At 36.4% G+C, this 72,089-nt stretch overlaps 1 protein-coding gene, 1 long non-coding RNA gene and 1 other non-coding gene across 3 annotated transcripts; 2 read left to right on the forward strand and 1 right to left on the reverse strand.

Moving 5' to 3' along the window:
- Positions 1–6,074: 6,074 nt before the first annotated feature.
- Positions 6,075–6,181, reverse strand: LOC135148566 (small nucleolar RNA R71). The gene has a single exon (XR_010286646.1). It is a non-coding gene; the product is annotated as a small nucleolar RNA R71 (small nucleolar RNA).
- A 21,447-nt stretch (positions 6,182–27,628) lies between these two features.
- On the forward strand, positions 27,629–28,273 carry LOC135148408 (uncharacterized). The gene is made up of 3 exons (XR_010286582.1): positions 27,629–27,767; positions 27,864–28,026; positions 28,122–28,273. It is a non-coding gene; the product is annotated as an uncharacterized LOC135148408 (long non-coding RNA).
- A 686-nt stretch (positions 28,274–28,959) lies between these two features.
- LOC135148407 (uncharacterized) lies at positions 28,960–32,167 on the forward strand. Its single transcript, XM_064083573.1, has 11 exons — positions 28,960–29,162; positions 29,244–29,623; positions 29,705–29,907; positions 29,975–30,127; positions 30,198–30,695; positions 30,771–31,050; positions 31,124–31,223; positions 31,299–31,420; positions 31,491–31,572; positions 31,657–31,765; positions 31,863–32,167. Exons 5-11 carry the CDS (start codon positions 30,546–30,548, stop codon positions 32,040–32,042), a joined length of 1,023 nt encoding a protein of 340 aa, XP_063939643.1. The 5' UTR covers positions 28,960–29,162; positions 29,244–29,623; positions 29,705–29,907; positions 29,975–30,127; positions 30,198–30,545; the 3' UTR covers positions 32,043–32,167.
- Positions 32,168–72,089: the final 39,922 nt, after the last annotated feature.

The raw sequence follows: 72,089 nt of genomic DNA on the forward strand, positions 1-72,089 counted from the left end.
TGGTTTCCTGGTACAGCAAGAAGCAACACTCAGTGTCCACTTCTACTGCTGAAGCTGAGTACATAGCTGCTGGAAGTTGTTGTGCTCAGATTCTCTGGATCAGAAACCAATTAAATGATTATGGTATGTCTGTCGACAAAATTCCAATATTTTGTGACAACACCAGTGCCATAGCCATTTCAAACAATCCAGTGCAACACTCCAGGACCAAGCACATAGATATCAGGTATCATTTCATTCGAGAACATGTCATGAATGGTACTGTGGTGTTATATTTCGTACCCACAGCTGATCAGATTGCAGACATCTTCACTAAACCACTTGATGAATCCACTTTCTCTAAGTTGGTTTGTGAGCTAGGGATGTTAAATATGCCATGATTCTCTGTGTATATATTTTATATGTATTTTATATATTTTCTGTGTAATTATATCTATTTTATTAGATTTTATATAATTGTGTGTAAATTATCTGATAATTTTATGTGTAATTATGCATGTTCATATCTGTTTCTATGATTTTCTAAGTGCTGCATACTCCCCTGTAATATTCTCCATGCATTTAGATAATTATATGTATTTATTTTGTATTTTTCAAAATTAATTAAGTATAAATATTTGTTTTTAAGTTAATTCATTTTAATGAATTAAAGTTAAATTCATAAGTATTTATATTTAATTAAAGTTGAATTTTACAAAATATATGTGCAATATATTATATATTATGTGTATTAGATTTTTGATTATATGTGCAAAAGGTTTTAATTTTTTTTTAATAATCAAAAATCCTAATATTCTATTTTATTAACTGTTTTTAGCTCGGTATGACATTTTTAGAAAATGTCATACCGACTGTTGTGTGTTCTGTAAGCCTTACAGACGCGGCATGACTTTCCCTGAGAAAGTCATACCGGTTTCTCACCTACCCCTTTTTCAAATCTCGGTATGACATTATTCTGAAATGTCATACCGCATGCCTCCTTTTGTCATTCTCAACAGTTCGGTATGGCTTTTCTTGTAAAAGTCATACCGACTAATTTAAATCGTATGACTTATACTTAGAATGCCATACCTCTTTGCTTCATCTCCTACATCACACACGCACACTGCCATTGTTCTTGAGCTCGACTTTTTCAAGTTTTCATTGTAAAACTTGCTGGTTACGATTTATTCAAGCCTAAAAAGCTTGCTGGTTACTCCTAATCGTGTTTTTAAGTCGAAGTGCTGCCCGATTTCACCAAGTGTTCAAACCCTTTCTCGACCGAGTCATTGAGTTGGACCGAGTTGCCCCGTTTCTGACCGAGTTTGATCGATTTTGAACCGATTTCGTGGGCCTGTGACCGTGTTTTATCAGTATAGATCCATTTGCACTTGTTTTATTTCGGCTGATTTTGAAACCCTTGATCTTGAGTTCGAATTATTAGGGTTTGTGAAGCAATTGGGGATTTTTTTTTAGTGTGATTAAGGCATTGTTTGGGGACTTTGATTAGCCATTTTAAGTTTAATTAAATTTTAATTCGAATTTATTCATATAAATCGAATTATCAATTAATTAACTAATTGATATTTAATTATTAATTGAAATTTGTGAGAAATTTGAAAATTATTATTTTATTTGAAAAATTCTCACTTAATTCAATTTTTAATTCTAAAAATGGCCGGTCGCTTTGTAATTGAGGAGACTAATTTGAATGGATTTTTCGACCCCGAGGCCAGTTTGGCTCGTTTTAGACCGTGGGTCCGGTTTCTGAATAGCCAGTCGCTCGTCAGCACTGCTATTACAGCTCATGCAGACCTCCAGATACAGCCAATTCAGGACTTCTACTCGACAGCCCTGAATACTACTTTGTTGGATAATCATCGGGTTTCTGGAGATATACACGGAGGACGTACGATTACTATCAGCACTGATGATGTGAATAGGATTTTGGGGTTTCCAAGGGAGAATTTTGCTGAACTCCCTACTGAAGATGAACTCACCAATTTCTTCGAGACTATCTTATATCAGGGAGAGATCAATTTGCCTAGAATGTTGAAAGGCAATCTGAAGCCTGAGTGGGATCTTTTCTTCGACACTTTGGCTAAAGTGTTTGCTCCGACCACTCGCAAGAACTTTAATGTAATAACCTCGCTGCTTCAGAAGATTGGGTTCAGCATTGTTTATAATCGTCGGATTAACTTTGGAAAGCTTATTCTTCAAGCCATTCTTTCCAAGTTGGGACCTCTTAGGAACAGATCTGTTGAACAGAACGCGAAGGTAGCATGCTTTTATCCTCGCTTTATCATGTTATTTCTAAATGATAAAATGACTGACGCTGAGAAGGAACACTACTCCAACTCTCCGGTGGCACCAGCTCCTCGTGCTTGTACCAAGTTAATGACTCAGTTGGATAACAAGAATAAATTTGCCAATGTTCCACTAATCACCACTCCTCACATGCTCCAAATGTTCAATGCTCCTCTTCAACCGTATCAACTTCAAGTGGCTCCTGCACCTCACCCTCAGCAACAGCAACCTCAAGAACCTCAACCCTTGCAGATTCAACAGCCTACACAACACCATCAACAACAACTTCAACAACAACAACAACAGCATTCACCTCAACAATCCCAAGAAGCACAATCTTCACACCATTCATCCAATCAATCATCATATCACTCCCCTACCCATCAACAAGAACAATTTAACCCTTCATTTGAAGATCAAACTTTGGATTATGATCTCTTCGAGCATCAGCCATCTTCATCTGAACCTCTCCCACACCAAACACAATCCCAAATCATACCACAAACACAATCTACCTCACAACCCCTTCCCTCTGACTCTCCTATCAACCCGGAGCTGCAGTCCTTCCGTCAGGACCTACAGGTAGCTCAGGTACTTTCTAACTTATCATCTAATTTTAATGTTGATACGTCAGATTATGGTTGTGATCTTGTTTGTGACCTTGATTTTGTTTTCCAGCCTACCAGCAATGAACCTGACAACACACAGGTTCATAACCTAGCTGACGATTCAATTCAACAAACTCTCGTTTCTCCAAACACATCAATCAACACTTCAATGCAACCTGTTCGTAAAGTTGCGAGGAAACGGAGTTCGAGTAGTTTAATGAGTCAACCCACAGCTCTGTCTCCCTCAAAGAAGCAAAGGGTGGAAGCCTTGGAGACAACTGTAGCCTCATATGTGCCTTCCCAACAAGGCTCAGATTTTGAAATGGCAGATAAACAGTCTCTGGACCCATTCTCTCTACAGGATGTGGCCATTGAAATTGACCGTCCGGCCGCAGTAACTTGTACAGAGTCAAGCACTACGCTAGCACTCACGCTAGTGCCAGCCCAAACAGATACACAGGTTACTATGTTTACTGAGTGCACAGATTTTCAAAATCAATGTATTATATATGAAAACTTTGCTGATCACCCTTTCTTTTCTGATCAGGCGGAACTTGGCAGCGTGCAAGTTAATCTGCCCTCACAGGCGTCCGGAGGACAATTTGTTCCTCCACTACCTTTGAACCCATCTCAGGGGACATTGGTAGTATATACAGGTACAGCGGGAAGTGTGACTGAACAGAGTGATGTAAGGCAAACACCGAGCGATACACATGCACGTGAGGCTAGTGAAACAGCTTTGAGTGTACGTGAGGTGAGTGCACACACTAACCCTGCTCTGTTTGAGGAACAAATGGCAAAGCTAAGAGCTGAGCTTGCCAGAATGATTGCTGAGAATGAGAAGCTGAAGGGTGCACAGTTAGTGACCCTGGAACAGAAAGCTGAGGAGAGGCCATCCAGTTCTTACAGGGATGAGCTTAAAGAGGAAATCCATGAGTTAGCTGTTGAGATGAGATCTAATCATGAGCTTTACATGTCCAAATTTGAGACCATCGACAGCAAACTAGATCAACTCCTCAGGAACTGATAAGTGGTATTTATACACACTTATAAGCCTTCATTTCCACTTAAATTGGTTGGTTGTACTTAAGTGTTTAGTGTCTTTTGATGTGTTTTTAGTGTTTTTCTGTGCAGGTCACGAGTTGAGGTGATGAAGTGATTTTCTATCATTTTAGGTTGTTTTTGGTGCATTATTTGCAAGAATAGAGAATTGTAGATTCATCGCGACTTGGGATTTTGTGGGTATATCTTCTACAAACCCTCACGAGAGCACACTCGTCCACTAGAGCTATCTAGGGGTTTAAAGGGCTTGTTGCATGTGCTAAATACAACCGTGATCACCTACGGAAGTGGTACTAGAGCGAGGAAGGGCATGCACGCGAGAACGAGCTGAAAACGAAGAATCAGGGCTGCCATGGCAGACAGTAGCGCGCCCGCGCTACTTGTTAGCGCGCCCGCGCTACCTACTGTTGCCACTAGCGCGCCTGCGCTAGTTTAGCGCGGCCGCGCCCAGCAGAAGTGCCCCGGGCCGATTTTTGAAGCTATTCTGATGGATTTTCGCAGCGGTCGAGGCCCGGTTGACTTGGTCAATTTATTTTAAATTCTCATGTGTAAAACCCTAGCCTCCAAGTAGTTAGAATATCGAAACAATATCATAGTTTAGTTTAATCATTCAAGCACATTATCAGTTTTGTAGTAGATCGTTCTTCGCGAGGAAGTGACAGTTTCGAGCGAGATCGTGAACATCAAATCTGTAACGTTGTGTTCTTTATTATTAATTCAAGTACTTTTATTCCGTTTAATTCTTGTATTTTATTTATCATGCTTTCATTAGAACCCATGATGTCGATTAGTTCGATTATGAACTAACCGCCTTCATGGGATTCTAATGGATTTATCGATGTAGTCTAGTAACGAATATTAATTACTTGATTTTGGTGACGTACGTTGATTTCTTTGCCTGAGCCGTGCTTATTCTTCTTAGAAGCGTAGCTAACTTCTAAGTTGTTTGTTAATTCTTTCTGAAGCGAGAGTGGATGATTGAATTTAGAACCTTGCCATGTAAACATAGGATTATGTGAATGAAACATAATTTGTGGTAGACTTGAACTATTTTTATCACCCTGTGTAATCACGATAGACGACCTGCTATTAAACCTCTCTGCTTACACTACCGCTATAGAGATATAGGGTCTGAGCTTTGTTGGTGTCCATGAGATTTCTGTCTTAATTGTGGATTTTGATTGGTATGATATGTGTGCAACGAGAGTTGGCATGTATTACTTTCGTGTTGTCTGATTAGGATCAACAGTCGCATGTTAATCAGTAATTTCAATTCTAGATGAATTCGATAATGAAGTTAGAATCCCATGTGTTTTCCTATTCTGAATTTGATTAGTAAATTTAGTTATTAGTATAAAAGAACCCATCCTTGTTAATTGTCTTGGCAGTGAAAATTACTCATACATTGTTGCATAGGTGCGTATTCTTAATTCACCAGTCTCTGTGGGAACGAACAAATATATTACTTATGATCACGTGCGCTTGCGTGTTGATTTTTGCGAACAAGTTTTTGGCGCCGCTGCCGGGGACTCGGTGTTAATTAATTAGTTTATGTACTTGTCATCAGTGTGCATTAAAATTCACTGACTAGGATTCTATTCTCTTCTCACTTTTCTTCTTTTCTTTATTTCAGGTACTTGGGCCGCGTTTATGCTAACACGTTCTCAAGCTCGTAAAAAAGCAATTGATTCATCTTCATCTTCTTCTTCTGATTCTGAAACAATGACAGAACCTGAAGCACAACCAGACAGTAAGGCATTGAAGGATTTCTCTATGCCAAAGATCGATGATATCCAGTCAAGCATTGTCAGGCCTGCAATCGCAGCCAAAGCCTTTGAAATCAAACCAGGAACTATTCAAATGGTCCAGAACTCAGTACAGTATGGGGGTTCTCCTACTGAAGACCCTAATATGCATATACGTAATTTTATAGAGATCTGTGACACTTTCAAATTTAATGACGTCTCTGATGATGCTGTGAAGCTAAGGCTTTTCCCATTTTCACTGAGAGATAAGGCGAAGGGATGGTTACATTCTTTACCTTCTGGTTCTATTACTACATGGGAAGATCTAGCTCAGAAATTTCTCACTAAATTCTTCCCCATGGCAAAGACTGCTGCACTACGAAATGCTCTATCTCAATTCTCTCAACAATCAGGAGAAACATTCTGTGAAGCATGGGAGCGATATAAGGAGATGCTAAGAAAGTGTCCCCACCATGGCATGCCGGATTGGATGCAAATAAACAGTTTCTATAATGGTCTTGGACCTTAATCCAGACCTATGCTTGATGCTGCTTCTGGAGGTGCGCTATGGGCTAAAAGTTATGAAGAAGCTTATGATCTTATTGAAATGATGGCGGCTAACGAATATCAGAACCCTACTCAAAGACTTACTCAAGGGAAGGTAGCCGGAATTCTTGATCTTGACACGTCTACAGCTATTGCTGCTCAACTTAAGGCTCTCACGATGAAAGTCGATTCTCTGGCTCACCAAGGAATTCAACAGCCAATCTCAATTTGCGAATTATGTGCTGGTACTCACTCTACTGATCAGTGTGCCATTTCTAGTGAATCAGCACAATTTGTGAGCAACTTTCAGAGAGGTCAACAGCCTGCTCCAGCTACTTACCATCCTAACAACCGAAATCATCCGAATTTCAGCTGAAATAGATAGGGCTATCCCTACAGCTGCTCCGGTGTCAAAGCCATCATATCCACCACCTCCGTTTCCTAGGAGGTTAAAGAAACAGCAGCTGGATAAGCAATTTGGTAAATTTCTTGAAGTTTTCAAAAAGCTTCACATCTACATTCCGTTCGCAGAAGTACTCGAGCAAATGCCTAGCTATGCTAAATTCATGAAGGGCATTCTTTCAAAAAAGCTAAAGCTCGAGGAGTTAGAGACAGTAGCTTTAACGGAGGAATGTAGTGCTGTGCTTCAACAAAAATTACCACCGAAGCTTAAAGACCCGGGAAGCTTTACTATCCCTTGCACTATTGGGAAGTTCTCTTTCGATAAGTGTCTGTGCGACTTGGGAGCTAGCATCAATCTGATGCCTCTATCTATCTTCACACAACTTGGCCTGCCAGAGCTCAAGCCGACAAACATGTCTTTACAACTAGCTGATCGTTCGATCACATATCCGAGGGGTATAATTGAAGATGTGCTAGTCAAGGTTGATAAATTAATATTTCCAGCCGACTTCGTGATTCTTGATTTTGAAGAAGACAAGAGAATTCCTATCATCTTGGGTAGACCCTTTTTAGCCACCGGGCAAACTTTGATCGATGTACAAAAAGGGGAACTTACAATGAGAATACAAGACCAGACGGTCACGTTCAACGTATTCAATGCAATGAAATTACCAACTGATGAGGAATCTTGTTTCAGTATGGATGTACTTGATTCTACGGCAGAAACCAATAGCCAGCGGATTTTACAGGATGATGTATTGGAAGCAATCCTTACCAATGATGAGGAATTGGATAGTGAAGAAGAATTGGAAGAAATCCATCATCTTAACTCATCACCTTGGCGAAGGAATTTTGAACCACCTGTCGAATCTCTTGGCTTGGAGGAACAAAAGGAAGATCATAAACCATTACAACCATCAGTGATCGAAGCACCTAAACTTGAACTTAAACCGCTACCGGATCACTTGAGGTATGCTTTTCTTGGTGAAAGTTCTACTCTTCCTGTTATTATTGCAGCTAACCTGTCAGGTGAAGAAGAGGAAAAACTTTTGAGGGTGCTAAGGGAATTCAAAACAGCCATTGGGTGGACTATAGCTGATATCAAGGGAATCAGTCCATCCTTTTGTCAACACAAAATCCTCATTGAAGAAGGAAGCAAACCTTCAGTGGAACAACAGAGAAGGTTAAATCCTATCATGAAGGAGGTTGTAAAGAAAGAGATTCTTAAATGGCTCGATGCAGGTATCATATATCCAATTTCAGATAGCTCATGGGTGAGTCCAGTACAATGTGTGCCTAAGAAAGGAGGCATGACAGTAGTAGCCAACGAAAAAGGGGAACTCATCTCAACGAAAAAGGAGAATTTGCATGGACTACAGAAAGCTGCATGGACTACAGAAAGCTGAATAAAGCTACAAGGAAGGATCACTTCCCTCTGCCTTTTATTGATCAGATGCTTGACAGGTTGGCTGGTCATGAATTCTATTGCATGTTGGATGGGTATTCTGGCTATAATCAGATTGCTATTTCTCCGGAGGATCAAGAAAAGACAAGCTTTACATGTCCTTATGGTACATTTGCATTCCGAAGAGTACCTTTTGGCTTATGCGGTGCACCAGCCACTTTTCAAAGGTGTATGATGGCAATATTCTCAGAGATGATCGGCATCAATGTGGAGGTATTCATGGATGATTTTTCTGTATTCGGAACATCTTATGACGAATGCCTCACGAATCTGAGAATGGTTCTTAAGCGATGTGTGGAAACTAATCTGATTCTCAATTGGGAAAAATGCCATTTCATGGTGCAAGAAGGAATCATATTGGGACATAAAGTATCTGCCAAGGGACTGGAAGTTGATAAAGCGAAGGTGGAAACAATTAAAAATCTCCCTCCACCACTCTCAGTTAAAGGCATCCGAAGCTTCCTTGGTCATGCAGGTTTCTATCGGAGGTTCATCAAGGACTTCTCAAAAATTTCCAAACCTCTTTGCAATCTGTTAGAGAAAGACATTCCATTCAAATTTGATGAGGAGTGCTTGGAAGCATTTGAAATTTTGAAAAAGAAGTTGACATCAGCACCTATCATCACTGCACCTGATTGGAGTAAACCATTCGAATTAATGTGTGATGCCAGTGATTATGCTGTAGGAGCTGTACTAGGCCAGCGTACAAGTAATGCGTTTCATGTTATCTATTATGCCAGCAAAACATTAAATTATGCACAATTGAACTACACTACTACTGAAAAAGAACTTCTAGCTATTGTCTTTAGCTTTGATAAGTTCAGGTCTTATCTTCTTGGAACAAAGGTAGTGGTATACACTGATCATGCAGCCATTCGGTATCTCTTTTCAAAGAAGGATTCCAAACCAAGGCTAATTCGTTGGGTTCTATTACTCCAAGAGTTTGATGTAGAAATAAAAGATCGGAAGGGCACAGAAAATCAGGTAGCAGATCATTTATCCCGACTAGAAGATCATAGCAAACAAACTACCGACAACACTCTCATTAATGAATTCTTCCCAGATGAACAGTTGTTTGGAGTTGAGGCAGAAGAGCCATGGTTTGATGACATTGTAAATTATCTGGTAAGTAAGGTCGTTCCTCCAGAATTCTCTTATGCTCAACGCAAGAAATTCCTTCACGATGTGAAATGGTATATTTGGGATGAACCTGTTAGTATTGGTGTCCTAGAGACAATACTATTGTGTTCTATCGTAGACATTTATGGATTATGTTATATTGATTATGGAATAAATATTTATTGTGTCTTTATTTACTGCGTAATAAATTGAAAGCATAATAAATGTCCTTGGAATATTATATGTAATTCTATATCTCTAAGTACGTGACTTAGAAATGAGATTATGAGAATAATATCAATATTCCTAAATGTCCCTAGTCGAGTATCATTGTTAAGGGACAATAATGATGCATTAAGACTAGTATGTTTGTTGACTGATGATCACGTCTCATTGATCATAGGTATAGTGATGCTAAAGTCAAGAACATAAGTGCATGTATCGACACATGGCACTGGAATGACCCACCGTGAGATTTTACATGTTAATAAGTGTCATTAGAAATTCTCACTGTGATAATGATGTAATGATCCTCTGACTTGATATCATTATATTTCTATATGAGAATTAATATACTTTGGTTGCACTAAAAGTTACCTTTGACCGGGTAATGATGAAATGTACATTGGGTATATTATGAATCGTATGAGAAATATGAATGATCTAGAAAGGATTTAACCCTCCTATTTTAGGAGTGATATTATTGGCCTCTTGATTGAGTGAGACTATAAAATGCATGGCCGTGCTCAAATATTGATTTGTTTAATAGTCTACTCATTGATCAAGGAAATTCGGATTAGACGATGAAGAGGATGACACAATACATGCCTTGAGTCTGATCTATAATATAAGGTTAAAGGGATTATATTACATTGTACATTATTCACAAAAGGTTTAATTGAATCACCAATTATTATTATTACTTGGGTAGCAATGATGTATTACTAGATGCCGCTCATTGTTTATAATTTTATTATTGGATATTAAAATTATTGCCAGCGTAATAATAACCTAAAGGGTCACACACTTTGAACGTTTAAAGGAGTTTTAATTTAAATTCTGAATTTAAATTAAATGATTAAGTTCGAAATAAATTATTTAATTGAGCCAGTCTTAATTAAGTAATTAGAATTTCGAATTTAATATTAAAACCAAAATCGGATTAGGTTTGGAGAAGCCCAAATCCGATTAGGGTTTGGCCCATCTATCTCTCTTCCCTATAAATACATAATGATGTATTGTTTTAGGGGGAAGTAACATAAAATTCGTTTTATTATAAAACCCTAGCAGCTCTACATCAAGAGAGGCTAGAGAGAGAGAGAGAGAGGCTGCATTCGGCTAGTACCGGCTCCGGTGATCTTTGGCGATCAGACGTTCGTGTGGACTGCTTAGAGACGCGATCCTTAGACGAGGGCTGCGTGGTGATTGCTTGTTCCGGACCTCCATCTTTCGCTAACGTAAAGTTTCAACAAGGTATTATCTCGTATCTCCATGATCAGCCGTTCTTTATAGATGGATCCTCGGGTTAGGGTTTCGGATTTTTTTTATTTTACGTCGATTATCCGCACTGTTTGTTTCCCCGAAACCCAACAGAACCCTTTCTGTTTAAACAAGGAGTCGATCAGATTCTCAGACGGTGTATTCCTAATAATGAAGTTGAGGGAGTTTTGCGCGAGTGCCATTCCACTGGTTATGGGGGCCATTATAGCGGAGAGAAGACAGCAAAGAGGGTACTTCAAGCAGGTTTTTACCCGCCCGGGGGCTGCCGCCCCCGGGCCCCCGCCCGGTGGCTGCCGCCCCCGGACCCCCGCCCAGGGGCTGCCGCCCCCGGACCCCCGCTTTGTATGGTTATGTGTTCTTGTTTGTTTACTTGAGCATGGTGCTGGTTATGGCCTTAAGGACCCCTAGTTTAATGTTTTTTGGTTTTGGTTGTATAAATACGACTTGCATGTCGTGATATTCATTCTTGTAATTTTAATCTCGAATGTAACTCGAGTTTTCTCATGTAAGTACATTAGAATAGGTTGTATTCAATTATTCATTGTAATGTACTTGAAGATTGAAGGATGATCCACAAGGAGGGGCAATCAAGGAGCATGAAGACTTGTAATAGTTATACATCTTCACCATAGATTGACCTAGATTCTTTCATTAGCTTGAAAGAATCATATAGGATAAAGGCCATAACCATGCACGTTTACATACTGCACTTTACATATATGATGCATGAGATGATGATATGTATGCGTAGTTATAGAGATGCATGCTTAATTAGATTAAGATGTATGTATTCGATACGACACCCATGCCATGCTTGTTTAAACAAGATAAAATCTGTAACGACTCAAGATTTTTAAAAAGGAATACAACGATCATGAGATTCTCGTGTTTATGAAACACAGAATTAATTATGGATTTTCGATATTCAATGAGAGGAAGATTCCGTCGGATTTGGGGTTTTTAAGTATAGCCGTTGTGCCAACACCTCAGGTCGGGTTTTCAACCAATCAAAGAGTATTGATTTGAAATATTTGATTCAAGGAAAAATTGAGGATCTCTTTATGACAGGATCATGGTCGTTTTAATAAAATCCCTAATTAAAAATATTAAGTTAATCAGATGCCTTCCAATGATTAATACTCGTCAAGATCTAGATTGAAAGAAGTAGGTTTGCCAAAGCAAAGTGCTTTAATCAATCATGGGAAGACGTGATAAGTAAATGTACTTAGTTATTGAATTATTGGGTCTAACTTAACTAAACCATCACAATAGGATTGTGGGTTTAGAGGCATGGAGTTTGGTGAGATTTATTACATAAATATGTGCAAAGGGTTGCTCCACCAAACTATCCAAGAGTTATATTTGATATAATTGACAAATGTTGTCTACCTAAATAGTCATGTTTTGAGAGTATTAGCCCACGCTAACTTAAAACATGGATGAAATATGGATCTTGGCTCACTAGAAAGATTTGCAGAAATGCTTTCCGAATTAATAGTTAGGGCTATTGATTTGAACAAAATAGTGGGAGATATATATATTTTGAATATATATTTATAATCACTTGAACATAATTTAATAAACATCTGTAGACTAATTTATCTTATGCATTTGAAAATATTGTAGATATCCAATGGCAAATAATTCAAACAACTTCTCTGTACGATCAGTCCTTGAGAAGGACAAGCTGACAGGAACCAACTTCCTTGACTGGCAAAGGAATTTGAGGATTGTCCTCAAACAAGAGCGCAAGCTCTATGTCATAGATATTCCTCGCCCTACACCTCTCGCTGAAGGATCAACCCGTGCTCAGCATACTGCTTATCAGAAGCATATCGATGATGACACGGATGTTCAATGTCTCATGTTAGCGACCATGAGTGCTGAACTTCAGAAACAACATGAGAATATGGATTCTTATGATATGATTGAGCACCTTAAGCGTATGTTTGAGGGACAGGCTCGTCAGGAGAGGTTTGATACTTTCAAATCTTTGAATGCTTGTAAGCAGGGTGAACGTGATCCGGTAGGACCGCATGTTCTGAAGATGATAGGGTATATTGATTATCTTGAAAAATTGGGTGCCCCGATTGGTCCTGAGCACCAAATTGATCTGATCTTGCAATCTCTAAACAATAACTATTCTCAGTTTGTAATGAATTACAATATGAATGAGATAAACAAGAACCCCGCCGAATTGTTGGCAATGTTGAAAACTGCTGAAACCAACATTCAGAAGGCGTCCCCTACTCCCATATTGATGGTGAATAAGGGGAAGGCCAAAGGAAAGGGTAAATGGAAAGGCAAGAAGAAGATGGGATCTAATTCTAATGCCAATCCGAAACCTGGTCCAACTAAGGCCTTGAAGCCAAAAGGTGGTGTTCAGAAGGAGGGTGATTGTCACTATTGCAAGAAACCAGGTCATTGGAAGAGGAACTGTCATGCTTATTTGGAGGATCTGAAGAAGAAGAAGGCTGCTGCCGTTTCTGATTCAGGTATTTATGTTATAGAAGTCAATTTGTCTACTTCAACATCTTGGGTATTAGATACTGGATGTGGTTCTCACATTTGTATGAATGTGCAGGAGCTACAGGGAAGTAGGACGTTGGCAAAGGGAGAAGTCGACCTACGAGTTGGCAATGGAGCAAAAGTTGCTGCTATAGCTGTAGGGACTTATCATTTATCGTTGCCCACTGGGCTTATTTTAGAACTTGAGAATTGTTTTTACGTGCCTGCAATTTGCAGAAGCATTATTTCAGTTTCTTGTTTGGACAAGAAAGGTTTTGCTTTTTCAATTCAGAACAATAGTTGTTCCTTTTCTTTGAATAATGTTACCTATGGGGTTGCACGTTTATTTAACGGTTTATATGTTCTTGACTTGGATACTCCCATCTATAATGTGAATAATAAACGACTTAAAACTGATGACTCAAATAAAACATACCTCTGGCACTGTCGTTTAGGCCATATAAATGAGAAGCGCATTTCCAAGTTACATAAGGATGGATACTTGGATAAGTTTGATTTTGAATCATACGAAGCATGCGAACCATGTCTCATTGGAAAAATGACTAAAGCACCTTTCACAGGACAAGGTGAGAGGGCCACTGAGAGATTGGAACTAATACATAGTGATGTATGTGGTCCAATGCGAACTATGGCAAGAGGTGGCTTTTACTACTTCATAACATTTACTGATGATTTCAGTAGATATGGATATGTGTATCTTATGAAGAATAAATCTGATTCTTTTGAAAAGTTCAAAGAGTACAAAGCTGAAGTAGAAAAGCAAACTACCAAAAGTATTAAGACTCTACGATCAGATCGTGGAGGTGAATACTTAAGCCAAGAATTTAAGAATTTCTTAAAAGAGTGTGGTATTGTATCACAACTTACTCCTCCTGGAACACCACAATGGAATGGAGTTTCCGAGAGGAGAAATCGTACCTTGTTGGACATGGTGCGATCAATGATGAGTCATGCAGATCTTCCAATTAGTTTTTGGGGCTATGCCCTAGAGACGGCTGCCTATACACTTAACCGAGTTCCTACTAAAACGGTCCAGAACACTCCATATGAGATATGGACTGAGAAACGTCATAGCATGTCATTTATGAAAATTTGGGGATGTGAGGCGTTTGTGAAACGTCAAAATTCTGACAAGCTAGGACCTAAGTCTGATAAATGTAATTTTGTGGGATACCCAATTGAAACAAGAGGTTATTCATTCTATAATCCTTCTGAGAACAAAGTGTTTGTTGCTCGAACCGCTGTGTTCCTTGAAAGAGAGATGCTTTCTAAGAAAAACAGTGGGAGGATAATAGATCTCGATGAAGTTCGAGAACCACATGATAACATTGAACCAGAGCAGGAACCTGAGCAGGATGTACATCAAAATATTGAGAGTAATCCTGTTCCGGAAACACAGGTTGTTCGTAGATCTAGTAGGGTTCGCCATGAGCCAGAGAGATATTATGGTTTTCTCTTGACTCAAACTGGTGATGTGATGCTTATGGATAATGATGAGCCTCTAACCTACAAAGATGCTAAGAACACTCCAGATTCCAAGAGATGGCTTGATGCCATGAAATCTGAGATGGATTCCATGTATGAAAACCAAGTATGGACTTTGGTTGATTTACCCGAGGGAGTTAAACCTATTGAGTGTAAATGGGTTTTCAAAAAGAAAACCGACATGGATGGAAATGTTCAGACCTATAAGGCACGACTAGTTGCAAAAGGTTTCAGACAGATTCATGGTATTGACTATGATGAAACCTTCTCACCAGTTGCTATGGTCAAATCCATCAGGATTTTGCTTGCAATAGCTGCTTACTATGACTACGAAATCTGGCAGATGGATGTCAAAACCGCCTTCTTGAATGGAAGCCTAGAAGAGGATGTGTATATGACACAACCTGAAGGTTTTGTCGATCCGAGATTTCCCAAAATGGTTTGTAAGTTGCGACGATCTATATACGGATTGAAGCAAGCCTCAAGGAGATGGAATATTCGTTTTGATGAAACAGTCAAAGAGTTTGGCTTCATTCAAAATGAAGATGAGCCTTGTGTTTACAAGAAAGTGAGTGGGAGCCATGTGGCATTCCTAGTGCTATATGTGGATGACATATTACTAATGGGGAATGACATACCTTCTTTACAGGCTGTTAAGACTTGGTTGAGCAAAAATTTCTCGATGAAAGACTTGGGCGATGCGACCTATATATTAGGGATCAGGATCTATAGAGATAGATCAAGAAGACTAATCGGCCTAAGTCAGAGTACATACATTGATAAGGTATTGCATCGATTTGGGATGCAATAGGCAAAAAGGGGATATGTCCCAATGTCTCACGGGATATTGATCTCGAAAGAAAACAGTCCGAAATCATTGGATGATAAGGACCGTATGAGCAAAGTTCCATATGCTTCGGCAATTGGTTCCATAATGTATGCAATGATATGTACTCGTCCTGATGTCTCGTATGCCTTGAGCATGACGAGTAGATACCAGTCTAATCCAGGTGAAGGTCACTGGACGGCAGTCAAGAATATTCTTAAGTACCTAAAGAGGACTAAAGATCAATTCTTGGTATATGGAGGAGAAGAGAAACTAGTTGTAAAAGGTTACACAGATGCTAGTTTCCAAACAGACAAAGATGATTCGATCTCTCAGTCTGGCTTTGTATTTTGTCTAAATGGAGGTGCTGTTAGTTGGAAAAGTTCAAAGCAAGAGACGGTTGCCGATTCTACAATGGAGGCTGAGTATATAGCTGCTTGTGAAGCAGCCAAGGAAGCTGTTTGGATCAGGAAATTTCTTACAGGACTTGATGTGGTTCCTTCAGTATCAGATCCGATAGATTTGTACTGTGACAATAATGGAGCCATTTCACAGGCTAAGGAACCCCGATCTCATTCCCGCACTAAGCATATACTCAGACGATACCACCTACTCCGAGAGATTAACACTCGAGGGGATATACATATATGTAAAGTGCATACAGATGATAACATTGCAGATCCACTGACCAAGGCTTTGTCGCAGCAGAAGCACGAAGGTCATGCTAGTTCCATGGGTATTAGATACATCAGAGATTGGCTCTAGTACAAGTGGGAGATTGTTAGTATTAGTGTCCTAGAGACAATACTATTGTGTTCTATCGTAGACATTTATGGATTATGTTATATTGATTATGGAATAAATATTTATTGTGTCTTTATTTACTGCGTAATAAATTGAAAGCATAATAAATGTCCTTGGAATATTATATGTAATTCTATATCTCTAAGTACGTGACTTAGAAATGAGATTATGAGAATAATATCAATATTCCTAAATGTCCCTAGTCGAGTATCATTGTTAAGGGACAATAATGATGCATTAAGACTAGTATGTTTGTTGACTGATGATCACGTCTCATTGATCATAGGTATAGTGATGCTAAAGTCAAGAACATAAGTGCATGTATCGACACATGGCACTGGAATGACCCACCGTGAGATTTTACATGTTAATAAGTGTCATTAGAAATTCTCACTGTGATAATGATGTAATGATCCTCTGACTTGATATCATTATATTTCTATATGAGAATTAATATACTTTGGTTGCACTAAAAGTTACCTTTGACCGGGTAATGATGAAATGTACATTGGGTATATTATGAATCGTATGAGAAATATGAATGATCTAGAAAGGATTTAACCCTCCTATTTTAGGAGTGATATTATTGGCCTCTTGATTGAGTGAGACTATAAAATGCATGGCCGTGCTCAAATATTGATTTGTTTAATAGTCTACTCATTGATCAAGGAAATTCGGATTAGACGATGAAGAGGATGACACAATACATGCCTTGAGTCTGATCTATAATATAAGGTTAAAGGGATTATATTACATTGTACATTATTCACAAAAGGTTTAATTGAATCACCAATTATTATTATTACTTGGGTAGCAATGATGTATTACTAGATGCCGCTCATTGTTTATAATTTTATTATTGGATATTAAAATTATTGCCAGCGTAATAATAACCTAAAGGGTCACACACTTTGAACGTTTAAAGGAGTTTTAATTTAAATTCTGAATTTAAATTAAATGATTAAGTTCGAAATAAATTATTTAATTGAGCCAGTCTTAATTAAGTAATTAGAATTTCGAATTTAATATTAAAACCAAAATCGGATTAGGTTTGGAGAAGCCCAAATCCGATTAGGGTTTGGCCCATCTATCTCTCTTCCCTATAAATACATAATGATGTATTGTTTTAGGGGGAAGTAACATAAAATTCGTTTTATTATAAAACCCTAGCAGCTCTACATCAAGAGAGGCTAGAGAGAGAGAGAGAGAGGCTGCATTCGGCTAGTACCGGCTCCGGTGATCTTTGGCGATCAGACGTTCGTGTGGACTGCTTAGAGACGCGATCCTTAGACGAGGGCTGCGTGGTGATTGCTTGTTCCGGACCTCCATCTTTCGCTAACGTAAAGTTTCAACAAGGTATTATCTCGTATCTCCATGATCAGCCGTTCTTTATAGATGGATCCTCGGGTTAGGGTTTCGGATTTTTTTTTATTTTACGTCGATTATCCGCACTGTTTGTTTCCCCGAAACCCAACAGAATCCTTTCTGTTTAAACAAGGAGTCGATCAGATTCTCAGACGGTGTATTCCTAATAATGAAGTTGAGGGAGTTTTGCGCGAGTGCCATTCCACTGGTTATGGGGGCCATTATAGCGGAGAGAAGACAGCAAAGAGGGTACTTCAAGCAGGTTTTTACTGGCCAACTCTGTTTAAGGATGCTCATCAGTTTGTTTTGGGGTGCGATCGATGTCAACGTACAGGTAATATTTCTAGGAGGAATGAAATGCCTCTTAAAATGCTTTTGGAAGTCGAAATATTTGATGTTTGGGGTATTGACTTTATGGGACCGTTCGTTTCGTCTTGCAACAACCAGTATATTCTATTAGCAGTTGATTATGTATCTAAATGGGTGGAGGTGAAAGCCTTACCTACAAATGATGCCAAGGTGGTCTTGCAATTTCTTCAAAAACAAATCTTTACCCGTTTCGGAGTCCTTAGAGTCATTATCAGTGATGAAGGCTCTCATTTCTGCAATCGGAAATTCACAACCTTGATGACGAGGTATAATATCAATCACCGGGTTGCTACTGCTTATCATCCTCAAACAAATGGCCAAGCTGAAGTGTCTAACAGAGAGATCAAACGCATATTAGAGAAGGTGGTTAACCCTTCTAGGAAAGACTGGTCCTTGCGATTAGACGAGGCTGCTTGGGCTTATCGAACAGCGTACAAAACACCGTTGGGTACTTCTCCATTCCAGCTAGTGTTTGGGAAAGCTTGTCACTTACCAGTAGAATTGGAACATAAAGCTTATTGGGCACTAAAGAAGTTGAATTTCGATTTACAGTTAGCTGGAGAGAAACGCATGATTCAGCTCAATGAGTTGGAGGAGTTCCGCCTCCCTGCTTATGAAAATAACAAACTCTACAAAGAGAAGGTGAAAAGATTGCATGATCAGCGGTTGATACAAAAATCTTTTGTAGTAGGACAATTGGTTCTATTGTATAACTCTCGGTTGAAGCTGTTTCCAGGGAAACTCAAGTCACGCTGGTCGGGGCCGTTTACGGTCAAGACGGTATTCCCCCACGGTGCAGTAGAAATCTATGCCAAATCAACGGATGAATCATTTAAAGTTAATGGTCAACGGTTGAAGCCTTACTTTGGCGGAAATGTGAATCGTGAGGTACAAACCACGATTCTTCAATCGGAATCGGATTAATTCTGGACTTCACGTCGAGCTAACGACGTTAAACAAGCGCTTCGTGGGAGGCAACCCACGCATTGGAACCATTTTGTACCGTTGTAAACCTCAAAAACACAAAAATCGAGAAATTTCAGCCCCGGGTGTCAGACACTAGCGCGCCCGCGCTAGTGTCCAGCGCGCCCGCGCTAAAGTTTTTGCGCGCCCGCGCTACACTTAGCGCGGCCGCGCTACTGACTGCCCAGGAGTCCGAATTTTCTCCCAAAAATATTTTATTTTCCGTTTTTAAAAGCCCACAATCCTAATTTTGCATGCCTAGCCCGAAATATATTCTCTATAACCCTAACTCAGCTCTCAAATCCTTATATAAACACAAAACCCATCTCCAATTCCTATTCTAATTCTATAAACCCTACATATATATATACACATCCATACACACAACTACCTCCAAATCTCTCAAACCCACTACACACAAACCTCTTGCAGCTCTAAATCTCTATCAATGGCACCCAAAAGAGCCCGAAGATCACAAGGACCAAGCACCCAAGCCCCTACATCTAGCGATTCTTCCTCGATGGGTGAGGTTGAGTTCACCTCCGATGGTGCACGAACCGAGTTTCAACGGCTTATGAATAAGTCGATAGTCAAGGAGAGGGGATTCTTACCCACGGCGGAAGATGGTGAGCTCTTAAACATGATCCAAGAAAGGGGATGGGAGTCTTTTTGCGAGGCTCCGGAGGCGGTTCCCTTGGCCATTATTCGAGAGTTTTATGCTAATGCCAAGGAGAATCGCGATGGGTTCACGGTGGTGCGAGGAATCCGTGTGGATTATAGTGCGGAGGCGATCCGTAGAGTGATTGGGGGGCGTGCCAAGCGCCGTAATGAAGAAGATTGGGTTGTGGAGAGGATTGGGCGTGCCAAACGCCGGTTTGATGATGATCCGGTTGATCTTGAGCGGTTGGTGTATGATATCTGTGTGCCGGATACGAATTGGAAGATGACTGCACCTCCTTTGCCGGCACATGTTTCTTTTCCTGCAGCCGCTTTGAACCGGTATGCGAAGGCGTGGAATGCCTTCATCTGTGCTAACATCATGCCATCTTCACATGGGCATGAGGTGACAGTGGATAGAGCTATTTTGCTCTTTGGGATTGTCTCGGGCAAGTATATTGATCTGGGACATGTTATTCATCAGGGGATTCTGAGGTTCTTACAGGGAGGAACCACTGGTGCCATTCTATACGGCACAATTGTTACGAAGCTCTGTCGATCAAGCGGTGTTCGTTGGCCAGCCAACGAGCAATTACAGTTGCCAGCAGCACCTATTGATCATTCGGCGATCAGTCGGATGACGAAGTGGGATGGAGGAGTTCCCCACCCTCGAGGTCTCGGGTATATATATGATGAGATGCCAGGGGGACGTCCAGAGTTCATTAGGAGGGAGCGTACTAGAGCTTCTGGAGTTGGTACTTCTCAGATGGAGAGGAGCTCCGAACCGATGGGAGATGTTCATTATCGCCGATTAGCGAGACGGATGGACACCATGCATGACATCCACCAGAGGTTTGCTTTTGACTTGACACAGGCTCTTGGTAGTGCTTTCCAGGCACAGGGGGTCACAGTTCAGTGGCCAGTATTCGGAGCAGGGATGCAGTATCCTCCACCTGATTCACCTCCAGCGGAGGAGGGGGAGGACTCGGACTCCGAGTAGGTATGTGGGTGCTCTAGCCTTTTTATCACTTTCAATGGGGACATTGAAAATTTTAAGTTTGGGGGTGGTAATCTAAGGAAGAGCATATATTATGTTATTTTTGCATGTGTTAGTTAGTTCATGTAGTTCACGTTTTTTTTTTTTGCTTTGATTATTTCTCACGTTTTTCTATTTTTCTCATATTTTATTTTATTTTACATGTTTAGTGGTAATTGTCGTAGTTAGTATCACGAGCATTTGCATGAATTATGAAGTTAAGCCAAGTTAATTGCCTATGATGAGTTATGTGCGTAGTTCTTGATTAGTAGTTTCAATTGCAATGCTAGGTTAGTACTTGGAAATTGCTTGTGTTGGAAATTGTAATTCACATATGTTCTTGAGATAGGATTTAGACGAAATTCCATGAATTCTAGGATTGAATTGAGCATCCTTCAGCTTAGGTCTGTAAATCTTAAGTTTGGGAGAACTGAGGAGTAGATATACCTTTCTAAAAAAAAAGAAAAAAAAAAGAAAAAAAAAAGAGTAGTCAATAAATTCACTAAAAAAATAAGTGGTAGAATTAACTAGGTTGAGCTCATTAGTACTCGAGTAATTAAGTCTGAGGGGACTTTGTGCCTAACAACCTAAAGCCCTTCGTGGTTTGGGATTGTTGACCCAACGCTCGCTACATGGGTACTAGTGCATAAATCTTTAGGGATCTCAACCATTGCACGGTTAAATAAACCACTAGAATAGAGTGAATAATTGGTGTGTGAAGTCTTGTGGTGTTCGTAACGCATTTACACTGCGAAGCGCTCTGACCTTAGACCAAGCAATTAATCACCAATAAAAAGAAAAAAAAAATAGTGAATAAAATAGAAGGGTGTGGACATTCTTTGGGACCTTGGATTTTAGTTGGACTTGAGTGATGGGGTGTTAGTTTTAAACTTTTACGATTCTTGATTGGGATTCTGTGGGAGTAGTAGTTTTTGTCTTGTCTCAATAAAAGAGCATGCTTGCACACACTGGCACTCCACACTTGTAAACAGAAAAGTAATTGACTTAGTAGCGAGAGAGATGAAATTCGAGAACATTAGCACAATCTGAGGTATTATAATTGGCAAGGCAATTACTTCATAGTTCACTCATTCATCACGTAGTTGCATTCATGCATTGCATTGTATTATTGTATAGTGTCGTTGACGCTTGAGGACAAGCATCAGTTTAAGTTTGGGGGTGTGATAAGTGGTATTTATACACACTTATAAGCCTTCATTTCCACTTAAATTGGTTGGTTGTACTTAAGTGTTTAGTGTCTTTTGATGTGTTTTTAGTGTTTTTCTGTGCAGGTCACGAGTTGAGGTGATGAAGTGATTTTCTATCATTTTAGTTTGTTTTTGGTGCATTATTTGCAAGAATAGAGAATTGTAGATTCATCGCGACTTGGGATTTTGTGGGTATATCTTCTACAAACCCTCACGAGAGCACACTCGTCCACTAGAGCTATCTAGGGGTTTAAAGGGCTTGTTGCATGTGCTAAATGCAACCGTGATCACCTACGGAAGTGGTACTAGAGCGAGGAAGGGCATGCACGCGAGAACCAGCTGAAAACGAAGAATCAGGGCTGCCATGGCAGACAGTAGCGCGCCCGCGCTACTTGTTAGCGCGCCCGCGCTACCTACTGTTGCCACTAGCGCGCCTGCGCTAGTTTAGCGCGGCCGCGCCCAGCAGAAGTGCCCCGGGCCGATTTTTGAAGCTTTTCTGATGGATTTTCGCAGCGGTCGAGGCCCGGTTGACTTGGTCAATTTATTTTAAATTCTCATGTGTAAAACCCTAGCCTCCAAGTAGTTAGAATATCGAAACAATATCATAGTTTAGTTTAATCATTCAAGCACATTATCAGTTTTGTAGTAGATCGTTCTTCGCGAGGAAGTGACAGTTTCGAGCGAGATCGTGAACATCAAATCTGTAACGTTGTGTTCTTTATTATTAATTCAAGTACTTTTATTCCGTTTAATTCTTGTATGTTATTTATCATGCTTTCATTAGAACCCATGATGTCGATTAGTTCGATTATGAACTAACCGCCTTCATGGGATTCTAATGGATTTATCGATGTAGTCTAGTAACGAATATTAATTACTTGATTTTGGTGACGTACGTTGATTTCTTTGCATGAGCCGTGCTTATTCTTCTTAGAAGCGTAGCTAACTTCTAAGTTGTTTGTTAATTCTTTCTGAAGCGAGAGTGGATGATTGAATTTAGAACCTTGCCATGTAAACATAGGATTATGTGAATGAAACATAATTTGTGGTAGACTTGAACTATTTTTATCACCCTGTGTAATCACGATAGACGACCTGCTATTAAACCTCTCTGCTTACACTACCGCTATAGAGATATAGGGTCTGAGCTTTGTTGGTGTCCATGAGATTTCTGTCTTAATTGTGGATTTTGATTGGTATGATATGTGTGCAACGAGAGTTGGCATGTATTACTTTCGTGTTGTCTGATTAGGATCAACAGTCGCATGTTAATCAGTAATTTCAATTCTAGATGAATTCGATAATGAAGTTAGAATCCCATGTGTTTTCCTATTCTGAATTTGATTAGTAAATTTAGTTATTAGTATAAAAGAACCCATCCTTGTTAATTGTCTTGGCAGTGAAAATTACTCATACATTGTTGCATAGGTGCGTATTCTTAATTCACCAGTCTCTGTGGGAACGAACAAATATATTACTTATGATCACGTGCGCTTGCGTGTTGATTTTTGCGAACAGGAACTCCAACAAGTCTGATGATCAACCCTTCGGAGAGGATCCCTCAACTAAGGGGGAGAATAGAGACAAAGGTGACAGGGATGATAGAGGCAATAGCTCAAATCAAAGCAACAAAGATAATACCACTTCTGGATCTGCCCCTGACAAAGAAACTCATAAGTCTAAAGGCAAAGAACCGTTACATCAGTCCGACAATGTTTTCAATTCTGATAGTTATGATGACTATCCACAGGATATGGATGATGATGACATCTTCGATGCTACCTATCATCAAGCAGAAGAAGAAGAAGGTAAATTTGATGAGGGTTATTTGTTTCAGGATGAAGAACCTGTTGACCTAGAACATGAGGAGAATGTCCGGAAGTTCAAAGCTGAAAATGAAGCTAGGAAGCGTAAGCTTCGTGATTTCCAAAAACTTCTAGAGGACAAATTGATCACAGAAGAACAAATCAAGATGGAGAAACAGAAAATCTATGATGCTGCAATCAAGCAGAAGAATCTTGATATAAGGAGGAAAAAGGAAAAAGCTGGGACATTGCAAGAAGAATCTTTAATGGACCTCAAAGGGAGCCTTTCGACGACAAAAAGTTCTTATCTCTGATCTATGATCTTAGAGAGGTAAACCCTGACGAGGATGTCTTTATGCATGCCTTTGCTTTGGAATTAAATTATGTGACTGTGGGGGTCAACAATTTGCTAGAGCAATGGGAGCTAATTGTCTATACACAGAGGAATGGTTCTTTCAGACTATCTGTCGAATCTCTGAAATCATTCTCTGTATCTGAGCTCTGGGTGCTTCGAAACAAGGTTAGGCGAAGCTCCAACCTGAATGAACTCCTTCGTGACAAACTGCTGGAACAAGCTGTATTCAACAGTCCTCAGGTTGTCAGGAATCCTTACTGTGTTAAGTTCGTTCACAAGGAGATCTTCAGCACTGTCTATCTCAACGAAGAAGCCTTGCCAAAGTATCCAGCTAAACAACTTGCTCATGCCTCCACTCTTTTAAGAACCAAGGGCTTTGCTTCTAAAGCTAAGTCTGATGCTGATGATGTGATTCTTGCTCACTGCACTCGAAAGAATGTTGCTCAGTACTTTCGAAGGATGAAAAATGTTACAAAATCTCAGCCATCAGACTTCCGCGAAGACCCTGTGGATTTGGAAGTACTTCATCAACTGGCTCTGGCAAAGGAACGAAAGAAGCGTGGTGAATCCACTACATCTGAAGTGCCAACCAGGGAAGAACCGTCAACTCCTATCCTTCACACTTCTGATATCGAAGAAGGAGAAGTTGATCTTTAGATTCATTAGGGATTTGTAATATATGTTCAGTAAGAACATCCTTTTATAATCTAATGTAATCTTTTGAATTTTGGTGAATGTTTAATGAAATACCAGAAACTTTTTGCTATTTACAATTCATGTTTAATCCTTTGTCTTATCAGTTAGTTGAGTTATCCTCTCGATAATTTGCATGTTATGTTAACAAACAAATAGGGGGAGATTGAAAGGCATATGTTTAGCCTTTTTGTAATTAAAGAGGTACCAACTCAACTCTGATAAGAAAGCAAGGTAAATAGCAAGTACTGTTGAAGGAATCCGTACGAAGAACGTCAAGTGATTTATTGAAATTATATGTCTGAAGAATTTCAGGATGCTGCTGCACACCACTGGAAGAAGTTCATTAATATGTTCAAGCCTCAGTGTACAAATAATCTTTTGTAGCACGTCCAGAAGTCCAGAAGGTATAAAGTTTTAATACTTTATTTATTCAGAAGATTCCATACTATTGTTACTAATGAAGAAGAACTACGAAGACAAAGAATCGCCGAACAAGCCACATCTCAAATGTTTATTTGATAAAGAATATTTAATTCAGCTAGATACAGATGAACCAGACAGTACATTTGTGTGTCAGCTACCCTAATTAAGTATTCTGCATCAACTACAAGTGGCCCTTTGGTCAAGACAAAGATCTACAAGTTTAATCCTGCCGGAAGTCTCTGCTGATGAAGATATATATTTATATAAGTATTTATTTAATTATCTCACTTATCAAATAATTATATTGGTTGTATAATTTATTAATTAAATTGATTCACCTTCGAATTGATTTAATTTATGAATTTATATAATTAATATAATTAAGTGGGTGATTATCTAATATTTATATACATTATTTAAACTGATTATTGCATCAATTAGCTCGGTATGACTTTATTTAGTAAAGTCATACCGTGCCCTGCCAAATGACTTACCCTGAGATGTGTTAAAATGTCATACCGTGGCTGTTTGTGTGAGTAAATCATTCGGTATGACTTTCTCTTGATAAGTCATACCGTTTGCTCTCAACAGACTTCATCTGGTATGACATTAGAATGTCATACCGTGTCCCTCCTGCAGGCTTTATCAGTTGTGTGTATGACTTGCATTTAAATGACTTGAAAAAGTCATACCGAAGTAATCAGAATGACTTTTGTGTTAAAAGTCATACCGAATGACTTAGTGGCCAAGTCTGATTAAGTCATACCGAGTTTTTCAGTATGGCTTTCTCTTAAAATGTCATTCCTTCCCCTTGTTTGGCATGGCTTTGTTGTTTTAAGTCATTCCTAAGCTAGAAAGTCATTCCTTTCTATGTCATACCTAGATCTAAGTGGTTTGCCTATAAATATGGCTTCACTTCTTCATTTCTCAAGTGTTCATCACTTTGTAAATCAAAGCATTTGTAAAGCTTTCAAGTTGTTCGTAACTTTCTTGATCGTTATATCCACAGTTTTCTGTGTTTTGATAACCCGGTTGTTTTAATCACTAAAATCTAGAATATACCCTGTCGAATTTATTCTACGAACTTTAGTGGACATTAAAACTGAACCATTTTAATTATATAATGACTTCAAACATTGTTATATTAATTAATCATAAATCTGATTAGCAAGTTATATTCAATCAGATTCACTTCCGCGATTATTTTGTATAGATTGTATTCAACCCCCCCTTCTACAATCGTATCTGGACCTAACATGAGGATATATAATCTACCACTGAGCACTTTAAATCCTTGTTTTACCCGAAAAGCCTTGGACACCATTTTTACGTTTTATTATATATAATTTTATATCCTTATACTGTAATTTCATCATTCAACTATTAAAATATCCTTAAATATCATTGTCATTGTAAAATTAATCTACAAATTCACCCAACTTTATATAAGTCCTTAATTTCCTTCTTCCAACTATTACCAGAGTGTATTTGAAAAACAAACCTTACCTAACAGTCGATGAATTCTGACCAAATCTACAGTGCACAAAAATATGTATATATACGTTGTTAAACTAAGAACGACCCATTTGATTCGAAATATATTAAATTGCAAAATATTATTTATAATTTGATTCGAAATTTTCGCCGAATTAAATTTTCGAATCATAATGTTTTTTAACAACCGATTGTGGTAAGGGAGTTTTATAATTTTGAAAAAGGCTATCAAATTATTCAATCATCCCTAATAAATCCCACTCTATACTACAAAGAATTGACACCAATTATAATATTTAACCTATTAGCTTATTTTGTAATAGATGTCTTTGGTAGATCTGTAAATTTGATTGTCATAAAATATGATTAATTACATATTTATAAAATTATCGAAACAATTATATGAAAGATACATATTATGTAAAATTAATCTACAAATTTCCCCGACTTTATATTAGTCCTTAATTTCCTCCTTCCGACTGTTACCAGAGTGTATTTGAAAAACAAACCTTATCTAACATTCGATGAATACTGACCAAATCTACTTTGCACAAAAATATGTATATATACGTTGTTAAACTAACAACGACCCATTTGATTCTAAATATATAAAATAACAAAATATTATTTATAATTTGATTCGAAATTTACGCCGAATTTAAATTTCGAATCATAGTGTTATTTAACAACCGATTGTGGCAAGGGAGTTTTGTGACAGTAAATAGTAACTAACGGCCATTAAAGAACAACTGTGTAGTTGAAAAAAATATACTTTTTTTAATATGTATTACCACAGCTGTAAAGCTTTACATAAAAAGGACTAAAGGTATTATAGGCTCTACTTCAATCTTAGCCGTTGCCAAAAACTGCGTGTCTCCTTCTTACCATACCACACAAATCTCTACATTTCCGAAGCTGTCCAAATCTAACACATAATACAGGGAGCAAGAGTAAATCCTAAACTGGGGAAGCCAACTACTCTCTAATTGAAGGCGATCTGAAAGCCAACTGCACCGACTGTAAGTATAAAAGTTAATTCTTTCATTCACCTGTTTCTATTGAATGCTTCTGCCGGCCTCAATATTGTGTGTACTGATGCTTATTTACTCATCCAGCGACGTTATTATGAAGGAGCTGAACCCCTACCAGCCTATAAACTCTGTGGACACAACTAATTTTGACTGGAAGTGCAGAGTAAGGGTACAATCATTCAGGAAAGGCCTTAACAGAGAGAGTCAGGAATTTTGGGGATTTAATATGGTACTAATAGATGATTCGGTATGCCTTTCTGAGCCTTTGTTTATTTAATTGAATAATGTGTGCAAAGATGAATTATTTAAAGATTAAGTGTGTGACATATTATGTTAATATAGAATGATAGGATACATGCTTTTGCGAATTCCAAATATTGTCATGACCTGGTGAAGGATATAAAAGAAGGAGAGGTTTATGTCATCTCGAATTTAAAAGTAAAAGATTACTTGGGAGATGAAAAATACCGCGCTGTCCGAAATAAGAAGCATATATATATATATATATGTCACTGCTCACACACAGTTCAAGAAATGCACAAATGGTGGACTGCAAATTGAGAATTATGCTTTTGACTTATTTCATCTTGAAGATGTTGGGAAACTTGCAGACGACAATCGATTCCTCATTGGTATGCTCTGATTAGTTTAACTTAACTAAATAAAATCAATATCATGGTTAGTAATGAAATTAATTCGGCAAACAGATATGGTTGGCAAAGTGAAAAATGTGCAAGAACTAATCAAAATCAAGAAGAATGATGTTGAAAAAAGTCTGTTCAAGTTTGAAATTTCAAATGGGAGGTATCTTTTTTTAACACAATGTACAGTAGTAACTTGTTCCTTTGTCAATTGTGACTTAACTATTATTTATAAAAATTGACAGCTCGACCGTGCCTGTTACATTTTTCGATGAGTTTGGAAAATTAGTGGAGAAGCAGTTTGGCGGCTTAGACGCCAAAAATCTTTATGTTATAATATCCTGTGCTAAAGTTGGACGTTATGAAGGTCATGTTTGCTATTCTATCATTTTTACAACCTTTTGGCAAAAAACAACTCCTTATTAAATTAAGCAGTCTTTGCAGGTACATCGCATTTGTCAAATTACCCTGCAACTAGAGTGTTTGTTAATCCTAAACACTATAGTGTGGCTGAGCTGAAAAGGAGGTGCAGTAAATGATTTAGAGGATATTTTTTGGAGTGTTTAGTAAATTACTAGTTCTTTTAACAAATTCTTATGATATATCAAAATTGTACAGTTGGACAGAGAAGAAAAAAGAACCGGTTAAGCCGTATGTTGAACAAGAAAAGGTGGTTGTTCATATTCCTAGGAAAATTTCAACTGTTAAGGAGATAAAGAATTTGCCAGCTAATCACGGAGAGGTATTTTAACACAGTATTCTTACCAGCCCTCCAAAAATAAAGAATAATTAGTTGCTTACTGCATAATTTTAAATTACACAGGGTAACGTCTTCTGTGAAGTCACCGTGAAGAGGATTAGTGACCCAAAGAATTGGTTCTTCAGGAAGTGTTCAGGTTGCAATTTAGAGTTGGAGCATGAGGGTGGGAAATTTAAATGTTCGCGTGCCAATGGATGTGGTAGAATTATCCCTTATCCAGAAAAGAGGTGTCGGATTTTTAATTTTTTCACTCTACATCATTATCAATTTTTCATTTTTAAATTCCTGTCATTGATAAGTGTACAAATATTTGTTGGAACAGGTTCCGATTATGCACTTTATGCTCAGATGAAAGAGGTTCAATTGCAATTATCTTCCCAGACCATGAGATCACAAAAATCATTGACAAAACTGTAATTGATTTGCATGCTGACTGCGCTGATGTATGTAATATTTTGTTTGCTTTACTCATTGTTGTACATTAATCATGTGCTGCATTCGTAATTCAAATGGTTTCTGCACAGGAAGCCGAGGAGGACAAATTCCCAGAAATTCTGGACACTTTCCTAAAGAAAAAACGATCAACCTCTGCATCAACCAGGATAATCTACAGAAGGGCTCGACTGTTTATGATGCACAGGAAATTTTTCTTGGATAGGAAGAAGGGGATAACTTTGATCCAGCTGGTGCAACAGTGTTGGAAGTTGCAGACTGCTCCATAGTCAATGTATGCCACATACGTTACTATTAACATATTTACATAAACTTATCATAATATTTTTTTTCTTCAATAGGACAATTCGACTGATGGCAATGGAAATCAGACTCCACAGACCGGCAACTCAACAAACATGAAAACCAAAGCGCGAAAAGGAATTGAACCAGTTGCTTTCAGTACAGCAGACAATTCAATGCCTCCACCGTTGAAGAATATCAAAGTTGAGAAGGTAAAAAAATATGAAATACCACTATTTTTTCGCTTCTGTATTTATTAACATAGTGCTCTGTTTTTTTTAGATTGGAAAATGATCAATTTCGTGAAAATTGAAGTTCACGAAAGCACTGTTTCGTGGCTAACATCTTTTGTTAAGAATTTATTCAGTTCCTGTATGAGGACGAACTTAATTCGACAATATTTGTGGTGTACACGTATTAAGATGTCTAACATTATGCTACTTTTCTCTATTTTGTGAACAACTGCATGGTTATTGTTTGGACAATTTACTTCATTTGTTTTTATTATTTCTATTCTATCAAATAAATGCATGTTCTGTTAGGTAGACATCTTTACTGCAGGGAGATAAAAAAAACAGAACTATATAACCACCCATGAGGTCATTATCTTAGTAAACCAGAGAACACAATATGGCAAGCAGTCAATACACTACCATTGATAACTTGAAAACTGGCGTTGATACCTACAGAATCAAGGCCAGAGTGATAAGTTTATGGAGAGGTTCAACCAAAGAAGGAGAGGAGTTCAAAAGTTTCAACATTGTTCTCATCGACCAAAAGGTGATCACTGTATGCTCTCTAAATTCCACAATTAGCCACCATATTGACTAACAGTTAAATCTTTTGTTCATGCAGGGCCAAAGGATTCATGCTTTTGTTCCAACAAAATGTGCTGAGGAATTTCAATATCAGCTTTATTTGGGAAAACTGTTTAGTATTAAGAACTTTGATGTTCAGCATTACAAGCAGACTGATAAGTTCAGGTTCTTGAGGAAAGATACACAGTTGGTGTTCAGTAAGGAGATGGAAATACAAGAACTACCAGACGATGGTGTTACAATACCAGCGGATGGTTTTGATTTCTATGATCTGAGCCAGATGGAGGAACTCACTAAACAAACAACCTACCTTTCAGGTTATTTTACAACTGTTTAAACTATTAAAATAAAAAACAATGTAAGTTCTACACATTTTTTCTTTTCATACAGATGTGGTGGGGATCATTAAGGACTATGACAATATAAGAGATTTAGGGAACAAGCATGGAAAAGATCAGAGACAGGCCAAATTCATCATCACAGATGGCAGGTAAGTACAGCTTTCTGAGACAAGTATGTTGTAATATGACTGGGCATAATGTGTTATTTTTGCTTTCAATTGTAGTTCACAAGTTAACGTAACCTTCTGGGATAAGTTTGGTGAAAACTTTGATAAGCAGATGAAAACTCCTTTGGATCAGCCGGTTATCATAATAATATCCGGATGCAAAGTTGGAAAGTGGAATGGTAAGTGATCTACAAAATATACTGCTGATTGATGACCATTTTTTATTACTCCTTTCTATTTCATATGCAGGTCAGATTGATATATCAAACAACAACGCAACGAGAATCTATCTGAACTACAAACATCACAGTGTGACACAGCTTAGGAAACTGTGAGTCTGTTTTCTTTACTTCTTCGTCAAAATATAGTCCTAGCATATTTAAATGAAGCTGACTTTTAAAAGCAATTTCTTTAGTTTAAAGAACCCTGACTTTGCGAAAAGATTGTTGGGAAAGGCAAAAGCGAAGCCGATGCTCATGGCAACTGTTGAAGCACTTGGCAATATGGGAAAAGAAGCTGTTGAGGTTAATAATATGATTATATAAGGAAATACAATACTAAGTACACTTGACCAAATTAAGATGTTGTATTTAAAATAAAATATTTGCACCTTCCATGCAGGATTTATTCATGGCTCATGTCAGAATTGTTAAAATAGATGAAAATCTTAAATGGTTTTACAATGCTTGCACCAGTTGTGACAAAGAGATGAAAATTGAACAATTAGGTCCAATCTGTGAAAGTTGTAACAGAATTGTTCCATATCCACAGAAAAAGTTAGTACAATTATTTCATGTCTAAATTATTTTTCATACCAAGAGTTATGTAATAGTGTTATATGTATTGACTATAGGTTCAAATTTTGGGTTGTTGCTGAGGATAATTCTGGCCAGATGCAAGTTATCTTGGGAGACAGAGAAGTCCGAACGATCACTGGGAGAAAAGCTTCTGATTTAGTTCATGAGGTGATTGTTATCTCATGAGCTCCTAAACTCACAGTTAAATTATAATCTAACAATTTGTTATAAACAGATTTTCAGCAATCAAGGAACTCCAAAATGTCTGTTAGACATTGTTGGACACGAGTACAGTATGGTGATTCGGTTGGAAGAGACTAACATTGGCAAGAGTTTCAAATTGTACTGGTGTAATAACATTTGCAGAGGTTTGGTAAGTCTGCCGGCAAACATAAGTGATGGTGCATCCAACAGTCAGGCACAAACATCACAGGTCATGTTAATTACATGTTAACTTAATAGGAATTTATAATTTGAGATTAATAAAATATTGATAATTCTACACTAACAGGCAGATACATCAAAGGACGATGCGCAGGAAATATCAGATGTCAACCTGGCTTCAAGTTTAAATATCTGAAGCGTTATTTGGAAGGCAGAACTTTTAGTTTATGTTATCTTTGCTAATGTACTATTTTGCTCTGTATTAAAGCATCAAACCTTCGCACTTTAGAACAATGTATTTGTTTTTGGTATGATTGCCTATTTCCTACTTAACTAAAAGTGTGGTAACTCAATGTATTATGAATTTGTATTGTACATAAGTTTGTGATGGAAACTAGAAACTATCTAAATTACAAGAATTTTTTGTTCCTGCATTTGCTTCCGATTTGTTGAAAAATATGCAGGCTTCACTAACTTTTAGAAGATCTGTTCGTGAGAAAGGAATCAACCGCTGAGAACTTGATTTCCTCATATTGCCGACGGTTTCAGCACCAGCATTTCACACACCTGCAAGAGTAGCTGGGAAGACGAAAACAACAAATCCAATTTTATCATATGATTGGAGAGATGAAGCAAAAGCAAAAGCATCCTCTTTGCAGAGCACTAAAGGTAACTTATGAAATCAAATAACTAAAATGTAATTTTGCCCTAATGCAAAACATTATTTAGTATTGAGATACTGTTATCATAAAAATAAAATTCACCGTGCTGTATAATGCTTTCTATCCTTCTGAAATTTTAGTATTCAGATTCTATCAAGTAACAATTATTTTGGGATTTATACTGTGCACATTATACTTATGGAAAGTAACAAATGTATATGCCAAAAAATATGCTAACCTTGCAGGTTGCAGAGAAAAAAGGAAAATTTGTAGCATAGGCTTTGCAGGGCACTGAGACCAGACTGCATATATGCACAGTAATGCTGAGTTAAAGTTACAAGATTCCTTTCAATGATAGCTACCAGCCAAGGAGAAAATAGTTAGGAGCACTAAAACATTCAAAGGAGTTCCAAGCAGCAGTGGCTTTAAATCAAGGTCTGCTTCAAAGAAAAATATCACACAAACATGGCTGAGATCCCGTACCAAATGATATCAAACCTACGCACTCAAACAACAACTGCATGGAGGCTTCAAGTCCGAGTAACAAGGATTTGGCAAGCTATTGATCGCCATGGAGATACAGTAGGTTTAAATTTAATTTTCGTCGATGCATTGGTGAGTAAAACCGTTTCTTTACCTACCAATTACTCAACCTCAAGGTTTATTACATTACTAATGGTAGTTGTACTATAACAGAGAGGGCGCATTCATGCATGGATTGCTGCAGCAAACATAAATCAATTTCAGACTTTGATTACGGAAGGAGAAACCTATAATGTCCACAACTTTGTTGTTAGGCAATATGGTTCTATGAAAACTTACAGATGCTTTCAAAATGATGTCTTCATCCAATTGTATCATATGACTGAGCTCTTTGTGGCTGAAGGTGTGGATTACATCCCGCGTCATATGTTTCACTTCACTGACTTATCAGCTATTATGGATCTTGCAAGGGAAAGCAACTTTCTAATCGGTGAGCCATTTCTTTTTTGTAAAAGAATTCCCTAAATTCAGTATATTTTTTTCTAACTGCCTATTTTGTTTTGTAGATGTTGTTGGCATTGTACAACAAGTGCAACCACTCAGTACCTACAGGAACAAATATAATCAGCTGAAATACAGCATTGAGATTACCATCAACGATATGCTGTTTGTGTTCATCTTTTACATGTAAGCTCTAATAAAAATATTGCATGTTCAACCATTGAAATTTTTTATCAATCTCTTAACAGCACTTCTGCACAAGTGATATTCTACGATGAAATGGAACAATCTATCAATCACGAAGTTCATAATGCTGGCCAACATCCAGTTATAGTTGTGCTCTCCAGTGTTAAAGCTAGACTGATCCAAGGTAGTTCTGAAAATTTTGCATTCCTGATTTTTAATGTCTTCCTAAAACATTGTCCGCTGAATTTGTAAGGTGAGGCAAAGCTGACAAACTATTCACCGACAAGGTTTTTCATAAATCTGGATCATGAAGCAGTGGGGGATCTCAGAGATGCATTCAGGTTAGTAATTAATCTTATGTAATGTATGATTTTGTAAATAAATGTGAATAAATGTAAAGGTACAAATTGGGAATTTTTGAAACGCTTGAATCTTACAAATTGGCAAATTGGCGTCTCCACTAATGTTCGCAATCAGAAGCAAGCAAAGAGAGGAGTATACTACCTCCATCATGCTATTCCTACTATTCCATCATATTGTCTGTCTTATGTAATGTGTGGTTTTGTAATAACATTTGGTAACTTTGTACTTTCGAATTCTGTCAAGCATTTGGTTTAGTAGCCAGATTAAGAACTTTGTATTATTCTTAAGATAATGGTGTCGTAGGTTTGTATAACTCTGTATTCAGAACTCCGTTTCCGTATTCTAATTTGCTCCTTTCAGAGCATCATGTTTGCAAGGGATAATGTTAACACTTACGCAAACCAAGCAGTATGAGATAAATGTTAAATACTAGTTGGACTATAACATGTGTTTCCTGCTCTTTTCTATTGTTTCTTGGCCTTGTAGTGTTTGAAAGCAGCATGAAACCATATATTATTATAGATCATACAATATTCACAATATTAATGGAAAGAACTCTTCTGTCTCACTGTAACATTGATCATAACTGAGCAAGCAATATACATTGAATAACAGGAGGACCTATTGCAATTACACAAAACGGAGCTAATCCAACTTTAAGGTATCGGAGCTATTCAAGATTTCTACTGATTTTCAGAGTGTAGTTTTTATGCTCTGTTGCTTAGCACCTAATTCCTTTAGGTAGTTTTAACCTAGACAATTACACAAATACATTGAAGTCGACATTTAATTTTGCTCACCTAGATATTGATTGAGAAAAAAATATTCAAACTACAAAAATCTAACAAACAGGGACTCAGGCAAAACAAAACAAACTCAGAGACAAAAACCAACTGCAAAAATAAACAACTACTTGACTCAATATACAGGAAGATCTAAGTAAGCAAATGTGGGGAAAATTGAAGGCTTTATTTACTTCGCTGTAAAAATAACTAAAGAGTCAGACAAATAAGAATGATGGTGAATAGAAGTTTAGATTTGAAGCTGCGACCAGCTTGGTCTTTTTGTATCCTGCTTCAGGAATATACTTCTACTTCTATTGCTGTATCTTGGATGTCTCGTTAATTTATATCGTTACTTGTACAATATTATATTAATATGCAGTTAAAAATAAAAAATTTATTACCTTTATGATTCTTTTTTAAGATGGTAGGGTATTATCTTTAGAATAGGATAAATAAAACACTTGTATTACGCTTAGAATTCTTGAACCTGTTTTTTTTAATTATAATTATATTTTTTCTCCGAAATTTAAGAAAAATCAGAAGACAGAATCGGGCAATTCTAGAGACGCCCGCATCCTCCTTTATATATATATATATATATATATATTGATGAAGGGTAGTTAGAGCATCTCCAACAATAAACAGTCTTTAGCTAAAATCTGAGTTGTCATACCAAAAATAAAAAATATAGCCAATCTCTTAAGAAAATGACACTCCAACCATACCTACCCCTCGTGTATAATTATCGTCAACCTCCTATGAAAGGCTATATTTGTCGATCCCTGTAAAAAATCTTTAGGATGATTAAACAACAATTATTATCATATTAAAATGATATATTCTATTTATAGCAATTTAAAATATTAATAACATACTATATTTAAATTATAGTCAACTAATATAATCAATACCATCAAAGCAAAATTTCTTACAAGTTTGACAACATAATTTCTTAAAAATCTAATTTAACCAACCATTATAGCAAAGCCTATTGAAGATACTCTTATGTTGTCCAATGTTATTTTTTGAAAATTAAATTTTTTAGTTAGAAAATATAAAAAAAAATGATTTTAGTTAAAAATGATGATTTTTCTTTTGTAAGGTCTACATACACGTACATAACGTAGATGAATTGTATCGAAATACAATAAACCGCATTCAGGATTTCTTTCTTTAAAGAAAGTTTATCATCTAACCGAAAGTCATGCAAACATAACTCCGGACGCTTAGACAATAAAGCTTCTTCAAAAAGAAAATAAAACTCATAAGTTCCGTAGCTTCCAGAGTATCCTGAAAAAACAAATCAAACAAAACATAAATCAACATACAAGAAAATCACACACATATAAATTTAATTAAAGTAAAATAGAGAATCTAATAAAAAGAAAAACAAATATATATATATATATATATATATATATATATATATATATTAAAAATAGATAGAAAATAAAATAATTTAGAAATATTAATTAATTTCTAACCAAAGGAAAATCCTTTGGTAAGACACATAAAAATTATTTTTTTTTTGGCACAATAAAAATTAAAATTTAAGTGAGGAGTAAAAATAAAGGATAAAATATAATTAAATATAATGATCATCAAAATGGTCAATAAGCCATTAAAAGTGGCATCCATAATTGGAACAAAAAGCCTTAAAAGACACGATAAAGCCATTAAAAGCACAATAAAGTCATCATTAATGACAACCATAAATGATTTTTAAATTTTGAATCTTTGAAAATTAATAAAAGTAATCAATTTCCAAATTAGGATGGTAATTGATTATAACTTAAGAAAAGTTGACCAATTTTCCATAATATACAGACAACACATTTAAGGAGCATTAAAACACATTTAAGACATATAAATCAAAAACCAATTTCAAATTTAAATTTATCAATTTATCAATTAAAGATAATTCAAATGTATATAAACGGTCATTAATTCTTCAAATCAAAGCACAATTTACTCAAATTAAAACACAAAAATTCACATTAATGCATGTAATGAAAAGTCAAATTCCAAAGATAAACAAATTTAAAAAGAGTCAACTACCTGACAAAAAAAAAAGAGTCAACTAGCCGTTCAAAAATAACATCTGCAATAACCAAATAATATCCAAAAATTACAAAGCTAAAACTAGAATCACGCAATAAAATTAGTCACTCAGGCTAATCTAATATTGCAACACGCACTAATTAAGTCACCAGTGCACCAGCTCCATCGTCACCATCTAAGAACCGCAAACAATCTTCATGAGCACTAGCGAAAAACTAAAAATCGAACATGAAGATACATAACACAAAACGTAACTGATCCTATATATAATTTAAGATCGATAACATATATCCAATCTTTTCAAATTCGGACAAAAATAGATAGAAAAAAATGAAAATTGGATACGAAAACAACCCATACAATAATAAATTTAAACACACAATTATACCTAATCATGAAATATGAACCACCTCAAAATAATATATACAGTAAAACAAAAACCAATCATATAATCATAATCATGTAGGTTTATGTTTTGAAAAGATCACACCTGTTTTTTTTAAAGTATTTCCGTAGATCTCCAAGGTAAGTTGCTGATGAAGGAGGTGTTGACACCGTAGATGGCGTTTTTTTAAAGTATTTCCGTAGATCTCCAAGGTAAGTTGCTGATGAAGGAGGTGTTGACACCGCAGATGGCGTTGCGACTACAGGAGTGGGCTTGGGTGAAGGGGGAGTTTTTAACCCTCCTTAGCAACCATGTTGTAAATTTGTTTGAAGGGTCAAGAAATGGAAGAAAAATTCGAAGATATGGTGGAAGAGTCCAATGAATTAGCAAAAGATATAAAAGCTTCGAAGCAGGCCTAGACCGTGGAGGATGAATTTTGGGTTGGGAATAATATTTATTCTAAAACAGTTAAAAATGATGATTGATTATATAAGAAAGCCCATAATTCGGCATAAGTAGCAACCGAACGATCGACTAAACTTTTAATATTTCGATTTTAACAGGAGAGTATAAATTTATATGCTTTTTAGGTAAGAATTTTTTATATTTGATATGCTCTTGCTCATCGGTACACGTATGTTAATTGCTTTGACCCTCTCCGTTCATAAAAAATCGTTAGCTAAAAAGTGAGTTGGTACCAAAAATAAAAAATATAGTCCATAAAAAATCGTTTGCTAAAAAGTGAGTTGGTACCAAAAATAGAAAATATAGTCATGCTCTTGAAAAAATCACACTCCAACCATACCCATCGCTATATTTGTCAAACATTATGCAACGGACCTAAACAAACGCGTCAAACATTAAACATCAAACACCTTATAAAAAGCAGAAGAAATGTTAGTTACTTATGAATAATATATGTCATAAACAACCATTCAACGCCTTTAAATTATTAGTATAGTATCTTTGACACTGATGGCATTAAGATATTTTCTAAGTAGGGAGCTGGCCTAAACTGGTCTCTAGGCCCTTATTTTATGGTATCAAGTTATCACTGATCTCCACGGGGTCTCAATTGGCTTATTAAACTCGCTTAATAGTATCAAACTCATCACTGCCGTTAAAAAAAGTAACGGAAGTTTACACGGAATGACAGATTGGCGATTGACGTGGCACATTATTTAAAAAAGACTGAATAAAAACAAATGAAAGAAAATAAAATGTAAGTTGTTTAAACATTATGTGTTGTTTTTGAATATTTGAACAATGTAGGCTGCTTCATATGTTAAATTTACATATATTTATTTTCATGTTTTTGTTTAGTACAAGAAACTCCAAAAGAAATTGAAAGGCATATGTTTAGCCTATTTGTAATTAAAGAGGTATCAAATCATCTCTGATAAGAGAGCTAAGTAAATAGCAAGTACTGTTGAAGGAATCCGTACAAAGAACGTCGAATGATTTATTAAAATCATATGTTTGAAGAATTTCAGGATGTTGCTGCACACCACTGAAAGAAGTTCATTAATATGTTCAAGCCTCAGTGTATAAATAATCTTTTGTAGCACGTCCAGAAGTCCAGAAGGTATAAAGTTTTAATACTTTATTTATTCAGAAGATTCCATACTATTTCTACTTATGAAGAAGAACTACGAAGATAAAGACTCGACGAACAAGCCACATCTCAAATGATTTTTTTTTTGTAAGGTGACAAATCTTAAATGTTTAATTGATAAAGAATATTTGATTCAGCTAGATACAGATGAACCTGAAAGTACATTTGTGTATCAGCTACTCTGATTAAATATTCTGCATCAACAATAGGTGGTCGTTCAATCAGGACAAAGATTCATATCGTTTAAATGAAGTCAGAAGACCTGCTGCTGAAGAAAATGCACTATATGTTATTTGATTAATTAATTCACATCTCAAAATAATTATATGGGTTGTATAATTTATTTATTAAATTGATTCACCTTCGAATTAATTTAATTTATGAATTTATATAATTAATATAATTAAGTGAATAATTACTGAATATATTATATAAGGAAAATCATTGTTTTATTGTTTTAGTCATTGTGACAACCCGGGTCAAATCCTGAGTTTTTTCCGAAAATCGAGTCAAGTCCCGAAATCCAAATCCAAAAATAAGCCCAAATACACTGGCCCAATTGCAACAATTTGGGTAATTCACAAGCCCACCACAGGCCCCCAAAAGATCATGATTTGTTGGTGCAATTAGTAGTAGTGCTTATGCTTATAAACTAAACTAAAGTCTCCACGCTCCTCGATGTGGGACTGGGGTGTTACAAACTCCCCCACTTAAATTCCTGACGTCCTCGTCAAGCCGAAACGGATAGCCCATAGGCCCAGATCGAACCTCTCTAGCCATTGTGGGATGATAACGGCTAGCTTCGTGTCCCCACCTCCGGACTCTTGCCATTGTGGGATAATACCACCAGCCTTCGTGTCCCCACCTCCGGCAACTTGACGAATCAAGCTTTTGAGAGCCTACTCTGAATACCATATGTGACAACCCGGGTCAAATCCCGAGTCTTTTCTGAAAATCGAGTCAAGTCCCGAAATCCGAATCCGAAAATAAGCCCAAATACACTGGCCCAATTGCAACAACTTGGGTAATTCACAAACTCGCCACAGGCCCCCAAAAGATAATGATTTGTTGGTGCAATTAGTAGTAGTACTTATGCTTATAAACTGAACTAAAGTCTCCACACTCCTCGATGTGGGACTGAGGTGTTACAGTCATGCCACTTCTTAACTTGGCAGACAATTCTGTATGTCATACCGAATTTTACATGGTATGACAATCCTTTAGATTGGCATACCTTCCCATTTGTGGCATGACAATGGCTTAAATTGTCATACCATCCCTTGTAATTGTCATACCCCTATGTAGAATTGTAATGGCACTTCCTAGAATTGTCATAGCCACCTTTGTCATGCTAGTTCAAGGTGTTGCCTATAAATATGGCCTCACCTTCTTCATTTGTTCTTGTTCAAAGCCTTGTAAACTTTCAAGTTGTTAGTAACTTGTTATTCGTTAAATCCATAGTTTTTTGTGCTTTGATCACTCGGTTGTTTTAATCACTGAGTGAGAATACATCCTTTTGAATCTATTCTACGAACTTTAGTGGACATCAAAACTGAACCATATTAATTATATAACGACTTAAAACATTGTTATATTAATTAATTAAAATCTGATTAACAAGTTATATTCAAATCAGATTATTCCGCCGCAATTATTTTGTGACGATTGTATTCAAACCCCCCCCCCCTCCGCGGCTACAATCGTATCTGGACCTAACAGAAATAGAAGTGTTAAAAATCGAAAAGAATTTCTTTCTATTTTATCTCTAGATTTTTCTTAAAATTTTAAAAAAGTTGGTGATATAAAAAAATTTAAAAATATTTTTTTGCCAACAATAATATTCACATAAATAAAATTTATTAAAAGAGGAAACATTTCAATATTATTCAAAAATAATTATAATCTAATAAAAAAACATAAAAGTTAATCTTGGATATTTAGTTAAATCTTAAAATTTTTTTTTTTTTGATAAACCAAACTAAATTAAAAAGAACAAGAGTTTTACAACCTAAGCAAAGCACAAGCTCGGGAACAAACCCAAGCACAGAAACCCAGAAACTAAACAGAACAGCCAGATTAGAACAAAATAACAAACTGCAGAGGGTGAAACTAAAAACCAGAAACAAAGTAAGACCCTTGGCTGCTATTGAACTCGAAAACAGACTGCTGCAGCCTTACTAGACATCCTCATCCTCCTCTTCGTCCTCATCAGATATGTCAATGACTGGAGGCTCCTCCGCTAATTCCCCTTCACCAAAATTGGGTTGCACTTCCAAGAAATCAGCATGAGGCCCAAAACCCATGTCCCTATCTAGATGTTCCTGCAGCTCCTCAAACGGGACTGGCACTTCCACCAGCGAGCTGCAATTGTCCAAGCCATGCTGAACCATGCAAATAGCCGCCCTGTTTCTCGAAGCGAGAACGGACACTAGCTCGCAGTCCCAGCGGTTTCCATCATCCTGCCTCAAATGGTTGTACGTCCTACTAAGATTGTTGATTTGACGCACCACCTCCTCCAACCCCTCCTCTTCAATCAAGTCTCCATCTTGGTCCAGAAGAATTTCATAGGCCTGAGCATTGTCTGATTCAAGGATGACTTTCGGAATCCGCCTCCTATACGCAGTGATCATAGCCTTATGAATAGCCCACAGCTGCAATTCGAGAAAACCCACCCCACGCATAGGTCCCATGATACCCCAGAGATATCTGGCTCGATGATCCCTTGCAAGCAACCCCACCCCATTCACGTTTCCATTCTGAAGAGCAACATTCAGTGTGGATGCATGAATATTAACTTTCACATAACCGCGCTTCGGAGGTTCTTAGCTAGGATCCATTAAACTCAGCTATGTGAAGAGGATGAAGAGCTACAGATAATTCCCATAATAGGCTGAAGCCTCTGATTTAAACTGGAACTCATGCATTGGGAATTAATTTGTTGACTAGCCTTTCTCTTCTCCCAGAACATTTTATCTTTCCCATATACTTGAGCATACCAACTTCTGAATACACCAGCCAATGAAACTAAAAGCTTTTGCTTGGAAATAAAAGAGGGCTGAAAAAACATTGATCGAGAAGCGGACCTTTTGAACATGGAAAAATTGTAACCTTTCCCAGTCAAAGCAAGACTTCCAACACAGCCCATAATCTTAATAATCTTTAAACCCCATTACCCCATTTTTCAACTAGAACAGCCCTATTCATTCCTGCCTTAGCCAGCCCATCCGCTTCCAAATTAAAAAGCCTATTAACTGCTTTAATATCCACCACCTTAAGCATTTGAATAATCTCATGAGGCACCAGATTGCTGTCATCACTTTCAAATTTTAATCCATGCAAAAACTTAACTGTTTCCGCGGAGTCCGAACATATAAGAATTTTACAACCATTCTCTATCGCCCTTGACATTGTGCTCAGCACATGAATACATGCCTCTAATTCTACTTCAAATATATGTTGCTTCCTAGATGGTCCTGAGAACATATATTCAACTAGGCCCTCAGCTGACCTGATCACTCCACCAATACCAGCTTTGACATAGCACCCACTAGACTTGTGCATTGCACCATCCACCGCAGCTACCTTATCATACTTACTCAGCCATCGAGACCAAAATTCACTAATCTTCCTAGATTGACAGACTTTGATTGCCCCTCTTGGATTAACATATGACAGATTTTCCATACCTCCGATTAGAATATCACTGACCTCCAACCACTTGAATGTTCTAGCTCTCAATATTCGCAGTACCTTGTCTTTACTCCATCGAACGTTATTGAAAATCAGATCATTCCTCAACAGCCAGATGGTCCATAATGTGGCAGATACCACCATTTGCCAGGCAATTTTAAACTCCTCATGCTGCAAAAAATGAAAGAGCCTATTAAGAGAAAAATCTAAATTTACGATACGGCTCCAAGACACGCTCCAAGAGCTGCAAACATCAGACCAGCACCATGCTGCCAATTCACAGTCAAAAAATAAATGTTTTAAATCTTCTACTTCACTTGTGCACCAACTACAGACTGCAGATAAATTCATGCTGTGCAATCTGTTGGCCAAAAAAGCCTTCGTTGGAAGGACCTGGTTTTCCAATTTCCAGAGAAAAAAATGGACTCGCGGAGGAATCTTCAACTTCCAAAAGGACACACACAGGTCCCACAAGCGCTCTGTCCGTTAAGGCCATATAGCAGTCTTTAGTCGAGTAGCTCTTACCCGACCAGCTCCAATACAATATATCCTGACCTTCTTCAAGCTTTAAAGACGACGGAATCTGACTAAGGATATTGACATATTCCACCTCCCAAGCCCTTAACTGCATACACCAGATTGAAGGAGGCAAATCTCCCCATGCATGCCATATTTCCCAGATAAGACGGACTGATGCAGTTTTCATAACAGAAATTTGAAACAGTCTTGGAAACTCCTGCTGAAACGATTTATTGCCAAACCATATATCCTCCCAAAATCTTAAAATTTAGTTCCATGCATTTATTTAGATAATTATATCCTAAAATTAATTTAATAAAAAGATTGTATACTTTATTTCCATATAAACTTCAAAATACGTGGCATGCCACATGTCAAACCCTACGGCCAATTCGTCACTCCGTCTAAATTTTCGTTACTTTTTTTAACAACAACGATGAGTTTACCATTAAGCGAGTTTAATGAGCCAACTGAGACCCCGTGGAGATCAGTGATGAAGTTGATACCATTTGTCCACTTCAGTGATGAGTATGATAATTAACCCCTTTATTTTCATATAAACGTCAAATTATATGGCATGCCACATGTCAAACTCTACAGCCAATTTGTCACTCCGTCTAAATTTCTGTTACTGTTTTTTAACGGCAGTGATGAGTTTGATACCATTAAGCGAGTTTAATGAGGGGATTGAGACCCATATCATTTGTGCACTTCAGTGATGAGTATGATAATTAACCCAAATATGATACATGATATTTTGGAATTTTTTTAAAAATCATTTGCGACTGTCAGACATTATGCAGTTAGCATGTAGAGTGTGGACCATGTGGGGGTGTACTTTATTAGAAAGGATTGCTGAATCCGGGAAAACTTTGGCTAATTGCACGAGTTCTTTACATTAGCATGCATTCTATTTTAAAATATACTAGCTTTTAACCCGTGCAAAGCATGTACGGTTATATAATTCATAATTTATTTTTTATAATTTAAATTTTAACATCATTTTATTAGTAATTTAATATTAATGAATTGAACTTTAATTAAATTAAATTAACCAATGGATTACATTTTCTCACGGAAATTTAGTTTTTACAATTTATTATCTATTTAAAAATATTTCTTTGTTATTTATATGGGATGATTTATTATTCAATTATTTTTAAATTATATTTTTCAAATTTCGTATATCTTCATATTTATGAAAAAAAGATATTTGTCGTGTAACAGATTAGAGTTAGAAAAAATTATGTAATTATTCGTGGTTGTATTGATATAGAACATGTTAAAATTCGAAAGAGTTATATGAAGATTCTTGTTTAAAAAAATATTCAAAATTATATATATATAATTTTATTTTAGTGTTATTATAGTTTTTTTAATGAAATAATAAAGCAAGCCGAAGGTTCGAAAGTTATATGCGTGTGGTAGGCCGAAGGCTCGGGAGTTATATGCGTGTGGTGTTTTGGATCGGGTTAAGACTTTTATTTATTATGAGATAGATTTTTAGTGTTGTAATTTATTTAAAACTTGTACTTATAAGAGATAGATTTTTAATTTTATAATTGTTTAAGACTTGTACGTATAAAGAGATTGATTTCTAGTGTGATTCTTTTTGTTTTTAGCAAGATAATAATATAGCACGGGTGACTATATAATTTTAAAATTTATAGAATTTTTTGAATTTTTTTTAAAATTTATAGAAATATTTGACAAAACTGCAATATAAATATTATTATTTAATTTAAATAGCTTAATTTTTACCCAATAATTTCACACTTTTAATAAATAAAATTATATTCCATTTGGTCCATAAAGTATTTATTGTGACATATAAAGTTGGCTATAAAAAGAAGTCAAATTTATGCTTATAAACCCAAAGTTCAAAATGCTTATATTTTTAATTACTTATTTTTCTTTTGAATTTTAATTTTATAAACATGTAAAAGACCATTGTATATCCAAATATATCAATTAAAAATATTTTTTTATAAATAACTTCTTACTAACAAATAATAAGTACTTTTTTAAGTTAAAGTAAACAAACTCAATATTTTATCAATAAATAACCGTGAGCAATTCATTGGTAATTTGCTAATGGACAAATATTCATCCGCAATTTTTCTTGATAGTACATCTTTTGCGGTAGACATATAATTCTAATTAAATTATCTTGAAGCCTAGGTCAACAAAATCAAAGGGTACCAACACCTATGATTAACAATTATAATTTATTTTGAAGCCTTTTACATGTACATTTTAGTTTTCGAAGAATAAAATTGACCGATTTTTGATTAATTATTGAAAATTATTTATTTTTTATTTGAAAATACTAAAGTTGCATATTAAAATAGACTAATTATATATTCTAATGGTATAATTTTTATTATATTTTATCGTTATAATATCAATAACTTCATTTGCGATGCGCAAATACACTCTGGGTGGCTTCTTTCTTATCAATTACAATGAGCCCGTTGAAACTTTTGATGAGATTTTTAGCTGCTTTGGAGACTTGTATTTATTGTGAGATAAATTTTTAATGTTGTAATTTATTTAAAACTTGTACTTATAAGAGATAGATTTTAGTCTTATAATTTTTTAAGACTTGTATCTATTAAGAGATTTCTAGTGTGATTTTTTTTTTAGCAAGATAATATAATATAGGAATGACTAAAAAAACATGACCAAATCAAAAAAAACATATACAAAAAGTAGGATTACAAATTATGCACATGTTGTCCTATTACAGTATAGTATAGATAGTTTGTTGGTAGTTTAGTTTGACTTTTTTTAAATTTATTTTGATCCAATTTAAATTACAAGGTACTTGGAATATATGAATAATTTTTTGTCGTGAGCTATTGTAGTATTCATCATCGTGTCATGATCATCTAAAATAGAGCATAAATCCTTCTTAAAAAAAATTAACAAAACCCATAACAAAGCTAGTAAATACAAGTATAAAAAAAATTAATTAATACGAAAGGAGATGAAAGAGTGAAAAGACTTAATCAGTGAAGGGGATGATAATTGAAAAACGAAAAAGTGACGACTATGACTCTAATTTTAAGACTTGACTTCCAACTCCCAAGACGCGAACCTTTTGTTATAAAAGAACATATATATTATGTTTAATTTTAATACATTCGCCATTCCTTGTCTTTGAATGAAACAGAACACCCTAACTTAAGAATGGGCAAGGGCGCAGCTAAGAAAAAAGGGGCCCATGGCAAACCCCAGCTTTGCGCAATATCAATATATTTTTTTATATGTAGAGTTTTATTAAAAGTTGTCGAATTTTAATTTTGATCCAATCCAACCGTTATATAAAATTTGCTTCACTCATTGTATAATATTTATATTTTATTAAATGAATTTTGAGACGTCGGGATTCAAGAAAATAAGAAATTTAAATTATATGTGAATTATTTTATATTTTTATTTTTACATCAAATATATTTAATATTTTTTTAAATTGTCCCTTTGGCAGAATGCGCCTGTAATCTTGATAACATCTTGGATGGTTAAGAGTTCAATACGTTTACAACTTCACATGAAGAGGTATATTGAGTCATCCCCATAATCCCAGCAGCCTAGTGACAACTTTTGCGTCACGTTGTGGGTTGAAACCGAATTCATAGTTGTATATTGTATAAATTACGAGACATTATATATCATAAGCCGAATAATAAATGATAAGTAGAAGGACAATTATTTTATATATTGTTTTTTCAATCTTATTTTCAAAAATATTACCTTTTCCAATCTTATTTTCAAAAATACTACCTTCTCTAAAATCTTTCAAATATACTATCTTTTTAAAAATATTTTTCAAAAATACGGTGGTTGCATATGCAACCATATATGCAACTGAATTCCTGATTTCAAGTTCTAGTTTTCAAATGATGACATTTGAAAACTGGAACTTGAAATCAGGAATTGTAGTTGCATATATGGTTGCATATGGTTGTATTTAGTTGCACATGGTTGCATTCAGTTGATTCTATTGTAATCTAATGGCCCCGCTAGGGGCACACCATACATCGGTTGTAACTTACAGTTTTCAGTTGCACTTAGTTGCATATGAAGTTGCATTTAGTTGCATATGAGGTTGCATTCAGTTGATTCTATTGTAATCTAATGGCCCCGCCAGAAGCACCCATACATCAATTGTAACTTATAGTTTTCAGTTGCATTTAGTTGCATATGAGGTTGCATACAATCTCATATGCAACTAAATGCAACCTCATATGCAACTAAATGCAACTGAAAACTGTAAGTTACAATTGATGTATGGGTGCCCCTGGTGGGGCCATTAGATTACAATAGAATCAACTGAATATAACCATATGCAACCATATATGCAACTGAATTCCTGATTTCAAGTTCCAGTTTTCAAATGTCATTTTCGACCTCATCCTTGGAATCCTTGGAATTCAGTTGCATATATGGTTGCATATGCAACCACCTTATTTTTGAAAATATTTTAGAGAAGGTAGTATTTTTGAAAATAAGATTGGAGAAGGTATTTTTTTTTATAAATAAGATTGAAAACTTGGTTATGAATAAAAAAAAAACCCAAAGTAGAATAATAATCTTGATCGTTAAAGTTAAAAGATATTAATAATCGTTTGATAATATGTTTAAAATTACTTTTAAATTATATATAAATTTGGATAATCAAAACTATTAATTATAATTATTTGCTTAAAAAGTTTGAAAGTTGTATGAGTTAATTATAGTCAATGTTGAAAATAGTATAAAGTTACGTTCAATGAAGAAAAGGATAAATATTATTAAAAATTTTATTTTCATAAACAACACTACTAAAATAGAAAGGAGGGAGTATATTATTTATAAAATTAAACTAGCATTATTCATTGAATTGTTTGTAAAATTAAATCAAGAGTTAAAGAAGAGTGACAGTATTAAATTCAAATTAAATTTATTATTTAAGGCAATATATTTAAATTTTTATTCAAAAATCAAAACGTTTTAAAAATAAATTATAAATTTATATTTTATTTATTTTTTAAAATTTGTGTCAAACTATTTTTTAAAATAAACTAGAAAATTATAGTTTATACATGCATTAAAATATGTACCAACAGTCAAGAAAAACGATAAAGAAATGAGTGGGACGATACAAGTACTACTTAAATTACTTATAGTATCTTTTAATAATAAAATTAATACCAATATCTCTCGCGCACCCGCATATAATATTTTTTTGTCCATTCTTGAAATTATAATTTAATTTTTATCTGCCAAATATTTCTTTATAAAAGTTAATTGTTTATATTTTTTGTTATTCCTTATATTTTGTGGTTTGCATATTGTATTAGTAATCAGAGTTATTAATAAATTTTAAGAGTTTATTTTCCAGTGGATTAAATAGTAAAGTCAATAATATACTTATATAAAGGAGAAGCGATGGGCGTGTAGGTGGTGCCTCTCAAATCACTTCGTTCTATTTTTCCAATTTTTCGGAATTTTTGGATGAAAAATATCAAAAATTAGAACTACCTTTTTCAGTTTCGGGTATATTAGAAGCAAGTTTCAGAATCTGATTTTGTTTCAGATTACTTATGGAATATAGTAGTTTGAAAGTTTTAATCTGATTTTGTTTCAAATTATTTAATTATGGGAAAGAGTAGCACACAAGTCTCTCTGCAGCTATAAATAACCCTATGGATTGTAGGATTTTAGATCATCTAAACACAACCTCCTCTGTCTCAATACCACAACTCTAGCTCTCTCTGGTGATAGTTCTCTTACTTGATTTCTAACTCGGTGGTGCCGTTCTTCTGCAACAATAAGTGAAGGCTGTTTATATATTATTAAAAATAATAAAGGTTGTTGCAAGCAAAGGTAGTTATAGATCGCTATGTGGGAGTCAACAAATTGAAATAGGGGAAACAAATATAGTCTTGACATGATATTGATGGATGATATCAATAAATTAACTATTAGTGATGTATGTTTGTTGGTTATTCTTTTATAATATTTGTTTTGTTCATCAGACATGTTTGTTGTTATTAGTTTTTGTATGATTTACTTTGTATATAGGACAATATGGTGGAGAAGCGAGGGCGTGTAGGTGGCGCCTCTCACGTCGCTCCGTTCTATTTTTCTAATTTTCTGGAATTTTTGGATGAAAACTATCAAAAATTAAAACTACCTTTTTTAGTTTCGGGTATATTAGAAGCAAGTTTCAGAATCTGATTTTGTTTCAAATTATTTACGGAATATAGTAGCTTGAAAGTTTTAATCTGATTTTTTTTCAGATTATTTAATTATGGGAAAGAGTAGCACATAAGTTTCTCTACACCTATATATAGATCGTAAGGTTTTGGATCATCTAAACACAACCTCCTCTCTCTCAATACTACAATCTCACGGATTTAAGTTAGATGTTTTTGTGCACAATCAATCCAAAAAAATTGGCGGAAGGTGACAATGTAAGAACGTGATTACTTTAAAAAAAACATAAATAAAATTAAGATTCGTCGTACTTTAAATTGTTAATTACCTGTATAAATTTATTTTTATATTTTCACCATGAATTATAATCCAATTTTGCAATTTTATATATTAGTATTGGTATTACATCAAGATTTTTATAAAATAAAATTTATTTTATCCTACAAATATTAATTTTGAAACGTTAATATAATTTTTATAGATAGCCACAAAATTATTTTATTCTACAAATATTAATATTGAATCATTAATATAATTTTTATAGGCCGCCGCAACGCGCGGCTTATCAACTAGTCAATCAATATACTTATATAAAGGAGAAGCGAGGGGCGTGTATGTGGCGCCTCTCATATCGTTCTGTTCTATTTTTCTAATTTTCTGGATGAAAAATATCAAAAATTAGAACTACCTTTTTTAGTTTTGGGTACATTAGAAGCAAGTTTCAGAATCTGATTTTGTTTCAGATTATTTATGGAATATAGTAGCTTGAAAATTTTAATCTGATTTTGTTTCAAATTATTTAATTATGGGAAAGAGTAGCACACAAGTCTCTCTCCACCTATAAATACCCGTATTGTAGGGTTTTGGATTATTAAAACACAATCTCCTCTCTCTTAATACCACAACCCTATCTCTCTCTTGTGATCGTTTTCTTGCTCGATTTCTAACTCGGTGGTTCCGTTCTTCTGCGACGATAAGTGAAAGCTGTTTATACAGTATTAAAAAAATAAAGGTTGTTGCAAGCAAAGGTAGTTATAAACTGCTATGTGGGGGTCGACAAATCCAAACACGGGAAAAGAATATAGTATTGACATGATATTTATAGACGATATCAATAAATTAACTATTAGTGATGTATGTTTGTTGGTTATTTTTTTATAATATTTGTTTTGTGCATTGGACATGTTTGTTTTTGTTAATTTTTATATGATTTACTCTGTATACAGGAAAAAATTATTCATGCATTATCTGTTTGCTCTGTTCAACCAACTTTTAAGTGAAGACTGTTTATACGGTATTAAAAAATAAAAGTTGTTACAAGCAAGGGTAGTTATAGACCTCTATCTTGATACTCTCAAGGTTTTGATGATCACACTGTCAGCAAGCTAATAGCATAAAACTGGTGCTTGTTAGCGAGCTATCAAAAACTTATATACATGTGCTAACAGCTTGATATGTTTTAGTATTATGTTCAATTGTTAGCAAGCTTACAAGTTATTATCCAGGCTTATCAGCAAGCTCACAGCGTGAACAGAATAACAAATGGATAAGGATCAAAGTCGAAAAGTAAGGAGATTTATTAGAAATCGATTTGTAAGGACTTTAATATTTATATATGACTTATATAAATATTAGAGCTCAGTTTTTAAATCAGAATTTCAAACAAAAACGATTTCCTAACTTATAGGAGTTTTTATCTCTCATTCGATCTTATCTAAAACAACTCCTATCCTATTTCAAATTATAGTTTTTATATAAACGTTTTACTGAGATATCTTCACAACGTTTCTATACTTTTTACTCAGTAAACTTCACAAGATTAAACGTTCAAATTGAGAACAAATTATGCGTGAGTTCGGTTGGAACAAGAACGTTGGAATTTGTTAGCAAATTGACCGTTGGATCTTTGTGTATATATAGTTGAGTGTGGTTTCCGTTTTGAATAACAAGAACACACTTCAAGCTTCTGAAATACAACATACTTTCATTGCAAAATCTTTACTTGAGCTCTAGTACTTATATTTGAATATATATCTATATTGAGTTCATAGTTTTGGTTGTATTATACTCATACATTGTATTGTTCAAAGTGTAAAGTTTTGTTGCTGTGTATCCAACTTGTGAAACAAGGGAACAGATGGACTAGTTAGCTAGAAGAGTATACTTGGGAAGTATAGGTCTTGGAGAGCTTTTGGTTCGTGGTTCAGGGGTTTCAGCAAGCTGATAACAGGAACAAGGGTTAAAGGGAGTTATATTATTGAATCATTGTAATTGTTAACATTATTGATTAATAATATAATCTCTTACCAGTTGGTAGGGGACCAGGACGTAGACCATTAGGGTTAGGGGTCGAACCTGGCTAAAATTCTCTGTGTTGCTAGCATACTGATTTTATCTGTTTTGCATTGCATCTGCATTGTTAGCTAGCTGACTGTTTACTCTGAAATTAACAGCAAGCTGTCTGTGACAGTTTAACTATTCGGTGACAATTAAAAATCGGTCATATTAGCCATAACACCTATTCACCCCCCTCTAGGTGTGTAATTTCAATTGGCATCAGAGCTGTGTTTGTACTAATACTTCTGTAACAGGAATAGTATCGATCGATATGGCTGATAACTTTCAGGGAAAGTCCGATTTTAGAGCTCCTCTCCTCACGGGTTCTGACAACTACAATTGGTGGAAAGGCCAAATGGAGGCTCATCTATCCAGAGATCCCCTAATGCAAAGAGTTGTGCAAAGAGGTCCTTATGAATATTTTGATAAAGATGGCAAAGTCAAGGACGTTGATTTTCTCACAGTGGACGAGCTATCAAAGGTTGCTGCCAATGGAAAAGCAAGGAGTACATTGATCAATGGGCTGAATCAAGCTGAATATGACAAGGTCTCTTCTCTCAAAACAGCAAAGGAAATTTGGGATGCATTGGAGACGTATCATGAAGGCTCACAAGGTCTAAAGAAGGTCAAGCTCGGAAAGCTCATGAAAGAATTTGGAAGCTTCGCTATCAAGAAGGGAGAATCCATTCGTGAAAGCCAAGCTAGATTCCAAGTTACTCTTAACAGCCTTGAAAGACTTGGCAAAAAGATTCCTCAATCGGAAATCAACATGAATATTCTAAATGCAGCTCCATTCGAATATGGTGCCAAGGTCACAGCATTGGAGTCAGCTCTCAACATCGATACTATGGATCACCTAGCTATATTTGCTGAGTTGGAACAATTTGAAGCTATGATTGAAGCTAACAGCTCAGAAAGCAGCAAGCTGCCAACAGAGAAAATGAAGAATCTTGCACTACACTCTAATGTCAGCAAGCTGGAAACAGATGAGGAAACAGAATCAGACGAGGATCTAGATCTTATGTCCAGGAAAATCAAGAGAATGATTGAAAAGAAAAATAAAATGAAAAGAGAAAAGGGCAAAGCTTTTGGTGCAAAGAAAGATCCAAAGGATGATGCATGTTTCGAATGTGGCAAGAAAGGGCATTTCAAAAGGGATTGCTACAAGCTGAGAAACAAGTCAAAGCCTCCTAGACAACAAGCTGATTACAAGAATAAAAAGAAATCCAAGGCACTTCTAACTTGGAGTGATGATGAAGATGAATCAGCTTCTGAGGATTCAAGTGATGAGTTGGTGAACTTGGCTCTTGTTGGTCTTGATGGCTCAATTGATACAACGGATTCAGATACGGACACTAATAGTGAGGTAAATTCTATTAATTCTGAATTACATACTATTGATACAACTGCTTGTGAACTAACCATGCAGGATAAGAGTTGTTTATCATTAATGGAACTCATTGATCTCAAAAATGAGAATTACGAGCTCGAAAAAGAAAATGTTCATTTGAAGAAAGTCATAGGTGATTTCTTAAATGAAAAGAGTGTCAAGGCTAGTAGTGAAATCATTGCTACTCTCAAGGAACAGATCTCACAACTTGAAGGGAACAACATGCAAATCCAAAGAAGGAATGATACACTCATGAAGGAACTCAGCTCGCTGAGAGCAGATCTTAAAGAAAAGGATGCAAGCTTGGAGGCATTCAAATTAAGCAAAACCCAAAGCTTAGCCGAAATCTCTATTCAAGCTGAAAAGATCAAATCATTGGAGCAAGAAGTCAAAGATCTTCAGAAAGCCATGGGAAAGTTTGTTCAAGGAGAAGAAAGTCTCAAATCTATGATGAAACAAGCTAAAGGTTCTCATGACAAAGGAGGCATTGGTGCAGCTTCTACATCCACATCATCAATGAGATATGAAGGGACAAATGGCATTCCATACAATTATGCCATGCCTTGGGTGACTTGTCACAAGTGTGGAAAGAAGGGCCATCTTGCTAATAATTGTCCAATGAAGAATACTCAATCAGCAAGCTGGAGAAGGAAGTCAGCTCACAGGCAGTATGCTGACAACAGAAACAAACAGAAGACAGCTCCAGGACAGTATGCTGATAAGACCAGCAGAACATGGAAGAAGAGTTCTAAAGTGGTCCAAATGTGGATCAAGAAATCTGATCTAAATGTTCTATATGTTTTATCATCTAACACTGTTGGACCCAACAAAATTTGGGTACCAAAACGTTGAGTTGTTTGTGTTTGTTTTGTAGGTTTGTCTCGTGTCTAAAGTAAAGCCAAATCAATGGATATTGGATAGTGGATGCACTAGGCACATGAGTGGAGACAAATCACAGTTTCTAAGCTTGAAGATGAAGAAGGGTGGACGTGTCACAATTGGTGATAGCAAAACTCTTCCTATTCTTGGCAAGGGAACTATAGGTAATAGTATCATTTCTATTAACAAGGTACAATATGTCAAAGGTCTTACTTATAACTTGCTTAGTATAAGTCAGTTATTTGATGATGGTCATATTGTTAACTTTGGTAAGGATAAATGTACTATACTTGTTGGTGCTAACAAAACTCCTCTAGTTGCAAAACGAGAAGGAAATATATATGTTTTGAACTTTGAAGAACATGAGGCAGGTGTTTGTTTAGCAGCTGTGGATAATAATCCAGAAATTTGGCATAGAAGGCTTGGACATGCTCATATGGATCATCTCAGCAAGCTGTCAGCAAAGAAGCTTGTTCGAGGATTACCAAAGCTTAAATATGGAGACATGTTCTGCTTCAACTAGGAAAGCAAACAAGGACTCCACATAAGGCAAAGAAAATGGTATCTACTTCTAAACCTTTAGAGCTTCTTCACTTGGATCTTTTTGGTCCCGAAGCTTATAAGAGTATTAGAGGTAAACAATATGCCTTTGTTATTGTTGATGATTATTCTAGATTCACTTGGGTATTATTCTTGCGTACTAAAGATTGTGCTTTTAGTGAATTTGAGAAACTAATCAAGTTGCTTGAGAACAAGCTAGATACAAGACTTGTAGGTATTCGAAGTGATCATGGTGGGGAATTCCAAAAAGACTTCATTACTTATTGTGAAGAAAGAGGAATCTCACATGAGTTCTCAGCACCTCGTACACCTCAGCAAAATGGAGTTGTAGAGCGTAAGAACAGGTCCTTACAAGAAACAGCTAGGACATTGCTGCAGGAGAGCAAGCTGCCAAGAAGCTTTTGGGCAGAAGCTGTTAACACAGCAAGCTATGTTCTGAACAGAGTGCTTATCAGGCCAATTCTCAACAAGACTCCTTATGAATTGCTAAGGAAAAAGAAGCCTAACATTAGCTACTTCAAAGTTTTTGGATCTAAGTGCTTCGTACTCAAAACCATTGATAGGGATGGTAAATTCGATTCTAAATCTTATGAAGCTATATTTTTGGGTTATTCTTTAACAAGTCGTGCTTATAGAGTGTATAATCTTGCTAAACATACTGTTGAAGAGTCTATTGATGTTTCATTTCAAGAGTCTACTGATGATCTTGCAAGAGACGAGGAAGAATGTGCAGGTACAGGTACTGGCAGCAAGCTGACAGTGCAGGAAACTGGAAATCAGCAAGCTGACAAGTCAACTGCCAAAACTTCAGAAGGCAATAAAGCTACTGAATCCACTCAATCTCTTGAAGAAACTTTGGATAAGATGTCTAAGCTCACATTGGATGAATCCAGAGGTCAAACTTCATCAGCAAGCCAAAATGTTGTTAATGAAACTCCTCCTAGGCAGACTACAAGGAATGAAGAGGTCATAGCTCAACATAATCTACCAAAGTCAACTAGAACAGTGAAGAATCATCCTCCTCAGTTGATCATTGGAGATAAATCAGCTGGAATCAAGACAAGGAAAGCTCAAGCCGACATTTGTGCTTATGCTGCCTTCATAGCTCAAGAGGAACCAAAGAATGTTCAAGAAGCTTTACAAGATGAAAATTGGATCATGGCAATGCAAGAAGAACTCAACCAATTCGAAAGATGTGATGTTTGGGAACTTGTAGATCCATCAAAGGATGCTTCAATTGTTGGAACCAAATGGGTGTTCAAGAATAAAGTTGATGAATTTGGTACTATCACTCGGAACAAAGCTAGACTTGTTGCACAAGGATACAATCAACAAGAAGGAATTGATTTTGATCAAACTTATGCTCCGGTTGCAAGATTGGAATCTATTAGGATGCTATTATCATTTGCATGCTACAAGAAGTTCAAGCTACATCGAATGGACGTCAAAAGTGCATTCTTAAATGGATATCTCAAGGAAGAAGTTTATGTCAAGCAACCACCAGGATTCGAGGATGAAAAATATCCCAACCGTGTCTACAAGCTCAAGAAGGCACTATATGGATTAAGGCAAGCACCTCGATCATGGTATGAAAGGTTAAGTGAATTTTTGATCAAAAATGGTTACATTAGAGGTAAAATTGATCCTACTTTGTTTACTATCTTCAAAGGTCAAGATATATTAGTTGTTCAAATATATGTAGATGATATTATATTTGGATCTACTAATGATTCTTTGTGTAAATGGTTTTTAAAGTGCATGCATAGTGAGTTTGACATGAGCATGATGGGAGAGCTCAATTATTTCTTGGGGCTCCAATTTAAACAAACTCCAGAAGGAATTTATGTGCATCAATCCAAGTATATCAAGAATCTACTGAAAAGATTTGGATATGAGAATATCAAGGCAAAAACAACACCAATGAGCGTTGTCAGCAAGCTGACAGCAGATGAAAATGGTAAAGATGTTGATATTCGAATGTATAGAGGTATGATTGGAAGTTTACTTTATCTTACAGCCTCTAGACCTGATATTATGTATAGTGTTTGTGTTTGTGCTAGATTTCAAGCAAAACCAAAGGATTCTCACTTACAAGCTGTTAAAAGAATATGTTAGGAATCAATAATTTTTGATGATAACATAAACATTTTGTAACATGTCTTACTTAGAATCTTTATCAAATTTCAGTTGTAATTGTTATATTTCCTATCCTTGGGAATTATCAACGGATGGGTAGAATAGGATGGCTAATTGTAAATATCCAATGCCATGTAATTTTATCTAAGTGAAGGATATTCAACTGATGAGATGTAACTATTCAACTAATGAAGACTGAACCATGTTTCAACTGATGAAAACCAAGAATTCAACTGAAGACAAAGTATTCAACTGATGATGCTAAGGAATTCAACTGATGAGACTGGAACGGCATTCAACTGATGAAGTTTGTAATTCATTCAACTGATGAGCCTAGCACAACATTCAACTGATGAAATCAAGAGCAGTTGAAAGTAACCAGAACTTTCAACTGATGAAGCAAAGAGCAGTTGAAAGTGACTAGAGCTTAAGTCTGACAAATCACATGGATCGAATTACACTAAAATAGACATGGAAGCCTAATTAGGAAAATAAAGAAGAAGCAGAAACATACTTATCTCATGCAATGCAATCTGGATCAAATCAAGATGATGGTCAAAGATGAAGACATCTCAGAAAGCATGCATAAGACAAAGTTGTGCAGCATTGTTTTTAGATTAGAGTGCATCTTGTAATCTAGCTAAAAGCTTTGTAAAACTTGGAGTATATAACCAAGTTAGAAGCATCAGTTGAATTTGTTCAAATTACAAAAGAGAAAATCTGAGAGTTAGAACTTGTTCTTGAGTGATGAACCAGCAGCTGTGCGAATTGTAAACAATCCACAGATTCTTCTATATAAAAATCTCACGGGTGGATCATTCAATCCACCCGTATTTTTAATACTTGGTGTTTTTCTGTTTACTGTGTTCTTAGTGTATTATTCTTGAATCTTTTAAATTTGTAAAAGATTGTATTCAACCCCCCCCTCTACAATCTTTCTTATAGTTAGTGTAAAAATAACAACTGGTATCAGAGCCAGGTTCCCAACAAACAGGGAAAAAGATCAACACTGCTAAAGAAAGATGGGAAAGAAGGATGCTGGAGTGAAGATTCCAGTTCTTGACAAAGACAACTACTTTCACTGGAAAGTGAGAATGCATTTGCATTTGTTGTCCATTGATGAAAGCTATGTGAACTGCATTGAAAAAGGACCTCATGTCCCAATGAAGGTCTGCACCAGTATGGGAGCTGATGGTGAAGACATGGTAGGTAAAATGATTCCAAAACCTATCCATGAGTATTCTCAAGAAGATACTGAAGAAGTGCACAAGGACAAGAAAACCATGAACCTTCTGTTCAATGGTTTGGATCAAGAAATGATAGATAGTGTTATCAGCTGCACAAGTGCCAAAGAAGTTTGGGACACCATCAGGACCATCTGTGAAGGGAATGAGCAAGTAAGAGAAAACAAAATGCAGCTTCTGATTCAACAATATGAGTCATTCCATTTCAAGTCTGGTGAAGGTTTGAGTGACACTTTTAACAGATTTCAAAAACTGTTAAATGGTCTAAAGCTTTTTGGAAGAGTATATCAAGTTAAGGATTCAAATTTGAAATTCTTAAGAGCTCTTCCCAAAGAATGGAAACCTATGACAGTCTCTCTCAGAAACACACAAGAATTCAAAGACTATACTCTAGAGAGACTGTATGGAACCTTAAAGACTTATGAGCTTGAAATGGAGCAAGATGAAGAGATTGAGAAAAGCCAAAAGAAAGGGCATTCATCTGTGGCTCTAGTTGCATCTCTTGATGATGCTGTCAAGGATAAGGGAAAGTCTCAAGTTGAAGAAACTGAGAAGTTGGTCAAAGAAGAAAGCTCAGAGTCAAGCAAAGGAAAAGGAAAAGAGAAAGATGTAGCTGATTCTGGTGAAGAAAGTGATGGAATTGATGAACATCTAGCCTTCCTGTCAAGAAGATTCTCCAAACTGAAATTCAAAAAGAATTTCAATTCTGCAAAATCATTCAAAGGCAATCCCAAGTCTGATAGAAGCATGGTTGACAGATTAAAATTCAAGTGCTTCAATTGTGGGAATGCAGGTCACTTTGCAAATGAGTGCAGAAAGCCTAAAGTTGAGAAGAGGTCAAGTGAAAACATTGACTATAAAAAGAAATATTATGAACTTCTCAAACAAAAGGAAAGAGCATTCATCACAAAGGATGATTGGGCAGCTGGAGATGATTCTGATGAAGAGGAGGAGTTTGTCAATCGAGCTCTAATGGCCAACTCCACAGATCAAGAAGAAAACACTGGAAGCAGTAGTCAGGTATTCACTACAAACCTAGTTGAGTTAACTAAAGATGAATGCAATGCTACCATAAATGAAATGTCTACAGAACTGTATCATTTGCATGTTTCTTTAAAATCTCTTACTAAGGAAAATAGTAGGATTAAGGAAGCTAACACCTTTCTTAGTGACAGAAACAGTGCTTTAGAAGCTCAATTTATTGAGTTTGAGAAACTGAAAATTGAGTGTCAGACAGCCAAAGATGATCTCTTGGTTGTTCTGAAAAGAGAAGAGATTATAAGAAAACAGCTTGATAAGGAACAAGAGATTATTGCCAAATGGAAATCTGGGAGAGATGTTTCCACTAATATCATCAACATGCAAAGTAGAGAAACCTTTGTGGAGAATGAATGGAAAAGGAATAAGAAAGTTCTTGAGATATCTGAGAACAGTTCAAGTGATGAGAATACTGATGATGATCATCAGTTGAAAAGCAAAGTCTCAACTAATGAGAGTCATCAGTTGAACAAAAACTTACCAGTTGACAAGAAAGTTCTCAAGAAGCTCAACAAGAAATATGGTCCTATTAAAAAGAACTTTGTTAAAGGTGAGAATAGTTCTTCTGAGACAAGTGATAGTGTTAACAACACTCTTAATTCCAGTAATAAGATCAAGAAGAAGTTGGATGCTAGTGAGCATAAATCAGAAGAGACTAAAAGATGGCTTGTGTGGAGCTTGTCAGCTAGGAAAGCAAAAGAGGAGCTCTTTCAAAAGCAAATCTCTTTCATCAATTGTGAAGCCCCTTCAGCTCTTGCATATGGATTTATTTGGACCAGTCAACATAATGTCCATCTCAAAGAAGAAATATTGCCTAGTGATTGTTGATGATTTTTCAAAATTTACTTGGACTTTTTTCCTGCATTCTAAGGATGAAGCTGGGAAAATCATCATCAATCATATCAAGGCATTAAACAACAATCCAGATGTCAAAGTTGGAAGGATAAGAAGTGACAATGGAACAGAATTCAAGAACTCTGTGATGAAAGAATTTTGTGAAGAAGAGGGAATTATTCATGAGTTCTCTGCACCAAGAACTCCACAACAAAATGGTGTTGTTGAAAGGAAGAATAGAACTCTTATTGAGGCTGCAAGAACCATGATTAATGAAGCTCAACTTCCAACCTATTTTTGGGCTGAAGCTGTGAATACTGCTTGTTTTACTCAAAACATTTCACTAATTACCAAACCTCATAATCTAACTCCCTTCCAACTCTTCAAAGGAAAGAAGCCAACAATTAGCTTTCTTCATGTATTTGGATGCAAGTGTTATGTTCTAAGAAATCAAGGTGAAAATCTTGGAAAATTTGAGGCCAAGGCAGATGAAGCTATTTTTGTTGGATATTCTAATGGAAAATCATTTAGAGTATACAATCTGAGAACCAACATTGTTATGGAATCAATTCATGTAGTTTTTGATGATAAGAAGATTCAAGGATTGTCAGATGAAGGATTTCATGATAATCTCAGATTTGAGAATGAAGGTGAAGGTGATTTGTATGATAGTGATGATGATTGTGATGACACTATTCAGAATGTTGGAATCAATCCTGGAATTAATGTTCCAACTGATGACTCTTTGGTGCAAGAAACAACTGCTATTGAAAATTCAACTGAAGCATCAGTTGAAACTACATTGGAGGGATCAGTTGAAACACCTCAAGGATCATCAGTTGAAAGAATGTCTCAAAATTTCAATTAGTCTAGAAATAATGAGATGTCAAATTTAGGGGGAGCTTTCCAACATGGAAACCTGAACTTCAACAATGAAGCCACATCATCAAGGCAATCACTTCCACCACAAAGAAAGTGGACAAGGGATCATCCTTTTGAGCTAATCATTGGAGATGCAAATGCATCTGTACAAACAAGAAGAGCAACTCAAGATGAGTGTTTGTATAGTGCATTCCTTTCACAGGATGAACCTAAAGTCATAGAAGATGCTCTCAAAGATGCTGATTGGGTCCTTGCTATGCAAGAAGAATTAAGTCAATTTGAGAGAAACAATGTATGGAAGCTGGTACCCAAACCTAAAAACAGAACAATTGTAGGCACAAGGTGGGTATTCAGAAACAAGGTGGATGAGAATGGAGTTGTCACCAGAAACAAGGCAAGGCTTGTTGCTAAAGGATACTCTCAGTCTGAAGGAATTGATTTTGATGAGACCTTTGCACCAGTTGCTAGACTGGAAGCAATAAGAATCTTCCTGGCCTATGCTGCTCATGCAAACTTTAAAGTTTATCAAATGGATGTCTAAAGTGCTTTTCTAAATGGTGAACTGGAAGAGGAGGTATATGTCAGTCAGCATCCTGGTTTTGAAGATCCAGAATTTCCAGAGTATGTTTACTTTTTATTAAAAGCACTCTATGGACTAAAGCAAGCACCAAGGGCATGGTATGACACTCTATCTCAATTCTTGTTAGATAATCATTTTTCCAGAGGAACTGTGGATAAAACACTATTTTACAGAAATGTAAATGGTGCCTTTATTCTGGTTCAAATTTATGTAGATGATATAATTTTTGGTTCTACAGATGAGAAACTTTGCAAGAAGTTTGCTAATCTAATGAAAAGTCAGTATGACATGAGCATGATGGGAGAGCTCACCTACTTTCTTGGTTTACAAGTTAAACAAGTAAAGGAAGGTACATTCATAAATCAAACTAAGTACATCTATGATCTACTTAAAAAGTTTGATTTAATGGATTGCAAAGAAGCTAAGACTCCCATGCCAACAGCCACCAAATTAGAGTTAAGTCCTAATGAGAAATCTGTGGACATCTCTAATTATAGAGGCATGGTTGGTTCTCTTTTATATCTGACAGCTAGTAGACCAGATATTATGTTTTCTACATGCCTTTGTGCTAGATTTCAATCTGATCCTAAAGAATCACATCTTATTGCTATAAAAAGAATATTCAGATATCTTAAGGGAACACCAAATCTTGGTATTTGGTACCCTAAAGACTCTGGATTTGATCTAATTGGATATTCAGATGCTGATTTTGCAGGATGCAAAATTGATAGAAAAAGTACAACAGGCACATGTCAATTTCTTGGTGACAGACTGATTTCTTGGTTTAGCAAAAAGCAACACTCTGTATCAACCTCTACAGCTGAGGCTGAGTACATTGCAGCTGGAAGCTGTTGTGCACAAATATTGTGGATGAGAAATCAATTACTTGATTATGGTTTAAATCTCTCAAAAATCCCAATATTTTGTGACAACACCAGTGCTATTGCTATAACTAAAAATCCAGTACAACACTCAAGAACCAAGCACATTGACATCAAATACCACTTCATAAGAGAACATGTGATGGCTGGTACTGTTGAAATGCATTTTGTTCCAAGTGAAGAACAAATTGCAGATATTTTCACAAAGCCTCTTGATGAATCCACATTCACAAGGTTGGTAAGTAAATTAGGTATGTTAAATTTCTCCTAATTTAGAGTGAATTTTTCTGTAATTCAACTGATGACACCAGTTGAAAACACTTTCAACTGATCATCATCAGTTGAATAGGAAGTTTAAAGAGGCGCTTATCTCATCCGTTGAAAATATTATCAGATCTGAGCCGTTGAAATTTCTTTTGTCTCTCTCCTACTTTATACACACGATCGTGTGTGTAGTTTTTGTAGAGTTCAATAAGAGTAATTTCTTCTCAACGGTAATTTCTCAGCCAATCACAGCAAGTTTCTGAGAAAGTATTTAAGTGTTTTAATTTATTTTCATTTCTTTTCATCTCACTCTTTCGAATTCACCAAGCTCTCTTCTCTCTCTGTGCAAAAACAAGTTCTTATTTTCTTCAAGCTCTCTTTCCTGTAACTACAATGGCACCCATGAAGAAATATACTGCACCAAGTGGGTTCATCTATGAGAAGAACAACTTCGCATCATTTGTAGACACTGAGGCAGTAGAGGAGAAGGAATATCACAAGATGATGGAATTCATCAAATTAAGCCAACTGTCTCATGCCATGCTCTCAACTCCTACTATCTACCATGAAGTTGTGGAAGAGATATGGACTACGGCTGAATTTAATAGTGAGGATGACACTATCTCTTTCTCTCTCAAAAATACTGTTCATGTAATTAACTGTGATGTTATGAATGCATGTTTTAAAATTCCTGAAAATACTGTCACAACTTTGCCTTCTGACATTCAGTTAGTTAACATGTTATATGCTATGAATTATGTTTTGCCCACTGATGCATTAGGTAAAATTGAGAGGAGAGGTCTTAGAAGAGAGTGGAGCTTTTTATGTGATGCATTTGTTAAGTCTTTTTCTGATAAAATTAGTAACTTCAATGCTATTACTTCTCAAATTCTGCAAATGCTCTATATGTTCTTGACCAATGAGTACTTTAACTTTGGTACTTTGATGATCCATGAAATTGGGGAGAAGCTAGGTGATAGGACTGATAGGCCTAAGAACATATATTATGTTAGATTTTTGATGATGTTGGCTAACCATGTTGATGACAAGTTAGTCATCACTAACCAGGAAGCCAAGCTTCCAAGTTTTGTGCAGGAAAAGAGGATCTTCAAGGACCTCTTCAGGATGAATCTCTATCCCTCTTTAGAGATGGCTTACCTGCCATTCATGGAGGCTGGAAAGGAAAAAGAGGTACATGGTTTTCCTACTACTCCTTCTTAACCCTCACCTTCTTTGCTTTCTGCCATCAGGGCTGTTGAGGAGGCCCATCAACAGTCCACACAAGTGGCACAACCTTCAAAATCCAAATCTTCTAAACCAACCTCAGGTGCCTCCCAAAAGGCATCTGTTGTAAAATCCAAGAAGCACAAACCTGAGGGGAGTGTGGTAGGTGGCAGTAAGGGGGAGGGAAAGGATGATCATCAAAGAAACCCTAAGGATAAGGCTGGAGAGAAGAGTGATGACCAGCCAAACCACTCTGCAGTCTCCCAAAAGACTGTGGAGCTTAAAAAGGATTTAAACTCATCCCTAGCAACATCCTCTCAAAAGGATGTTGCTATTGAAAATAGTCCCCATCCAGGGACACAGCAAAAGAGGGGGAGGGACACCACTTCTTCACCAATTAAGGCCTATGGGAGAAAAAAGATGAGAAGTGACAAGGTAAAGCACATTGCACACACTTCTTCTCAAAGTCAGATTGATGTGACTCCAATAAATGTGGAGTCACAGCCCCCTTCTTCCTCTCAACAAATTACACATATACATGATCTTACTATATCTACCATTCAAACACAATCCCCAACCTCTTCTGTGGATGTGGAATTAATCCACACCACACTTGTAAATTCTCCATCTTTAGATTTCTTGGAGAAGCTCCATTCTGAGATTGATCATCATCATTCTGATGATTTGTTGGATCAATCTCATCAAATTTATTCTTCTGTGACAATGTGTTCTGTGGACTTACATGCAAAATCAATCACCACAGACTCAACTGTCACAGCTTCTAAACCTATTTCTTCATTTTCTTCAACTGATCTCCTTCATCAGTTGAATAGTGTTTGTCCTTCAACTGATTTGCTTAACAGCTCTCATCAGTTGAATGCCTCCTCTACTCATGTTTCAACTGATGTCCCTCATCAGTTGACAACTGCTGTTACTTCAATTAATTTACCTCTTTCTACCGCAGTTGATCACATGGTAGCACAAACACTACTAGGATTGAGTGATGTGAGCACTGGAGTGGAGAGGCAGCCTTGGGTGCTGGCAAAAGGAGAGGGTGTGGAGAGTCTGGCAATTTCTTCTGGCCAGGAAAAAGGAGAGACAATGAGTGACCCTTTAGCAAGGGTAAGTGAGGGAGAGGTGAGGTGTGTGATGAGCCAAGGGGAGCCCTTAATGCAAGAACAGAGAGAAAATGAGAGAAATACAGGTGTCAATGAAGGGTTTAGTGAACAAGAATTTCAAGCAGAATACAGATCCATATTGGATAGTGTTTCACTAGACCCTGAGACTTTTACTCATGGGATGTCTTCTATCCAAGCTTTTGCAAGGATGGATAATCAAGCAGCTGAGAGGAGCCTAAATTTGATTCACACTTCATCATCTATGCTTAGAGCAAAGGAGGCACTTACAACTCTGCCTGCCAATGCTGGAGATGATTTTCACTATGATGACAGTGATGAAGACCTCAATGATGCACTTGAGGAATCTCTTGGTGAACAGCCTCTAACTTCTCTTCCCTCCTGGCTCTTCATACAGTCTGCCAATGCAGCTGCAGTCAGTATGGAGCTACAAAGGCAAGTCTCCACCATTCTCCAACCTCCAACTAACAGCTCATCCTCTTCTCCATCCATTTCAGCCACTATTGCCAGTCAGGCTCTGGACAATCTCAAGCTTCACAAATATCAATATCTGCACTTTCAGAAGGAGGTAGTGCATCTCAACTCTCTCATTACTTTTGTCAAAACTGATCTTACCAATCAGATTGATGAGAAGCTTCCATCTCAAGTCAAGTCAGTCATCTCTGCAACTGAGAAAAGGCAAATTCAGTTGGAAAAGCAAGTGGAGGGTCTAGAAACCAATGTGCAGATCTTAAATTCTAGAATGGAAGAGATGCTCCAACACCAGAGGGTGCAAACTGGCCTTCTTCAACATCTGCTTCTGGCCTCTGGTGTTTCTCTTCCCAGTCCATCTACTACACTTGCTGCTAACAAAAAGGGGGAGAAAGAACCATTGCCTACTCCTGCAGAATTGGTAAGAAGAATTCCTCCTCATTTCCATACTGAAAAGGAAAAGAAAAGGCTTGAAAGAATTGCAGTTCTGGATTCCATTGAGAAGAGAGTGGCTCAATTGGGAAAGAAATCTTCTGCAAACTCACAATTCTCATCTGCAGCCACAACAGCTCAAATTTCTTTCCCAACCACAACTACAATTCTCAGGGTAATTACACCTGAAATTATTATTCCTTCAAAGAAAGAAAAGGGTGAGCCATCATTTTTGAATGAGTTCAAGGCCATCCTATTTCCAAACAGTTGTGGTTACTCCAGGCCTGGAAAAGACTCAAGCTCAATCTACTTTCCACTAGCCAGGCCTGACAAAAATGAATACAAGCTTTTGGGCCAAGAGATCAAGAGTTACAAAGACTCTACAGATGTGGCTTTAAAAGCTCATTTTGCCATCATCTACAGAGAAGGCCAAAAGCTATTTATTGGAACTGGCCATCCTCACTACTCATTTGCAAAAGCTGAAGAGGTGGCCAGAGAATGTGAAAGAAAGGAGTATGAATCTCAACTCTCTTTGAATCAAGAAATAGAGGTTGATGAAAGGTATGCTATTGAGCTAGAAGAGGAGTTGGCAGCTGAGCTTCAAACTGAGAAAAGATTGCCTCTTGAATCTTCTCCAAAGAAAAAGAGAGTCAAATCTAGATCTAAGATTCCTGAGGCAGCCAAGAGAAGAGAAGAAGTGCCTGAAAAGCCTATCTCAAAGCCTTCTTCTCCAATCAAGGACACCACAGTGGTACATCCAGATGTCAACTTCCATGATGAGCCAATAATGCCAAAGGAGGAGCCAATTGACTTGGAAGATATCCCAATTCTAGCTTTTCTTGTTCAAGAAACTTCCAAGCCAAAAAAGAAAGTCAAGTCTGTGGCTAAGAGGATGGCTAACCCTCCTAAACCTCCAAAAGAACCTGAAAATTCAGATGACTATCTTGTCATTGCCAACATTGAAGAAATCTCTGAGTTGGAGCTGGAGCTGGATGATCTTCAAGAAGTAAGAGGAATAGAAGCAACTTCAAAATTACCTGAAAGATTGGCATTCTCTTACAAAAACAAAGGTGATGTCATCTGGCCTCTTCACAGAGTTCTGAATTCTGAGGGATTCAGCTCTTTAACAAAGATATATGGATCCATGAAGAGGACAGGAGGATTTACACCACCTGCAAAGCAAATGGTACTAAAGAGAATCCTTGAAATCAGGAAGGAATGGTCCCTAGATGCTAGTCTACAGAGAAGGCTGAAAATCCCCTACACTGGAAAGAAAATTCATCATGAACCTACTCCAGTCATGGAATTTAGGGACAATCAAGGTGTTAGGAGATTTTTCAGACCTAAAGATCAACTCAAGGTTGCTAGCTTGAATACTCTGAAGACTCTCCAATCCAAGCTCAACAGGCAAGACAGTGATGAAGAATGGTTCTACAGGATCTTTCAGAAACAGATTGATATTCTTGAAGAAAAACTTAAGTCTAGAAGAAGAAGATCTTTTAGGAACAAGTAACTGCTCAGTCTAGAGGAGCATAATCATCTGTAAACTTTTCTAACTCTTGTATTTAAATTCTGCATTTTATTTTATTTATGTTTTGTTATCATCAAGTGTAGAATTTATGTCTGCATCTTCTCCAGTCATAAATTGGGGGAGATTGTTAGGAAGCAATAATTTTTGATGATAACATAAACATTTTGTAACATGTCTTACTTAGAATCTTTATCAAATTTCAATTGTAATTGTTATATTTCTTATCCTTGGGAATTATCAACGGATGGGTAGAATAGGATGGCTAATTGTAAATATCCAATGCCATGTAATTTTATCTAAGTGAAGGATATTCAACTGATGAGATGTAACTATTCAACTGATGAAGACTGAACCATGTTTCAACTGATGAAAACCAAGCATTCAACTGAAGACAAAGTATTCAACTGATGATGCTAAGGAATTCAACTGATGAGACTGGAACGGCATTCATGATGAAGTTTGTAATTCATTCAACTGATGAGCCTAGCACAACATTCAACTGATGAAATCAAGAGCAGTTGAAAGTAACCAGAACTTTCAACTGATGAAGCAAAGAGCAGTTGAAAGTGACTAGAGATTAAGTCTGACAAATCACATGGATCGAATTACACTAAAATAGACATGGAAGCCTAATTAGGAAAATAAAGAAGAAGCAGAAACATACTTATCTCATGCAATGCAATCTGGATCAAATCAAGATGATGGTCAAAGATGAAGACATCTCAGAAAGCATGCATAAGACAAAGTTGTGCAGCATTGTTTTTAGATTAGAGTGCATCTTGTAATCTAGCTAAAAGCTTTGTAAAACTTGGAGTATATAACCAAGTTAGAAGCATCAGTTGAATTTGTACAAATTACAAAAGAGAAAATCTGAGAGTTAGAACTTGTTCTTGAGTGATGAACCAGCAGCTGTGCGAATTGTAAACAATCCACAAATTCTTCTATATAAAAATCTCACGGGTGGATCATTCAATCCACCCGTATTTTTAATCCTTGGTGTTTTTCTGTTTACTGTGTTCTTAGTGTATTATTCTTGAATCTTTTAAATTTGTAAAAGATTGTATTCAACCCCCCCCCCTTCTACAATCTTTCTTATAGTTAGTGTAAAATAATAGAATATTTAAGTATTTAAGTGGAACCATTACTTTGGGCTTATTCTATCCTATCACAAATGCTTTTGATCTTGTTGGGTATAATGATGCAGATTATGCAGGTAGTCAAACTGATAGAAAAAGTACAAGTGGTGTTTGTGCATTTTTGGGTCAAAGCTTAGTTTCTTGGTTAAGCAAGAAGCAAACTTCAGTTGCTCTATCTACGGCTGAGGGGGAGTATTTAGCAGCTGGTAGCTGTTGCTCTCAAATGCTATGGATGAGACAACAATTGAAGGACTTTGGAATCAAATGCAAGCAAACTCCTATCTTTTGTGACAACACAAGTACAATCAACATTTCAGAAAATCCTGTCAATCATTCAAGGACAAAGCACATTGATGTTCGACATCATTTTCTGAGAGACAATGTTGCAAAGGGTGCTGTCAAGTTGATTTTTGTGGCTACAGCAGATCAGCTAGCTGACATCTTCACAAAACCTCTTCCTGAAGAACGATATGTCGTGCTGAGAAGGGAATTGGCTATGTGTGATGTGCCGTCAGCAAGCTAATAAGCTTGGTCCGGGTACTATCAGCTCACTCTCTGTACTTTACATATTGTTAATTATTTTTGCATGAGGGTCATTTCAAGAGTTTCTTGTTAGTTTCACTTCATAAATTAACTATCTGTTATGTGAAGATTAACATGATTTTATGTGTTGAATATTGTTACGTGATTTTGTGCTAATCTATGTGATTTATGGTTGGTATTTTAGAATTCAAATTTTATCAGTTGCTATATAAGTGAAACTGAGATTAGATTTGTTACTAGATTTTATCTTAATTATTTCAAAATGCAGTATTTAAATAAAGTTGGTTTCGTTAATAAAATTCCTAAAATAAATCCCCCGATAATGATTCAAAAAGGTTTAAAATCTATCCTTTCCCCGAGTCTTTATCACTTCCTCTTTAAAAGCACCCCAGAACCTAGGGTTTCATCATTTTTTTTCAACCGATACACTTTCTTCGCCATTGCTACGATTGGAGCTCGAGTTGCCATGAGGATGAAGACACGAGCAAATATCAAGGGTCACACTCCTACTTCCAAAAAGCGGGCCTTGATTGATGAAGATGATCTTGAGGAGATTGTAGCGTCGGTCGATGTTGAAAGCGGCGATGAACAATCAGGGGTTCAGAGGTCTGGTGTTGAGAAATCGGGAAAGAAAGCTAGAATTAAGGCTGAGGAGAAGGGCGACGGCTCTGACTTCACTAACCGGAAGGTCATCTTGGGGAAACCCTTGTCTGGTAAGGCCTTTCACTCTTGTGGTGTCGTTAAGCTCTTTTCTGCTCTTGGATTTGAGTCTTTTCTTGTGGATTTACCAAAGATTTGTTATCCGTCTCTGGTTCGGGAATTTTACGGGAACTTAACTGAAATGGAATCGGGTCAAGTTGTGTCGTTTGTCAATGACACTAAGATTACTTTATCACCTCTGTTTTTGAATGCTATCTTGAAAACCCCTCCCTCCCCTGTGTCTATTTTTACTAAAAGAGGGTTTAAGGATGTAGAGGGTTTGTCTGGGAAAGAACAGTTTACTCTACTTACTGGGTTAGAGTGTGCTACTGATATCACTTATCCGTCTACTACCACTATTATTCCACTTGCTCATGCGCTGTTTAAAGTTTCTATTGAGAATGTGAGTCCTAGGATGGGTACTCGTTCTAATCTGTCTACACAAGATATGGTAATTGTTTCTATGTTGTTGTCTGGGAAACAATTTGATATGGCTGATTTGGTTCTTAAAACAATGATGAATGTTGTGGATGGGAAGTCATCAACTGGACTTCCATATGGGTTGTTGCTAACAAGAGTTTTTGAGTGGTTTGGTGTGAATGTTGTTGGGGCTGAGAGTATCCAGGCTAAGGAGTTTCTGGATCTTAAGTGTTTAGCTCAATCTAATCTGAAGATTGAGAAGGATGGTACTCTATCAGCTGTTGAGGTTCCTGTGTCACCTCCACCTTCAGTTCCATCTAAGTCTGCTAGTGTTGATTTGGGTATTTCTACTAAGGAAATTTTGGATTACATGGAGGAATTGAGAGCAAATCATCAACAGCTGGTGGATGGCCAGAAACAGTTGTCAGAGCAGATGAATGATCTTGCTGCTCAGTTTAGTTTCTGGAAAGAAATGATTTTTGGTGGTCGTACTGGTAATTCTCCTGAGAAGTGCAGTTCTGGAAGTCTTGTCTATGAACTTCGCAAGCGAATGTATGGCTCTGGTGGGTCTTCCGATGTGAAATTCACCTTCACCTCAGAAGATGATGCTGCAGATAGTCCCAAGCCTAGAACAGCTCTTGATGCGCTTAAGGAGGCTGCTGGAACGGTTACTCTTGATGCTGCTGGGAATGTCAATGTTGCGGAGGCTCTTGCGGCTGTGGCTGCAAAGGAGAAGGTTGATAAGGACGATGAAGAAGCTTGATTTTCTCACCTTTTAGATGATTAAGGGGGAGAAAAATATAGGAACTTTAATAATAAAACTTGTGTGTGCTTAAGTGTTTAAGTGTTAACTTTTTATGGCTCTATTTGCTTCAGACTAATTTGGTTGTTTAAGTTGTTTGTTGGATTTGAATTTGGTTCTCAGGTGGTTTATCCTGAGTTTATCCTGAGTATCCAGGTGGTTTATCATGGTTAGATTACTTATATATGCAAGTACTTGGTTTAGTAATTCTGTTTGCATAACTTGTTTGATATATCAATTGCTTTGCATGAAATATTTGTTATATCTGATTTATGTGCTGAATTGATATATGTGTAAAGTTTTAATAATATTAGATTGCTGTATTCAGGGGGAGTATTATTACTTTTCCTAAATATGGTGTAATCATCAAAAAGGGGGAGATTGATACTCTCAAGGTTTTGATGATCACACTGTTAGCAAGCTAATAGCATAAAACTGGTGCTTGTTAGCGAGCTATCAAAGACTTATATACATGTGCTAACAGCTTGATATGTTTTAGTATTATGTTCAACTGTCAGCAAGCTTACAGGTTATTATCCAGGCTTATCAGCAAGCTCACAGCATGAACAGAATAACAAATGGAAAAGGATCAAAGTCGAAAAGCAAGGAGATTTATTAGGAATCGATTTGTAAGAACTTTAATATTTATATATGACTTATATAAATATTAGAGCTCAGTTTTTAAATCAGAATTTCAAACAAAAACGATTTCCTAACTTATAGGAGTTTTTATCTCTCATTCGATCTTATCTAAAACAACTCCTATCCTATTTCAAATTATAGTTTTTATATA

This window comes from Daucus carota, chromosome 8, assembly GCF_001625215.2.
Source record: "Daucus carota subsp. sativus chromosome 8, DH1 v3.0, whole genome shotgun sequence".
Classification (NCBI taxonomy): domain Eukaryota; kingdom Viridiplantae; phylum Streptophyta; class Magnoliopsida; order Apiales; family Apiaceae; genus Daucus; species Daucus carota.

What these genes read in the sequence shown, in the direction of transcription:
- LOC135148407 (XM_064083573.1), top strand. Translation starts at nt 30,546, where the DNA reads ATGGCAAGCAGTCAATACACTACCATTGATAACTTGAAAACTGGCGTT. An exon ending in TTCATCATCACAGATGGCAG is followed by an intron (nt 31,224 to 31,298) that starts GTAAGTACAGCT and finishes TTTCAATTGTAG; the next exon opens with TTCACAAGTTAACGTAACCT. An exon ending in TGGGAAAAGAAGCTGTTGAG is followed by an intron (nt 31,766 to 31,862) that starts GTTAATAATATG and finishes CCTTCCATGCAG; the next exon opens with GATTTATTCATGGCTCATGT.